Source organism: Impatiens glandulifera, chromosome 8, assembly GCF_907164915.1.
Source record: "Impatiens glandulifera chromosome 8, dImpGla2.1, whole genome shotgun sequence".
NCBI lineage: Eukaryota > Viridiplantae > Streptophyta > Magnoliopsida > Ericales > Balsaminaceae > Impatiens > Impatiens glandulifera.
The window spans coordinates 10122724-10185186 of NC_061869.1; the positions used below are offsets into that span (position 1 = coordinate 10122724).

A 62463-nucleotide genomic window follows, 5' to 3' on the forward strand; every position below is an offset into this window, starting at 1 on the left:
AATAATCTGATCATGATCGGGACAAAAAGCTCTATGAAGCAAAAGATTTACACAACAATTTGGATCATGATCAAAACAATAATATGCATACTACATGAAGCAACAAAAATTACACTATAATTTAGATCATGATCAGTAAATATTATACCAAATGGAAAAAAGAAAAAATCACTACCAATTTTAACTTGCGATTTTCCAATAAGATCGTGATTGTGAGGGATTGTAAAAAAATACTAGTTTCCAAATAGGCTCAAGAACCTATTCTTCCACGGAGTCTCTATGTAGTTGTTAATGTTTATCCAAGACACCATTTCTGCTATAAATAAACATGGGATGGTTGGATCAAATCCCCATTAATGCAACCAGAGTCAAGGTGCTTACCCACAACCCCATCTATAGACATTTTCCACCACATTACGCTCATGTAAGACATTTGCTTGCCATTCATTCCATTCACTTCTTTCCTGCGAGTGTTAATATGATTGATCAGATGAATGTAGTCAATTCACAGGTTTAATGCAAAAGTAAATAACATGCTATATGTTGGCAGCAAGCAATACACTTATTACAAAACCTGATGAATTTTGTTGGGGACAGAAGTTCAATGATATAGAACAGGAGTATGAGTTTCATGCCATATGTTGGCAGCAAGCAATACAAGCAGTCCAGTATATCCAAGTTAGGGGTGAGCATTCAAACCGATCCGAACCGACAAACCAAAAATCGATCACGATCTAAGGCCGATTAAACCGCCGGATATAGGATTTTGATATAATAAAAATCAAGCTATTATAGTTGGATATAGTATAGAGTCTATTCAAATAACTGAACCATTAATTTTATGACATTCGAATAACTTTTGCAGATACAAACTTACAATATTGAAGTTTGTAAATTTTATTTTTAATTAACATTCATAACATTTAACATGTTAAATATTAATTTTGTATTATTACATAGAAAGACATTGTCTTAAATATGAGAATTATGTATATGAATAAAAACAAGTTAAATGTTATTAAGCAATTTATTTGCTTTTATTCAATTGAAAGACTTCATTTTTTTAGTTATTGTTTATCTATCCTCACATATATTTAGATTAAAAAGTTAAAAACTTATTTCAAACAATTATAATTCATAACTATTACTTATAGACTTGATATTTAAGTCTTTGTTTAATAAGAAAATTTCTGTGAAACTGTTGTTATTTTGGTGGTTTTTAAATGATTTTGTTTAGTTAGTTGTTTTAAAATTAGTTTACAAATATTAAGGTGGGAGCAAGCAATAACACCATTGATGACTGGAAACATATCCCCTCATCATGTGATGGACAATTTGGAAAGAAAGGAATATAAGAACATTGAAAGTTTTGGAGCTAAAAGAATAAAAGGCTTTATGCTCAATTTTTTTGCTTCTATCCGAAAAAGAGGGTTTTGTACGGGATGAGAATATTTTGATCTTAGCCTACTTGTGCCTTTTTTTTTCTCCATTTCGTTTTGGTATCTTTTCTCCTCTCAATCTGGAATTCCTTGAACGCTTCATGTGTTTTCATTCCAATGAAAAGTAGACATTTTAAAAAAAAATTAGTTTATATACATGTCGAATATTAATTATTGGATGTATAGGGGGAAAATCCAAAAACTATCAAACGATCCAATATCTAATACATCCAATTCATTGGATATAGGGTTAGATGTAGGATCTTGATAGAGTATAACTTATAGAAGGGCCGGGATTTAAATTATCCAAAAACCGACCCATCTAGATCCGCAATCTCCCCTAATCCAAGTTGATATAAGAGAATCCTAATTCCCTTTACAACGATGTTTACTCAAACACAAAGATACCAATGGGGTATTATGAATATTCATTCTCTATGCAACTATATCAGAGTAATCCGAACATATCTCCTAGACCTAGTTTAACCCCAACTCAACAGTCAACACAGTGTCCACCAAGGAAGTGATTTTACTACAAGGAGGAAGACAATGTATAATTAATTTATGAACTTATGCAGTACTCCTCATTCTCCCATTTTAATGGAAAGAGGAGCATTTTTTTTCTTGGTGAACACATTAGTGGAGATTTGTTGATTAAACTGAAAAAAAGTCATGATTGACATCTATGTAATGCAAATTTAGTCGAAGGGGAACAACAAGCGTTTATCGCAGATTGCCTGTCAATAGTGGGAAAAATATCATATTCATTAAGGTGGATGACAGTTTATCATTATCATACCTTACGGTACAAATAGCTTACAGTCATGAGTTAGTTCCAGCCATTTCAAATATTTTAACATTCAGCAATCTTCTATCCTTATAAGGTTCAATGTGCTAAAGCTTGGTAGAAGTATTATAGACTACCAACCAAGTTTCAATGGTATAGCCCACACCGTTTCAGATTTGACACTTGCTCTATCAGAAAATTTTGAAAAAATGTACTAAAGCAACATAAATAACATGAACAATGAAAAACTTGAAACGTAAATAGTTTGTTCTGATGTAAGTTCACCATCTAATTAGGTCATATTCAATTAACTCAAACTTAACAACTGTTATCTGTGGCTCAAAATATGATGTTATTTTGTCACTTTAAATCAAAGTGGAAGAAAGCAAATAGACATTGTGATAAATTACTTAACTCACCAAGAGTAATGCCTGAATGTGAATGTTGCTGTTTGCCAGTTGTGCTAACTTATTGGAAATGCGTGTAATGTGTCCAATGTTTCCTCCACGAGGCGGCGTTCTTCCAGCAGCAGGTAAAGTTGGCTACATAATTACAAGATTGAAAATAAATATTTAATGGGGAACCAAAGAGAAAAATCTCATATACTTTACTAGAAAATATTGGAAACCTCATTAGTATCACTAGAGATAGTGGGATTTTTATCAGTCTGAAGAATCTTCCCGATCAAATCACACTCTAGGAGCATATGATCAATAATTTTTGTATTTTGGCTTTCCAAGCAAGTGACAATTATACTCTCCACGTGGTGATGCAATGCATTATTGAAGGAGTACCTACATAAATAGCACATGAAAGCATTATCATTAGTTTAGACAAAAAGCAGGCACAATTGTCAATATAGTTTCTTTCATTGATAAAGTGAGTCAACTCAAAGAGCCATTACCAAAAATAATGAGGTCAGCTACATAAATTTCAACCCAATAAATGCAACATTATTTCAATTCACTATTTTTGTGCATCAATCAACTAACAAAAGAATGCACCTACTCAAAGAAAAGGTCAAGAGTTCTCTTAATTGCTCCTGAATCAATCAGTTCCTTCTCTGCAGCTTCTCTTCCAGTCTTCAGCAGCACGGCAATGAACTCCACAATCTAATGTGATAGTTAATACCAAGTTAGAAAAAATAAGATAAGAACAAAGAGAATGAATTTTACCTACAGATATCATTTCTAATTTTTTCCTTTATTTAATGTGGCATGCTTTGTGCTACCAAATATATAACAGAATCCATTAATCTAGAACTTTTCCCAACCCAACAAGAGCATTTATGATTTGCTTCAGAGATGGAAACTGTGAGTCCTCAACAAATTAATTTTCTATGATAATGTAATAAGCATCTACAGTTCACTCCAAAACAGTAAAATTTACTGCAAAACCAACCTTAAGACGATGTTTCCCAAGAGGAGGCCTCAGCTCACCATATGTGGTAGGAAGAACTTTCTCATCAGATGAGACATTCAATAGCATCAGAAAGTTGCCTGCACAACAAGTTGCCATGCTAAGAATTATAACATCCAAAATGAGTAATATTCACTAAATTTCAAGTATTCCTTAGTATATATGTTGACACAAGAACTAGAGGAAAGGAATCTAATCTTAGATTAGTAAAGAAAATAAGTAGATCCATGCCACCTATCCTATGAGAAATATACCGATGGTATAACATAAAAATTAGATAAATTCTGAAAATAAACAAAAACAAACCAACCATAAATGAATTTGTACAAGATACTATGAAAATTAAAGTATAATTGAACAAATTAAGTATTGGCAATTACGTAAAGTTGAGTTAAGTTATAATCCAAGACTTCTTTTCAGTTGTACTAAATGAATTAAGTGTTTTACTAAGTTGTGTTATGACATCATCCTAACCAAAAATGTACTAGTACATCCTTGAATGAAAAAAAATGAGGACAAATTCAGGAACAAGCAGAAAAACATATTAGAGCATGTTATTATTAATATAAATCATAACAGCATGTGTAATATGTAAAACTAACAAAAATACCATAACACAGCATATTGAGTATTTAAAACCAATGAACCAGCATATACAATGTCAGAATTTACATCCTTGCAAGAAAAAATGGAAAAAATTAAGAAACAAGCAGAAAAACATATTAGAGCATGTCAAAATTAATATAAATCATAACAGCATGAGATATGTAAAACTAACACAAAAATCATAACACAACATAAAGAGTATTTAAAACCAATGAATCAGTGCAATGTCAGAATTTATGGCCATAAATTCATTCTTCACTTTCTGAAAATAATGCACAGCTCTAACCTACAAATCATAGATAAATCAATTCACTTACCAAGTCTGGGCAGCATTGCAGCAACTGTATCAGGGTTAACAGGGGCGGGAAGATCATACATGTGTTGATTTCGGAATGAATACATCAAAGGTGAATGAATAGATCTTTTAGGGTCCAACAAAGAGATGCATACAGAAATAGAGTTCACGAGACCAGAAGTTGAATTTGAGCTTTCCAGTGCATGACTGAATATCCTTTCAACAAAACTAGCAATGCAAGAAAATTATCATTATTAAGAGGAAAGCTGACCATAGACTCCTTCAAGAGGAAAAACTTGTTTATAATACAACATACTTTGGGCTTGAAAGCTTTGTAGCGAGTGCTGATGGGGATGTACGTGTTATAGCACAGAGAGTTTCAGCTGCATTACCCTGAACTTCAGGAGGGCTCTGTTCCATTTTGTGCAAAAAGTTAGATATTTACACTGAGGAAGCGTAGAGTATGAAGCTTCTAGATATTGAAGCAAATGTTAAAATTGGATGTAAACAGCTCCAGCATAAAAAAATAAAAATTAAAACCATCCTGTCTCATTTATAATCTTCTTTTTTTTAGTGTAACATATTTGTCTCAAAAGAGTTGTCACAAAGGCAACTTCTACTAATACAAACCTGCATATTGTAACATATCAAATGCCACATTGAATTGATACCAACATAAAAATCAAGTTAACACTATAAGTGAATACTGTTGTCCTTAAACAACCTATTTACCAGCAGAACTGATCCCCAACATATTAAAAATCCTAGAATAAATGCACATAACTCTTAGGAACAGAAACTTTAATGATATTGGCCTCTGGAAAGATTACTTTGATGCCATCATAATAGTATGAACTTCAATATTAGTGCATTTCAGACATCTCATCTTTTAGCCATAATGCGACATGCAAATCCACAAAGTCAAGTCACATGATGCCAGTTGTCTGATAGTTACAATGTAATGATCTATATCTACCACATAAATCTTCCAAAAAATAATTGAAGTTGAAGATATTTACAGATGGGCTCAATTTATCAACAATCATTTCTAGCAAATTGCTTTCAGCCAGCCACTGCATGACATCCAGGCAATTGGGATAGACATGATCATCAGCTCCAACTAGGCGAATTAGAACCTACATAAAAAAGTCAAGCATTCAAAAAATGGTCCATAATCAACACACACAAAAATAGAGCAGAAAGAAGACCTTCTATAATATAGAAAGCAAGCATATGTGACTAACCTCCATGATGGACGTGATTCCAATCAAATCAACCAACTGGCGGAAAACATCCTGATGTGCCTGAACAGAAGCAAAAGAATATAAGAGATAAGTAGCATGGCAAACAAAAAACACACAATCACAATCAGATAGGTTACAGATTTTACACTTGAAAACATAGGAAGCATACTCAAGATGTAGTGTAAGCCTATACAAACTTGTTTAACGTCAATTCTTATCAGCTGAATTTTCCACTGCTCAAAGAACTCTCATGCATATGACAGCATATTGGTTAATTACATGACAGAAAACGATTTGATGAGACTACTCTCTTAAGATCACCACCAAAGATTGGTCATGACTGGAATACAATAATATACCTATAAGTAGTACCAAAACCCTTTCATGTTCCAACTAGCATAGATTTATAAAGTAAAGTTAAACACTTTTCGAACCATGTGCAAAAAAAATATATAACAAAATGGGTGTCAACAACAACAGCTTATCTTATTTCAAATAGAGATCAGAAACATCCGCAACCCAGATCAGGAATTCACATAACAAAGGATGTCACAGATGGTCCTAATACCAAAACAAATAAGAAATCAAATTTCAAAACAAATACCCATATGAGATGGATTCAGATATTTTACTTTTTTGAGAAAGGGAGTTTCTTTTATTAGATTCAGTGAGATAACACTTACTTGAACATAATTCATAAGGGGGACAGTTTTTCTCAGCATGAGGCAGACAACGACCTGCAATGATTCAAAAGTCTGCATCAAGCATGTGGCAAGCCACAGAAAACATTTAGAACAATTCTTCACAGATAAAAAGTAGACCTTGCTGAAATACCCAGCCAGCAATGCACTATGAGGTCGATTTGGTTCCAGGAATGAGAAAAGTATATCCATAAGCTGTTATAAAGACAAACATTTTGATACTTCGTCATGAGCACTAGCACCATTAGGAAAATCATAACAACAAGTGAAGGGATGTAAGCATTAAGCGCTCACCTCCTCTTCCTCCACGAGAGTTTTGAGGATAACATCAATTTCGCATGTAAATACCTCAGAAGCAATGAAGGGGAACCTAAAACCATATTATAGACATTTTAATCCATGTACCATGAAATATACAAATGTTTGTCCAAAACATATACAAGAAACTATTGAAATATATTTAATGATGCACATCAATAGAAGCAATATGAACGCATGCTTCAACTGTACGTAATAACCTACTTGAAGATCCGTTTGCTATCAGCATCTTCTGGAGCTTCTTCCACAACATAATGCAATAATTGTTCCACCTGAGCTCTGTCTCGCAAACTGTACAGAACATACAGCATATGTCAAATGAGTATCTTACCAATTTGATGATTAAAGGGCAAAGAGGCTACCATATTATAACCCCCAAACTCACTCACATAGCTTCTTACCACAAAAGAATGACATAAAAACAGTTAGACTCTCGAAAGGATACAAACACTGCATATGACAGCACCAAGGTGGGTGCAAACAGGAGTTTCAAACTCAAAGCTATATAACAGGATTAATGAAACAAAGTCCCTGAAAAATATGATGAAAAAACATAACGCTATTCTTTTACAAAGGATTAGGCGGTTACAAATTGATGAGGCGACCGTTTAAAGCTTTGCATTCTTGTATTATCTCTTCTTCGTCAAGAAGCTCCTCCAAAGTAAAATTTTCCTTGTCTAACACTGACTCAACCTGCAGGAAATGACAAGAACTTCAGCACCAACAAAATGAAACATCAACATTAAAGCATTTAAAAAACATTGACCCTATTCGGAGACACTTCAAACTGATATGTTTTAACTTCCATTTGTCAAATTCAAAACTAAATCTCTAGAATATGTCATCTAAAATTATGTTTTATAAGTTCAAATATTAAATCACTCATATGTAATTTGAATTGGAGAAACAAATACTCATCCACTCCACTTTCAAATGGGGCTAAGATAACATAGAGATAAAGTATTATATCCACTATCCAGAATTGTATTCTTCATGTTTCATGAATAGAATGTGTTAACTGCCAAGTTTCAACACAAGACACATATAGGCAGTTGAACAAAAGAAAATACGCAAAACTTCTATTGCATGCCAACATATCAAGTTTCAAGAATAAGATACTGTAATCAAAATAGCTAGAGTCAATAACAATGTTTCAAAAATCCAAACATGTTAATAATCCATGCTACTCCTGTCATGAGCACCAAATCTTCAAGCCTGTATTACTTAAGTCAAACAAATAATCAAATAAGTATGGAGGACAATAATGAACCAATCATCAAAGATTGATCGTCTAAGGTACAAGAGTATACAAGTACAAAGTGTGGCCTTCCTCGTTGAAGATTATTATATTCAACAGGAGCTCAACTGCATCACATTAATTTTCAGAAAATATAAATATCAGCAATTCAAGTCTTTTCCAGAAGATCGTATGGAAACTAATACAAATACTATACAAATAGGAGATTAGTATGACAAAAAAACTCAGAGGGTCAATTCCGAACCAAGTCAAACAATCAAGTGTAGAAAAGATGCAGCATGCTATGCTTGAAATTAATCACATCAATTGCTCCAACATAGATAGATCCATACACACCAAAGAAGTTTATACCCAATGTAACAGCAAATTTAATCAGTTCAAAAGCAAGTAAAATCAATTTCCCAAAAATCTAATCCCAGTCAACGAAACACTACAGATGAAGAAACCCACAAACAAGCAGCCACGATTTCTAATCCCAGCAACGAAACATTCAAAGCTTGAAAGAAGTGGATTTCAGAAGTAGTTTACTTACAGGTGAAGAAGCTGAAAGAGCGGTAAGCTTCCAAAACATGGTGTTGAATATATATATCCGTCGCCGCTGTCGCGGAAGCAGTTGAGAGTAAGGAAGTGAAACGGAGTCGAAGTTGGATAGCTGCTTAGATCTGTAAACCCTAAATTATTTGAAGGAAGAGAAACGAATCTCGATATTCAAAACAGGTCCCAGTTGCAGATAGATATTTGAATCTATCTGAAGGCAGACAAAAACCCTAAACTTCAGAGCAGCAAAAGATCGGAACTTTGTGTGGCCGTAGAGAGAGAAAGAGAGGAATCTTCAAAAAAAAATATTTGCAGGTGCAATGTTGAAGAGAAGGGAAGCCAAAAGTACAAATTGTGACCGGAATTTTCAATGCTAATAATATATATTCATCAAATTAATTTTTTTGTTTGATTAGTGTTATTTAGAAATAATCTATTTTTTTTTTATTAAATACAAGTAAATAATAATAAATATATATTTTAAATTGTAATTTATAAAATATTATTAAGGAACTATTGATTGGTTGATTAAGAGACTTTCAAGTAAAGTGACTTGTTAGATCTTGAGGTCTTACATTTGATTGTCATTTAAATTAGTGTTGGATCTATTTGGAAATAATTCATATGTGCTTTTAATTATAAAAAAAATAGAACAAATTAGGAGATGGGTAGTTTATTGGGTCAATTGAGATTTTAAAATTTTTATTTTAAATCTTATAATTTGGTATGTCAGATTATAATAATAATGTCACTAATTTAACTATCGAAATTATATGAATTTGATGTTTTACAATCAAATTTTAGAAAATTGGTATCAAAACTCTCAATTCATTGAACTTCGGTAATCTATATATATAATGATGCTTAATTTTTAAAGTGTTCGGATTGCCGGGTCGAGAGCTGTGGTTAATTTGAATATTTATGTGAGAGTAAATGGGTACTTGGGTCGGATTGTGGGTTGACCCGCCCATAAACTTAAAACGGTTAAAAATAAATTTAAAAATGTTATTTGTAGGTTTCGAGCTTGCAACCTAACATAATAAATACAACTTTTAACCAAATGTGATTGAGATGTGGTTTGTCGAGGGATAATAGACCGGTATCATTTGAAAGTGGTTAAAGAAATATGAATCAAATATTTAATTGACCAAAGTGTGAGGTCACGATGCTAATTATTAAAAAATATGAATCAAATATTTGATTGACAAAGTGAAAGTGTAAAGTCACAAAATAAGAGATTATTCGGAAAAAATATGTGATGAAACATGTGAGAAAATGAGTTGTTTTATCGAAGTGAATAAAATGTGAAATGAGAGCGTTATATTTTTTATTTTAATAATTTTAAACATTGAATAAATATTATTATAATTTTTTTAATTTATTTTATTTTTATCCTTATCCGTGTGCATCATACGAAAATTTTCCTAGTTAAATTAGTGACATTAATTTTTTATTTATTTATAAATAATACGTAAATAATAAGTTAACGACGTTTGAAATTGTTAAGACAAAATATTGTTTTGTATAAATGTAACAACTAGCACAATGTCATTGCTTTTTAAGAATAAATAAAATTCACATTTACAAAGTTGAAACAGACAATACTCATCTTTTGTCGTTGCCCTCATCATCATCGTTTTCATCACCTTCATCACCTTTTTCGTCGACAGCATCTATAGTCTGAACATTAGGGCTTCAATGGTTGGGACACCCTAGTGGCTGTCTTATTCCTCTCATTAATTGTTGTTTTTGTTATTAATAAAAAAAATGATAACAAATCTGATAAAGAATTTTTCGTTTAACTTTTTTCTCACTAATTCACCGATTTTATCCTCATTTATCGATCAACTAAAAGTATTATTTCTTACATACTATATATCTCATATTACTAATCTCACTTCTGCACCTCAACTATCTCAACACACCAACATTTTTTACCTTTAATTTTGACAGACCAACAATTTTATCATTTCACTAACATTTTTACCTTAACTTCTTTGGTAAACCAACATCTCATTCATATATTTAACCAACAATATTTTTTTTTGTTTTTCAATTAACCTATCATATTACTAATCTCTCGTCTTATCCATCGGCAAAACCAATCATAAATCTCTTATTATTGACAAACTAATATTACTGGTCTCTTATCCCTCGGTAAACCAACCACAAATCTTAATCGCACTTTCACACCTCTTATCCCTCAACAAATTACATTTTCACATCTCTTTTATCCCTCGGTAAACCAACCACAAATCTCAATCACACTTTCCTTTCATTAATCGTTATTCATAAAAAAAAATTATAACAAATTTGATAAAGAGATATTTGTTTAATTTTTTACTCATTAGTTCATCGATTCTACTATTATTTCTTGGTCAACCAAAAGTATCATTTCTTACATAATATAAATATCATATTACTAATCTCACTTCTGCACCCAACTATCTCAATAGTATCAACATCTTTTACCTTAACTTTTGACAAACCAACAATTTCATTATATCACTAACCTCTTTACCTTAACTTCTTTGATAAACCAACAATCTCATTCATATATTTAACCACAAATATTTTTTTTCAATAAGTCTATCATATTGTTAATCTCTCATTTTATCCATCGGAAAATCAACCACAAATCTCTTATCATTAACAAACCATTAGACAGATCACTTATGATCGATGTGTTTTATTTATAATTTTGTGTATGTATGTTGTATGTTTGTAACTAATAAAATTTTAAATTTTTGATTTTTTTTATAAAATTCACAAATAACATTAATAATCTCATTTCTGCACTCAACTATCTCAATAATATCAACATCTTTTACATTCACTTTTGATAAACCAACAATTTTATCATATCACTAACCTCTTTACCTTAACTTCTTCAATAAACCAACAATCTCATTCATATATTTAACCACCAATATTTTTTTGTTTTTCAATAAGTCTATCATATTATTAATCTCTCATCTTATCTATCGGCAAAACCAACCACGAATTGACAAACCATCAGACATGTCACTTATGATTGATGTATTTTATTTATAATTTTGTGTATGCATGTTGTTGTATGTTTGTAACTAATAAAATTTTAAATTTTTGAATTTTTTTTACAAAATTCACAAATAACATTAGTAATCTCATTTCTGCAACCAACTATCTCAACAATATCAACATATTTTACCTTCACTTTTGATAAACCAACAATTTCATCATATCACTAACCTCTTTAACTTAACTTCTTCGATAAATCAACAATCTCATTTATATATTTAACCACCAATATTTTTTTGTTTTTCAATAAGTCTATCATATTACTAATCTCTCATCTTATCCATCGGCAAAACCAACCACGAATTGCTTATCATTGACAAACATTAGACAGATTACTTATGATTGATTATGATTGATGTGTTTTATTTATAATTTTGTGTAAGCATATTGATATATGTTTATAACTAATAAAATTTCAAAATTTTATTTTTTTTATAAAATTCACAAATAACATTTCCCTTTTTATTAATAAGTTTAAACTATTTTTTTAATATAAAATAAATATTATTTATTATTAAATATAAAATATAAACAAATAATTAAAAATATTAATTTATTTTTAACTATTTTTTTAGGATTAAAAATATTATTTACTCGTCAAATATAAAGGATAGACAAATAATAAAAAATAATAATTTATTTTTATTTAAATATATTGCAAATCAAGTTTTAAATAGATTGTTATATATATATATATATATAATACATATAATTTTATAAAATGTTTCATAAATATATAATATATATTATAAAAATAATTAATACAAATAGAATTATATATATATATATATATATTAAAACAATTCTATAGAAGAACTTATTATATTAATATAATTAAATTAATATTTTATTTTTAAAATTGATTAAATCTTAAATTGTTAATGTTTCATTTATTAGTGAGAAATAATAAAAATTATAAAAAAATATATCTAATTTTAAAAAATTGTAAAAACTTGAATCAATTTAAAAACACTAGTAAAAGATTATTAATATATATATATATATATATATTAATATTAAAAAATATTTTATTGAAAATACTTATTATTTTAATCTAATTAATTTTTTATTAATTTTTAAATTGTTAATATCGATTATATATTTCATTTATTAGTTAGAGGGAGAAAAGATTGAAGGAATAGAAAAACTCTTATTTGTTTTCTTATTTAAACTGATTCACGATTTGACCATACGGGCGTACCTATTTACTTTCACGTCAAGATTCAAATTAACCACATGTCTTAACTCGACCATACAATCAATTTAGATTTAAGCATTATATATATAAATATATAGATAGATAAGGAGTAACCACGCCAATGTAGCTTAGTGATAAGAGTCGGCTTAAAAGACTAAAAGGTCACGATTTCGATTTCATCTGAAAGCGTTTTGAGTTTAAGCGGAGGGTTATGATTGTGATGTGGCATGCTACTTTTCATTTAATTCCCCAAAAAACAATAAGGAGTAAGGATGACAATTTAAAATCACATCGCGGTAATTAAACTGAATTTCCATGATTTGATCGGGGATGGGACGAGGATGGTATTTGTGTTCCCCGACCCGCCCTAATCATATATGATTCTTCTCCGAACACTATAAACACAATTAAATATATAAAATCACTAATATATTTATTTATTTATTATATTTTATAAAAAAATTAAGTTTATTTTTTATAATAATATAAATTTTCAATATATTATAATATATACTATATTAAAAAATTCGTTTATATAATTTTATTATAAAAAATATATTTAAAGAATATTGTATAAATGGTGCCTCGCGGGGATTTCCCGAAAAAAAACGGGACAGAAATGGTAGTAAAAAAATATTTGAAGTAAAAACGGGGATAATAAATACGTTCCCGTCCCGAATCGCCTCATTACCATCTTATTAGAAACCTCAAATTGTGAGATTTTAATGAAAGTGTCTGAAATTTTAATTGAACTTTAATAAGGAGTCCTAATTTGTAGGTAAAAAAAAATGATAAATGTATATTTATTTTACTTTTGAATTACTATTTAAATTTCAATATTTAGGAGAACAAAAACATGTTTTAAGTATATATATGAAAATAAATATTAATTTATATTGTTTATTTCGCTTTAGTAGAATAAAATATGTTTTAAGTATATATATATATGTGAAAATAAATATTAATCAATGTTTTTTATTTCAATTTAAATTAAAGAGAAAATAAGTCATGGTTAATTGTAGACTATGTTTTAGTAGTGTTTTACATTTAAAAAAGATTAAATTATTATCTAGGTGTGATTTATTTTATTCAGAGTTAATAGTTAAAATATATTATATAATATAGAGAAGAAAATATATTATTAATGATAACAGAGATTTAGATTTGTTCAGTGATAAGTGTTCATTTTCAAATAGTTTAAGTGTTGAGAGTCGTTTAAGAGATAAAAGTTCAAAGATTTAATTTTATTCTAAATGCTTTAAGTTCTCAACGGATGATCTTACAAGTATCTACGTCATGACTTCAATTAATTTCATTTTGTAAGATAAAACACTCTCAAATTATAGAAATTAAATGGAAACCACATTTATTTTACTTGGATGAAGTTGCTTAATATCATATAGTGAAAAGTACTATGTTAGTCCCTAAAATCGAATTTTAGGTAGACGTTCTGGTTAGATATGTTCAACTATATTCAAAATACCTTTTAATACAATTATACAATATGATTCCAATACATGAAAACGTTCCGATACTAATACATGGAAACGTCGAAATAAAATTTTGTTCGATAATTTTCTTACACAATTATGGATGATTTTCGGTCACATTGTATCATCAAAGAAAGATGTTGTCCTTGTATAAAGTCCAAGCTTGATCCACACCTTTCAAGATTAACCATCTTCGCTATAAATGTTTTAATTTGTCATCTTATAAAATTATCCTACCATCACAAATTTCATAAAGTTTATAATTGTTATCTAATTTTTTTTTAAAATTTATGTATATTAAAAATGATAAAAATCGTTTAAGCATAACAACCAAGAATGTCATGAATAAATAAAAATAAACGTTACTAAATAGATTATTGAGCTCGTAAATTCTCAAGCAAACGATTAACGCACTGACGAACTTTATTGACTTTTCTTAACGAATCTTAAAAGGCGTCAATAATAATAGTATAATGTTATCCCGACTCTTTTATCTAAGGATTGATCTAGGTTAGAGTTTTTAAGGGTAGGAATGTGACATTACTTCATAATTTTTTCAATTTAATTTATTATTTGTTTTTTAATTCATACAAAAGTTACAAAATCTACGTTTATCAATTTGTTTTATTCATAATTTTTTTATTATTTTTTAAGTTCGTCCCATCTCAAATTCGTCCGTAATAATCTTACTCATTGATTAGTCAGTCATTGTCGCTCATCCAACCCACCCTAGATTACTCATTGATTAGTCAGTCATTGTCGCTCATCCAACCCACCCTTCATCAAATTCAACTCGTAACGGTCCAAACAGCCTATCACAAAAGGTCAACATGAAAATTTTAAACCAAAATTTCAACACAAATGGCACAAAATTCTCTCTACCTTAGACCCCTTGTGTTGGGCTTTAGTGACCCTAATTGGAAATGACTATAATGGATGAAATTAGACTTGGGAGTTGCTACTCCATTCTTCCGTTGTTAATATAATACGATCAATGTTTTTTATTCAAATAGAAAAAAAATTATAGTTAATTTGAAAGGCATAAAACTTACATTGTAAGTTATAATAAAAACTCAAAGTCGGAATGAATTGTGAATAAATATTTAGTCATTTTGTGAAGCCAGTTAAAATTGCCATTTTTCTTAGCTTGTTGCCTTCTAAAGCATTGACTCAATTGTTCAGGTTTCGAGCCAAAGATTTTGGGAATGATGTTTGTTTATTGAAATAATCGTTACAAGGAAGGTCCTCTTCTTATCTCAACATATTTCAAAAATGATAGAACGCGATGGTATGTCGTCGTGTAAACCTTCCCCACACCGGTTGACACAAAACCGAAGCTCAATACTAAAGTGTCTACTCCGGTTCCTAGCATAATTCATTACTGCAGTATCTCACATTTATGAGGTTTGACATCAGATTGCGATGCAGCATGTGTGCTTGTTTATGCAAGACACGAAGGGACGAACACATGCCCACGCTGAAATGTATCTAATATACTTTTGAGTTTTGATCATGGTCTATATTTATATTATGACATCCACTTTTATTTCATATACAAACAAGGATTGGAGTTGGTGTCCCACAAGGATCAACCATTCAACACCTATTATTATATGTACTTGATCCCTAATATGGAACTAAATGCTACAAAATCTCATTTTAGAACTACATTATTCGATCTCAAAGGTTACTCTCAACACTATTTATCGATAGTGGCAAGAAAAATATTTCTTTTACACATTAATATACTAAAATTTAAATTTCAATCTAGAAGAGATTTAATACATTCTTTTAACAATTTTAGCTTTATATAAGTTTCTAAAACCAAAATTGCATGGGCACATAATATAACACTATTGTCACGATTCAATATTAAAAGAAGAAAAAGAAAGAAATGTTAACATTAAACATACAGAAAGAAAGAAAGCAAATATCTCTCATAATATTCATCAGTGTTTCACCTGGTGCAAAGATGTTATACCTTATTAGGTGCTTGAACTCCATTGTTTTCCTTCATTCCAGCTTCCTCTTTTTCCTCTAGACTCACAAGTTGGAAAGAAGATACGAGATTTTCTTTACACGATATACCCTCGACCTTCACAGGAATAGTTGCTGAATTCTCCTTCTGAATCGGTGCTGGTGCACTATAAACTGGGATAGCCCGCCTTAATACGGGTGGTGGAGCAGAATAAACTGGTACTGCAGTTCTAACTGTGACCGGAGGAGCAATTCCACAGTTAGGTCTCCTGAAATGGCTTATGGGAACATAAGGAGGTGCGAAAGACGGGAGGATATTGTTAGCCGGTTGAGACAACATTGGTCTGATGCGAGGAGGAGGGGCTGAGTTTTGGCATATTAATGGAAGGATTTTTGAACTAGTTAAAAGAGGACGTTGTTGTGGATTTGTTAATGATGGTCGTCTTGTGGGGTTCTGGATTTGAAATTTGTTTACAAATGGAATAGGAGTTTTGTTATTCAACCCTATCTTTTCCTTTATGCGATACCTCACTAAGGCTCTTGCTATTTTAACCTGTTCTAGCTCATCCGTGCTCTCTGCTTCACTTGATGATGAACTTGTATCTTCTCTGGCCACTGCCCAATCATGCCCCCAACAAAAAAACAATCAGAAAAAAAGTGCATTATTCTCCAAATGGGATAATAAAAATCAAGAACAAGAAAATGTTATCAAATGGTGGAAATGTTTTAGCGAATATAAAGTCCCTTTGAATCTAAATAACTTGCATATAGAGATATTTTTAACAATTGAATCAAAACTAGCATATTAGGAACAAAGCTTAACGATTTCATTCTCTATTGTTTCAGACTAAGCAAGATTTGTATATATTGTTAAGGACTTAAGGTTCAACTAACCACCCCAACCCATTTTGGTTTATTATTTTAGGTTTAAAAAGGGAGCAGTGAACCTGGACTGCACTTGTAAAACCCAGAAAACAACATATTGCAGACAGGAATTGACTGACTTACATTGTTTCAGAGAAGTCCAAGCAGCTAAAGCAGCATTTTTCTCGGCTTGCTTTTTATTTTTGGCTGGCTCTCCTGTGAAAGCAATTCCAGCTAATTCTACAATGCCCGTAAAGACAGGTAGGTGTCCAAGGCCAGACCTGAAAGTTTTGTATAGGGGCAAGGGAGATCCAACTCTTTGTGCAATCTCCTGTAGCAGATTTTTGTATACACCTGTCTCATCCTAAGCACAACAAATCCCGGTTATTATTATTATTATGGTAGTTTTAAACCAATGAAAAAAACGATCATCAATAAGCATTTTGCAGTCAACAACATGAAATTGTGTCATAAACTAGTTTAAGTGTCATTATCGTTCCCAATATCAAATACAGGTCATCGTTTTTATTCAGACTTTAAACAATGACTGCCATTTAATGTATTCAAACTTATCCCAACCTACTCATACATAAACAAAGAAAATAAAAGTGGACAAATTAATCATGTGTCTTTGTCAAATTGCTAAAATATAGACTGAAATGCATACAATTCAACAACAATCTCTACATTTAAACCTGCACCAACAACTCATCTTACGTGTTATTTGACGAAAAAAAACGGGATTATTCAGAAAACTAATCATTATTCCATTCAAACCATAATTTAAAACACACAAACACCCTTTTCTTCTTTATCAATTAACCAATAAAAGAACTTAAAATAAAATATGTAAGGGTGAAATAGTCTTTAGACATGAGTTTCTAGATTGTTTAGATAATCCAAACAAGATTATATTCATAAATTATAATTAATCAAACTAAAACCCAAATAACCCAAAAACTCGAAGCAACCTCTTACCATTTCCTTACTACAATCAATATAATGACATCTCCAGTTCTCCACCATGTTCAATGATGAATCATATCCTTCTAAACTACTTTTTTTTTCTTTCTAAAAGACAAATATCAGTCTACCCATGAATCATTTTCACATGCACATTTTGAAGAGTCATCATAGGCGTGCTAGCAACATGATCATGAATAATGTAATAAAGTATTGTCTCCAAAGCCATGTTCTAACAAAAAAATAAAGATGTTTCTCAGATCTCCACTTTCCCCAATAACACTACAAATAAGAACAAATTTATGCTAAATAAATACTCTGTCAGTCCTAGATTGGACGTTTTCAATGAGAAATCTAAATCAATGAACTAACTAACTAACATTCAGAACTTCCTAAAGAAACTTCAATCAAATCTAAAGAAGGAAAACACTAATGAAGAAGATAATTTACTAATTAACTCATTTGCTTCTTCCTTTTCTTATTCAAAGCAATCAAACCTAGTCTACAGCCGCAATCTAACTCCGAAACGTAGAAAAATGCATAAATTAACTTACGAAGATCCTAGCGGCGAGTGAGTGAGATGGACCGCGAGATGAGAGAGAGTTAAGAGCAACCTCAGCGGCAGAGTGTTCAGCCTGACGAAGAGTTGAACAAAAGTTAGGAGTCTCAAAACTTTCGCCATTAAAGTTGACAATGGCTTTGAAGCGCGGAGCATGATCCGGACCTTCTCTGATACATATATAGGAAGGGAGATTAAAACAGCTCCTCTGTGCCAGCTCTTGTAGCTGGTTCTTGTACATCGCGGCGGCGTTTCTTCAGTTGTCTGTATCTAGAAAAGGAAATACAAATTGAATCGGCTGATCAAGCGAGACAATGAGGAAGGGAATGAGGTTGTAAAATTGAATCGGAGAAAGTGATTAGGGTTTTGGTACAGTAGAGAGAGAAAAGAGGGTAGTTATTGCATCACATGGAGAGAGAGGGACGAATGAGACAAAATGATTTATTTTTTCTTTAATTTTGGTCAACTTAGACCTTGTTTGCCGTATTTCATGTTTTATTAAAATAATTATACAAAAATATGGTTGGTTTCAAACCTAACAAACCCGAGGTACTCGAACTCAAGAACTTAGTGTTAGAGTTAGTATCCACCTCTTATTGTCGCTAGAATTCAAGAATTTAGTGTTAATATCTCACCTCTTATTGTCGCTAAGACATAAGAGGGATAAAATGAGACAATGGATTAAAAGGGATAAAATGGGATTAAGTATGTAATCAAATAAGTTTGTTTGAAAATATCTGAAATTGGAGTAAAACCATATTTGAACAAATAAATATTATTAAATTTATTAATAAATATATAATTATAAAAATAATTTAATCTAAATTAATACCCTAATAAAATATTTATTTTTTAAAATTAAGTAAATTGAAAAGAAAAATACTCAAACCGATGTCCAAGATCGAGTTGGGGTGCTTTTGGAAATTAAATTAGAACTAGCATGACACCCCACAGTCATGGCCTAACCTGCTTAAACTTAAAGTTTTCAGATAAAATCGAACTCGTGACATTTTTTTATCTTAAACCGACTTTTACCACTTATCGAGTTGGGAGTTTTCAATCAGGGTAACAAATTAGATGAATTTAACTGTTCCTTCCTTTAAAGATCAATTATTTTAAGCTAAATAATATAATATCTGTAAATTATTTATTTTAAAATATGAACACAAATATCTTAGTTACATTTAAATGCTAGTGTACAAATAATTGTTATTGAGATATATAGGTTTGGAATTTTGAATGATTGACATATAATTTTACTTTATATCAATATAATAAAAAAGAACAGAAAATGAGTTCAGTCAAATATGTATCTGAGTTCAAACTAAACAATGTATAAAATAATTTAAAATAAAAATAAAATTTGTCTATATATTAAAAAATATAAGAAATTAATAATATCAAACTAGACTAAAATTGTTTTCAAATGTAATAAGACCATAATTCATAAAAAAAAATGTGTTTCTAGATTTATTTTTCTTTTAAATGATTATTAATGTTCAAAATTATTAGAATCTTGGATATATGAACTTTTGAACTCTATTATTTAACTTGAGACTTCAGTTATTTGTTAATATTAATTAAGCATTTTTAAAATTGAATTATATATATATATATATATTTATATTAAAATAGAAAATTAACACATTTAAGTGTGACACTGTTTAAACAAAAGTCATTAATTATATACCCAAACAAAATAAAGATATCTTATTTATCAGATTCTAGATCAAATTATTATTATTTTGTAATAGTCATTAAGACTCTAACCTAATATTGTGTCAGCAAGTCATTCATTTGTTTTTAATATCATTTCTTTATTCATTGTTCTTTGTTTGCAAGTCCTATCATATGTTTTTGTTTTCATATGAGTTCAAATCATTAAAGTTGGTCTGGTTATGGTTGGATAGTTTTATAAGACTGAAATATACAAGAAACTGGTTGGTTGCTCGGTTTTAGATTTCGGTTTCGATTTATTGATCGGCTAGAAAAAGATTTCAATTGCTTTAATCAGTTGTGTTTCTTCTTAACAAAATTTTTGTTAAATAATATATTTATATCTAAAATTTATCTTTAAAAACAAATTTCAATTATGTATATTTGTTTTAAACTTAATCATAATTGGTCGGCGCGGACAAATTGATTGGGTTACACGAGCGCGGTTTCTAATATAACCTTGTAGAGGACAGATTTAAAGTATACTCCCTGTTCATTATATAGAAAAGAACATTAACATTTCAATCACTACTAAATCGACCCATCTAACAATTGAGTTCGATTTAGCTGGTCATTCAATTATGTCGCTTTAATTTAAGTCAGTTCGATTCGGTCGGTATCGGTTTTAGATACGCTACTATTCTCCTATTAATTTTCATTATACTAGATCTAATTGCTTAGATTAAAGAGCTAATTAATGGGCACAATTTAATAATGGTCATATGGGAGTGGAAACTTGTAACACTTTGACCGGAACCATTATTATGGTTTTGTCAAACAACGCGTTCTAATAATGGCGAGTCCAATATGATAAAACAAAGAAAACATTAAATTTTAAAACAATTTATTTATTTATTTATTTATTATTAATTTGTTATTGTTGTCTCACTTTTACACATTTATTTAAAACAATCCGACTAATTAATTTGGTTCAATAGTTAAATGTTTATTTTCTTAATTAAGAACTATTTTATTAATTCAACTATAATCAAAATATTATTTAATCTTATAAATTACGTCACTAAATCTATTAATCAAAATACTAAAATAACTTATATTTTTTATTATTATAAAATAATACATTTAAGTTTACTAAAAAAATTATACTCTCAAAATCACCACCAATCAATAGTTATTTAATAAACGATAATTTATTTAAATAAATCACAACCAAACAAGTTCTAAATCAACAATAATATATTAATTTAATTATAATTGAATTCTAGTTTATGTTAGAATAGTTACGAAATCTTAGTTCCTAGTGTGATAATAATAATTTCTTAAAATAAAAAAACAAAACAAACACAAAATCGGACTAAGAGAGTTAAAAAACATAGAATCATTTTATTGATCGAATTTAAATGAATCATCAAATGTCGAGACTATGTTTAAACAAAAATCGATCTCTTTAGTGTGAGGCATTGTTCATTTTGTAAGACTAACACGTCTTTCTTTAAATCTTCAAATCACGGATGGTTCTTACATCATTTGAAACTATATATATATATATATATGGTTTAATAATAATAATAAAAAAAAATTAAATAAATAATATTTTAATATTTTTGTTTAATAAATAAATAATTTAAAGCATGTTTGGTATTTATTTTTGTACTTAGGGATGTGAAATGGAATAAATTGAAGTATTCATTTATTTCTCTTAAATGGTGAGAAATGAATCTCATTTTCTTAGGTCTAATTTCTCTCAAATAATCTCTCTCGTAATTACATTATATATTATACATATACATATTTATAATTATATTCCTCGGTTCATTTATAATTAAAATAATAACAAATATTTAGATTATTTGTTAAAATAAATATTTTAATTATTTAAATAATATCAATGAATTATTTAAAATAAATTTTTAATAATAATTACAATAATTAATAATAATATAGTCATTTTTATATAATTAATTTTAAATATTATATATTAATAATAAAATTACAATAAATTAATAAACATATAAATATTAGAACTTAAAAATAAAAGAAAAAAAATAATAATTCCCAATAAAAAATTTATTTAAAAAATATTCAAAAAGATAAATATGAAATATTTTAATAAAATTTGTTATTAAAAAAATTATAATTTTTATTAAGTAAAACGTTATATTTAACCTAATTTTTTATTTAATTTTTTAAAATTTGTACATCCAACTTATTTTGTTGTAATTATTATTTTTTTAAAGATGTAATTAGTATGATTAGATATTATATATTTTTTTTTATTAAATTATGATATATTTAAATGTTTTCTATATTTAAAAAAAAATATAAAAGAATAATAATATTTTATATTTAACAAAAAAATAATATTAATAATTTTAATTACAAAATATTACTAATATTTTTTCTTTATTAAATCCAAACATTATCAATAAAATAAGAATTATTATATGTCATAACCAAGCATTTCACTTTTATTAATAATATTCAATCTCATTTCTACGCCTTTCAATTTTTTCCTTATTTGAAATGAGACTGCAATATTTAATTTTTGGATGGAAAATTCTTTAAAAATTAGAAATAAAAAATCAAACAAGAGCATTATGGAGCTCTTAATTATATTATTATTATGTTTTAAATGTGTTAATTGGGAGTGGAACACTAATGGGCCTATTTTATTATCAGGGAATTATGATCGGACGAATATGATGGCCTTAAGTTAAGAAGAGACATGAAGTAATCATTTTCATAAAATCAAGTGTAATTTATAGTAAATAGTAAAATAAACACTTAAATTTTGTTAAATTATATGCCTAAAAACAATATATAAATAGTAGATTAAGCAAATGCACGGATCATATTATTTCACCAATTAGTTATGTACTAGATCCATTAATAAATAATTACTTTGGATTATTTTTACAAGGGTTTTGTTCTGAACTCTGAAGTATAAACTTTTAAAATATCTTTTATTTATAAAAAAAAATTTAAAAGATATTAATATATAATTAAAAATGTTTTTTTATTATAATATATATATATATATATATATTATTTTAGTGATTTTGTTATTTAATTGAGTAATCCAGTTGTTGATGAAACTATGAATCAAAATATCAAAGTTTATTTATATAAATTTTATCGAATAAGGTCCCAATATAATAAAATAAGTCTTATCTTTAAACTTATTATAAATATTTGTAAAGTATAATTTTTTTTTTCATACTTATCTTATCATTTTTGTTAAAGGTACATTTGTAGTTATCCACAACCATTTTATTATATATAATAAATTATAAAACATTTACAGGGTGTATCTATCTCAATATCTAGAACTAGATTTGGGTATGAATAAGTTATCCAAATATTAAAATATATTTTAAAAAAGATTACAAAAATATTACATCTTCTTCCCTTATTTGTCTAAACATGTGAAACCTATCATATTATCTTATAAGATACTAGGAATTGGGAAATTATCTTATGCAATTATTATTATTGATTTTACTCTCAGATTTATTACCTTATAATATAATCTTGAATAGTCATGATTCACTTTAGTTGATTTTACAATTTTTTATTTTATCTTAAAATTATTCTTTTAACTTTGTAAGTTGTAATTTGATAATGAACTTGCTCTCATGAAATCAAATGTTCAAAAGAAATAGGAGTTTTGAAACAAATTAGTTGCCCTTATATAATCATATTCTACATGGATTATTAACTATTTTTCTTCATTTATATTTTAAATGCTAACATATTTAAATATATATTTATTCACACATGCAACAAAAGTCTTATAATCAAAACATTAGGCTTATTGTTTTATAATTATATGATTTATTTTTGTAATAAACATTATATTATAATAGTAACCATTTGAAATACCCATGGAGGATCATTCCGATAGTCGGGGATTGGATTAAATATGGGATAGTACTCGTCGGGCTATGGGTTGTGTAGTTGAAAACTTATCGGGTTCGGGTATTCATTGACATGCTTAATCCAAACACAAAATTTAGAATGAATTGTGCTTTCAAATGAAATCAAAATGGCTTCTTAAAGAGTTGGTGGCAATTGAATTTGATGGAGTCATTAGGTGTGGAGCCAACTTATGAAGATATTATAGTGTTATCCAAACTGACCTTTGGAAATGCTAAAAGCCAAGTTTGATCTATGAAATGGATAGCCTCAACCAACATAGTTTTTAACAAAAATATAATAAATGAGAAAACACCAAAGAAGCTGCTGGGCCTAGCTAGTTTTATGATATTAATTCATTTGTCCATATTTTAGAACTTTTGCCATATTAAAGGATGACCACATGACAAGGAAACTTAGATATGTTATGGATAACTTCCTTTTTGGAATGTCACCATTTTTATTTTAAACTTGTTGTAATTTCAATTAATGTAACTTCAATTAATCGTAGATTAAGTTATGTGCGATCTTAAATGATACCCTTATTAAGATAGATGGAAGGGTTGTCAATATGGTCTTGATCTTTATTGGAGGTCTTTCGAAGTTGTTCGTATTTATTTCTTATTATAAAAGATCATTTATTTGAAAAAATAACAATTATGGGTGGTTGATCATCACTATTGCTTATATATGCAATATTAGAAAGTAGACACAAATGACAAACAACTTGGGACAAAGAAATATCTCATTTTTGGCCATAATATGTGAAACTTATTGAAAAATAAAACTTCACAATTTATGATCACCACAAATTTTGATGAAATGTAACCTCAATTATATTGGATGTGACCATATTTTTTATTTAGTATAATAAACAGTTCCATATATATATATATATAGCAATATGATAATTTCCAAATATTTAAATAAACAAGCTAACATCTCAATCATGTATTAAACAATTACACAATTAAATCAAATATTGAAGTGATGGTTGAGTATTTAATGAACAATAGCCAATAATGTATTTAAATTTTGTATATTGTGTTTAAAATTGTGTTCATATGATAAACATATATAAAAAGAAACACTTGTTTTTGAATAGTTCAAAGATAAAAAAAAAAGAAGTTAATTACAAAATTCATTTATGATATAGATAATGCTTGAAAGTAAGTGATGAAATGATATCAATATGTTGTACTTGATATCCAATTATAATAATTTACTTAAATTGACAATATTGAGTTCATATCTCACTCGAATAACCTTATCAAGTTATAAATTAATATACTTTTTCATAATTTTTGTTTTACATATTTATTTTTTTTTTGGAGTTAATTAGTTATGGTGTTAAACTAATAAAGTCGACATTCATATTAGCGTTTTGAGTTAGGCACTCCGGAGAACCTAGTTACGTTAAAGATTAATTTTCTTTATATATTTCAACACCTTAACGATTTATTAATCTTTTAATGCTTTTTATAATGTACTTTGTAATGTTTGCAATTAAATTTATGACAAATTTTTAATACATACTAAGAAGCTAGCATGATCCAGTAATATATATCTTAATATTAATTATATTATAACAATATGATTACTGTAATTAAATTTATATGAACTAAATTGATTAATAAATGTTTTTGTTACATTACAATTTATATTAGTCGTATGTTTGTAAATACAATTTTTAATAAAAAAATAAGCGCATATTACATCAATTAAATATATAATATAAAAGTTGTTCACTATATAATAACTCATTTAAGTAGGTCTAATTGTAAAATCAATTTTGTTATTGGATCTATATAATCGAGTAAAGTTGTGAAAATCTTCTTACAATAATAAATTTTGTAAAAAAAATAAATTATTTTACACCAAACATTGGATTGATGATATAGATTGTTTAACAAGATTGTTATAACTTATAGTAATATTTAACAAAAATACATTAATGTTGGTTAATCTAATATTAATTGATGATAAAGATTGATCAACAAGATTATTATAATAATGTTTAACCCATAAAAATAAATATTATTATAGATTGAGAAAATACATTGTTTGTGAATATAATATTACTAAATCATTAATATTTTTTTAAGGAATTAGATTTAGTTTATATTACGATTAATTAAGAAATTAGCCTAAAAATAATATAATTCATATATATGCACAAATTTTAATATTTAACCTGATATAATTATAATATGTTATATTAAAAATCAATAAATATGTTCCACAAAGATTCAAAATACAGTAGCTTGTTTAAAAATACCTAGATTTGTCGCATTAAATTTTAGTTTTAACGAATAAATATTATTAAATTTATTAATATATAATAATTAAAATAAATTTTATAATATTATTTCATTTAAATAATATTCAAATAACATATTTAAATAAATATATAATTTTCAAATAAAAAATCCCAAATACACCTCCCATATGAGTTTCCAAATGTACATAAAGATGATTTTTTTCTTAAAACAAAACATTTTATTAACAAAATATTACATCAATGTCACAACATATAGAGGAGATTTCATTCTATCTTACTCACAAATATTATCCATGAAATAAACTTTTTATCCATAAAATAAACTTTTTGACTAACTTGATAATTCACAATAAATAATGTTGGTTTAATTTTGAGTTAAAGTATGTCAGTCTGAAAATCTTACAAGTGTGTAAATCTACATTTATTTATTTATTTATTTATTATTATTATTTAATTTTAAAATAATATTTTAGTCAACAAATTTTAAAATTCATTTATTAAATATATATATTTATTATAAAACTAATAAAATTATATAATATAATATTAAATTAAAATTACATCATTACAAGCTGGAAATTAGCAAAATTGATTTAATATATGTCTCTTTCACAGTCAGTGATCTGATGATCGCAAATCGCAATCGCAATCGCAGAGATTTGAGATTTGTTAATGCTGAAACCCAGTTTTCTCCCAAATCGCATCTCTAATCCTGCTTAGATCTCTTCCTTTCAATGTTCTTCCAATCCCTTCATAAACCGAAAACGCCACCCTTCTTCCCTGTTTCTGTTTCGCCAAAAACTCATGCGGCGGAATCATATCATCCTCATCGCCACCGCCGTCGCCGCCGTCTTCATCCTCATCGCTATCAAACCTGCGTTTCTCTCTGTATTCATGTTTCAATATCTTCGACCAATCCGGTACATTTATGGGTAAAGACGCAGCCTGACCCACCTCAGAATGCTTAAACGCCAATGGCTTCTTCTTCCTCGATGATGATGATGGATGATTACCGGCGATCGCGTTCAGCGATTCTGACGACGATTGATTGGATGAGTTCCAGAGATCTGATTCGTCGAAGTCAAAGGTGGAATCTGAATCGATTGAAGTTTTTGTTTTTGTTTCTGGGGAGAGGAAAAGATGGGTTGATCTTGGGAAGTAGGATTTTGATGCCGCCATTGATGGATTTCTGGATTTGAGATAGATGGATGAATAATGATGGTGATGAAGATGGAGAGTTTATTCATGCTTTTATAAAGGATAGTTTAGTAGTTTGTATAGTACAAATGGATAAGGTTCTTTTCTTTGTCATTGTTGTACGATCCATTTTTTTATTCATTTATTCAAATATAAAAAATAAAATAAAATAATTGGATTGTTTGATTTTAAGACTTTTTTGATGTGTTATGTTAATATTGGTTGAATTACTTACTAAGAGCTTCTTCTGGTTATCTTTATATATATAAATAAAATAAAAAATAATAATTTAAAATAAATTATATTTTAATATTTTTTATTAATAAATTAATTGATTTGAGATAAAAAAAATGAATATTAATTTTATTTGGATTATTAAAATAATTTAAAATAAAAAATATTATAAAAATAAAATAAGAGTATTTTAATATTTTAGTTATGAATTTAAGATAATATTATAATTTTGTATAAAAGTTTTCTTGTCAAATAATTCATTAAAAATTGATTGATTTTTTTTTATTTATAAAAAGGTTGAAATAATTCGAAATAAATAAATACAACTATTTGAAAATAATAATCACAAACTATTGTTTGATGAAAATTATTTAGAATTATTTTAAATAAACTATTGTTGCATCAATTATATAATTCAATTATTTTATTTATTTTTTAATAGTTTTATTCAAATGATGTAAATAAATTATTTAGTCAAAATATATTATTATTTTGAGTAGATCAATATGAGATATTTTCCCCCAATTTAACCAAAATATTAATAATGAAAATCTGAACTCTGATTTTTTTTACTGGTTAATTAATCTATTCTTATTCTCATTTTTATTTAAATAGTATTTTTTTCTCACTAATTACTAAGTGTACTAAAAACATCAATATTTTTGAAAACATTCCACACCATTCCACAGTATATGGACTTCTCTCATTTGCACACTAATTTTTAAAGTTATTTGAGATTTTTTTAGATTTTTGGAAAACATTATTGGATAAAAAAAAAATTTTATTTGATAAAATAATTTATAAAATATAAGATGAATAACAAAGTTTTTTTTATAAAAATCTAAGAAACTCAATATTCATGTGAAGTTAATTAGTTTTTTTTTTTTTATGAAAGTTATTAAATTAAAATTTTATTGGATGAAAAAAAAAAAAGATTTGTTATGTTTAATGGGTTAAATTATTTAAAATATATACATATATATATATATTTAAAATTTTAAGCTATATAAAAGATACTAATATATTTTAATACTTCAATTAATAAATTAATTGAATAATTATATAACTAATATATATATATATATATAAACAAATATATAAGACTATATAAACATATTGGTCTTATACGGATAAAGAAAATATATATATTATTTAAAAAATAATGATGGTGGTCATTGATAGTCATTTAAGTATATGAGGTAATTTTTTGATAAAAATATTTAAAGAAATAGCATATATTAATTTGAGATTAATATATTAATTATGAACGTACCCATATTAACCCATTTAACTTTTTAGATAAATATCTTTAGTCAATTTTAAGTTATTAATATATATTTTTCAACAAAACTTCATTTAAATTAATATTCTAATAACAAATTAAAAAATAAATAAATTAAAAAAAACACCTAAAACTCGGAATCAAATTTACCATAAAATTCAATATAAAATAAAATAGGATTAAAATTTTTACTACTTTGTTTATGAGGTTATATTATGAAAATAATATTAAATTAAAATGAGATATCATATATTATAGTTAACCTAACACCTTGGTTAAAAAAAATAATAATAAAAAAAAGTCGTAACTCATAACTCATTAACTAAAAGTTGCCGTGTCTGACGGAGCAAAGGCAAGGGTAAAACAGTCTATTAATGAAAGATGACAAACGGCTATAATTTTGTCTTTTTCGTTTTTGTCCAAGGTAAAAAAAAAATAAAAAAAATAATAATGGTAGTTTCCTTTAAGTAGGTTTTGATTGGATTAGAAAACTTAAAAGAGACGGATCAAGTGGTCCCCACATTTCAACTTAAACGTATACGTTTCATTTAAAATATCAACCTGCCACGTGTCAACATTTGGTGATGTTAAGCCACGTGAAGGCCCGTGGGCCCATGAAAATCGGTTAGAGACCTGCAGTAATGCCAATTAGATTTTGGCCCAATTATCTCCACACCCTCTGTCTTTCTTATTTGTAAGATTATTTATTTATTTTATTTTTTTATATTTTTTTTAGAAATTAATATCAACTCACAAATAACGAATATCCTCTTCCAATTTTTTATTTTTTATTTTTTTAATGTGATATACAACCTCTAACTTTAATACAAGACTTTTATTTTATTATTACTAGTTAAATCCACTAATTACAATTTTTTTTATGTCACTTTAAGATTTAAAAAATATATAACTTGATATATTATATTATATATAGGAAAACAAAACAATATGAATCAAAAATTTTTGTCCACCAATGATATACATAATAAATATATATATATATTTTTTTGCAATGTCATGACAAATATTAGCTATTTTGGTATCTCCATTTCTTCAAAGTGACAAAAAAAAATCAGTATTATATAATTTTTTAACATGATCTATCAATTTATTAAAAAATAAAATTTTCATACATTTTTGTTTATTTTAATTCCTTGTCACATAATAATAATTATTTTATTTTTATTTATTTTAATAACATTTTTCATATTAAATAGAAACAAAATAACTTTCAATTTTTATTGGGACACTTGTATAAGTGAATGTGATTATCATAGTTATTTATGTTGATAAATTATGATTTTTTTATAAGCCAAATTATTTAGCATAACTAGATTAGATTTAAAGATTTAATCTATCTGAATAGTTTAATCATTATACCTATTAAATCAAAATAACAAAAATACCAATTAAATATAGAATTTTGATATAATAAAAAATAATATAAAAAATATAATAAATTCAATATATTCTATTTGAATAACTTAGTGGGGCCATCTTCTGTCCTGCTGTCGACGCTATTGGACCGATCCGAGTTCTGATGTTCATGAGGAGGATTCGGTGTAGATGATGTGTTCTCCAACTCCGCTAGGTTGTTGTCATCTCGTATGATTCCGAACTCCACCGAATTTTTTCGGAGCTCGTTGTTGTCGATGGACCACTCCCACTTCTTCTCCTCCTCGAACACGGCATCTCTACTCACACGGATTTTCTCGCAAACTGGATCAAAAAACCTATGCGCCTTAGTTCCGTCTTCGACACCGAGGTACACCATGACTTGACTTCGATCATCGAGTTTCTTGAGATGCGGTCCCACAATCTTCACATGTCCGGTACACCCAAACACTCTCAAGTGCTCCAGATGAGGTCGCTTACCGGTCCACCCCTAGTAAGGGGTGCAGGATCCTAGCACCTTCGTTAGTAAGCGGTTCAAGAGATAAACTGCATGTCTTACCGCCTCTCCCCAGAGGTTTGTCGGTACCTGCATGCTCTTGAGCAAGCTCCTCGCAGTATCCATCACAATACGATTTCTTCTCTCCACCACGCCGTTTTGTTGTGGAGTGTACGGTGATGTGAAGTGACGTTCGACTCATTCCTCTTCATAGAATTCTGCAAATTTCTGTGATGTGAACTCTCCACCTCGATCAGTTCACAAAGTCTTTAGCTTGTGCTCAGACTTGTTTTCCAAGCCTCTTGAACTTCCTGAATGCTTCAAACGCTTCTCCTTTTTCTCTGAGCATGTACACCCACATCCAACGACTATAATCATCAACAAATAGAAGAAAGTACTTGTTAGCGGCAAGTGATGATGGGGTGATCGGGCCACACAAATCCGCGTGCACAAGTTGAAGGGGGTGCTTGACACGGAAGTTGGCTTGGACTGGAAATGGTAGCCTTGTTTGCTTTGCAATCATGCAACTTTCACATACTTGGTTGGGGTGTGTGAACTTGGATATCCCTATAGCCATCTCCTTCTCCACCATTATCTTGAGCGCGTAAAAATTTACGTGTCCAAGTCTCGCGTGCCAAAGCCAAGCTGAATCTTCTAGGGACGTTAAAAGGGAAACAGGTTGACTCGTCTCGAGATGAATCTTGTATAAACGATTTGGCGATTTCTCCACCTTCATCAACAGAACATCATTTTGGTCGAGCATCTTCAAGAACGGGCCAGCTAATATGATTGTACGCGTTCATTTCTGTTCACTTCCGATTTTCTGGCGCGTGTGCCCAATTTTTTTTTTATTTAATTGGCATACGCTCCCTTTTTTCGAATTGAATTGGCCCGTACAGGTTTTAAATCGATGCACTCGCAAATGTATCGATCTAATTGACTTGAGAGTCGCCACCTTAGTTTACTTCCCAAAGAAACTAAAGAAAAGAAAAATCAGAGATTCATTTTAAGAGTCCGGTGTTTGGTTACGTATTAGGAAACGGCCTACGGCGCTATGTCCTATACGCATGTCTTTACAAACAGTCTCTACTCCTAAGTAATTGGCCATATGACGTTTAAAAGATTGTTACGTTTTCGTTCTGAGTTCAGAACTCTTTTGCTTGTGTGAGAAAATCTTAATCATTTTGCAAGGGGCTAGTCCTATTCATGGGGTATTTGACAAGGATAAGGCATTGAAAAGTATTAAAAGGCATTGAAAGGCATCAAAGAGCATTGCAAAGCATAGAGCAACATTGTCAAAGAAAAACGAGAATCAGAATTCCCGAGAAAGATCAAATGAGGATAGCTGAGGAGAATAACAATTCGATTGTAGGACTAGAATTTTATTTCTTCTGCTCAAAGGAGAGAAGAGAGTGGATTAACTTAAGGTTCCAAGTGTTTCCTGATTTAAAATTTTCAGAGTTAAAGAAAACTCCAAACACAACACATTAAAATGAGTCATTTTCAAAAATAATTCCCAAAATCCCCAAAACTTCATATGATAGTCAAAAATATTATTAAAAGCTCACAGGAATCGAGTTTGGAATTTTCGGAGTTATAGAACTCCCGATATGACACTGCAAAGATAGACATTTTTCCAAACGGGCCTTAAAAATTTCGGGAAAAATTATTTTTGAAGAAAATAATATTTTTGAATTTTGGGGAAAATTTGAAAAAGTTTGAAAGTGGTTTGAATGTTAAATTCATCATTTTAAGGTGATTTGTTAACATTGGGAAACAAACAGGACCTAAGTTTATTTTAATTTTTTTTTTAAGTTTTAAATTAAAATAAAAGGAAAAGAAAGTTTAGGGGTCCAATTAAAACATCATGAAGAGATCAGGGACTACTTTAATTTCGAATTAATAAATTAATACGAAATTAAAGTTGTCAGGCTTATTTAAAAATAAAAGAGACCCAGGGGTCTCTTTGAAACTTCACAGAAGTTGAGGGAAACGCGACATAACAAAAGAAAAAACAGAACTCCAACCGGCCCTATGCTCTCCTCCGGCGACTTCTACGGCGTCTTCTCCGGCGTCTTGCACACTATTCTCTTTGTTCAACCACTCAGTAACCTCTTCGGACGAAACATGTATAGCAGTCAATTCTTTTAGTTCCAAACGACTGCTGTAGAATGCGTAGCCAGGGTCAATTTTGTCTCTCTTTGACATATTTGCATCCAGAAAAGGCTCACAAAGCCGGAGCATAACAGCACTTAGGTTCAAGAACATACCAGAACTAGCACAGGATAAGGGGTCATCAACTGGTTCGCGCTCAATTGAGAGCACAATCCCAAGTTCACGTGGCATCTTTGAGGTATCCTCTTCACTGTAAATCTTATTTCCAGCAACATGAAGAAGTAGAGTTGGCCAGAGAAATTCTGATATAAGGAGTAAATTCAGTATCTGACTATCCGCTTCAAAACAACAATTACGGATTGTTCCAGAAACCCCTTTCTTTCTCAACAGATTTGTTGAATCAAATTGCCTAGTAATTTGCTTAAGAAGTCCTCGCTTGGGGTCCACTAAAAGTTTCCTTCCTGCTTCCCGCTGTGATATATTCACAAGTATTGAACCAACATGTTCAAAAGGATCGCCATTCTTCTCTGTAGAAATGCAGAATGATCTCACAAGCTTCATAACATACAGGCCATGCATCTTCTCATCATCAACCTGAAGCAAGGCAGCTATTCTAGTATCTATACGGGTGAGATTAACCAGTAACATAACAAGCAACCTTGTAATGCAGGCATCTGGCTTGTATAATATATCCATTACAGTTTTAATCATTCCCATTGAAACCATTTTAGCAGACAAATCTAAGTTTTGTGATAGGTTAATAAGAGCTTCAGCTGCAGGTTCAGATACCTCCTTTTTTTCAGACATGAGGCTAGAAATCTCAACATTATTGTCAGCTCGGTCGATTTGAGGCGATGGTGGATACCTCTTTCCAATGACATCGTAGAATGATTTCTCAGCAGCTTGAAGATTTAAAGACTCTTGAAGCATGCAGGTTTTCTCTTCCATATCTTCTTCCATAAGGATCTGGTTTATGTATTGCAAAACAGCATCTGAGAAATCATAGTCTTTGTGAGGATCTTCTTCGTAAGTTAAAGTGGAAGTAGAAATCAAATTGTTTGTTGGAACATCATTCGAAGTGAAAGGAATCCCGAATTCGTAGCTCGTGAATGAACTTCCATGATCCGCAAACACAGACTGGAATCTAGGATTTGGAAAAGGGTTAACAGGGTTATCTGGAATGATGGAAAATCCACTAAAACTGTTATTGGACAAAGGAGTCTGAAATCTAGGTCTACAGTGAGGAGAAGCAAAGGACGATGGAGATGCGGCTTGAATTCTAGCTCTCCAATCTTCTGATTTCTCGGAGCCAGCATTTCTCCTAATGGAGACTAGCGAATCGGAGCGACAGAACTTAATCGAGCAAACTTCTCGTCCACATTTTACAGGAAAGCAAATCTTCTTACTCTTATTCCACTGGACTATCTGATTGTTTTGTGAAAGAGACAAGGCGACCTTCGTTCTCATCCACAGGTCGAATTGAGCACCGACACCGTTTGAACTCACCGCCATCGCTAATATATAATTGTCATTGGAGGCGGCTGCAGTTAGTTATACCTAAATCTAAGCTCTGTGAAGCGAGAATAGCGGTTACAGAACTAAAATGATGAGAGAAAGGTCGAACGGAGGTTGAACGGAGTTAGAATCGGAGAGAAAGCCGGCATTGGAGAAATCTCTCTAGTGATAAGAACTTATACATTGAAATGACCAGTGAGGAAGCTGCTCCGGTGAGAGTGATGAACATAGATTTGAAATGAGAGAGAAAGAGAGAGAGAAGGGACTGGTTTCTAATCATATCCTCAATCCTAACTACTCCTAATCAAAGATCTATCAGCCAAAATCTAACAAATGTCAGTCAAGCATTCAATCAATTGGAAATAACTACAGCAGCAAAGGAAACATACTTGAAATTTGAATGAAACAAACTGTAATCACACTTCTAATCATCAAGCGGCATCGGTGTTCATAACCGATGCCTCCAATCAACCTTTCAAGAACATCATTCAGTTTGAATGTTTACCTGATTAGCAAAGGGAGATGAAACAAGATGAAGAAACGAAATGAGTCAGCCGGATTCGAAGAAGCTTCAGCCAAAGTTTATGCCGTTCTTCGCGTTCGTCAATCCAATCGTCCAAGGCAATGAGCTCGGATCCCTCCTTCTTCAACAATGGAAGCAATATCAAAACTCTCTCTGATTTTGTAACCGCTCCTCCAGCTCCAAGAACTGAAAAACTGTTCTCTTTCTCTAAAACTCACCCACTCCAAAAACTGCCTTCTTCCCTCATCTTCCCCTCTTTTTTTAATTTTATTACAGGGGTTCATTTGTAATTAGCCCAAAAGTTGAAGGGCACGCTTGGAAGAAAAGAAAAAAATATATATTTTCCCTTTTTTTTTTCGTTTTTCTCCTCTTCCATTTTTCTTTCTTTGCACCTTCACACTAAACGAATCACCCCGGTCGCGTTTTTGCTCAAAAAATTGTGAAAATTTTATGGTCACTTCTTAACACCACGAACGTGAATCTCCTTTTTGAATGAACCCAAACGGACATTCCTATCCAAAGTTATGAGATTTTAAAGTCACTCCTCCATTTCAATCTTTTCAATCCCGCGGTTTTCACTTTCATAACTTTAATAGCCCATAACTTTGTGCACAGAGCTTTCCCCACAATGAGGTTGGTACCATTGGAAAGGAAAGACTCTTGCCTACATCCCCATATTCTTCTTTGCTTACGAAATGGTCCGTGTTGGTCAGGAGACTAGCCTCACAAAAACGTGTCAGTTCACGCATCACCTTCGCTGCGGGCGACTTGGACTGAGCTTCAGGGAGAACTGGGAGAAGTATTTGGTGTCGTTGGAAAGATAATTCAAAGGGATTTCCAACGGTAGCTCATACACTGAATATGGATCATTGGTGAAAAAGATATGGTTTTTAGAAGTGCAACATAGCTTCAGCTAGCTCCCAGGACTTGAATCGGTAGTTTTTCCTTCTTTTTGAGCATTTTCTGCACAAATTTGCAAATAATAACATTATACTCAAAATTCAAGATTTTTCAAAACGTACAACATGAATGTGTCACGGGTTGGGAAAACAGAGTCGTTATGAAACTTGACCTTTGGATCGTTATCTTTTAAGCTTTACCGGGTCAGTTTTCCACGAGGTGATTCTATTTTTGTTTTCCCAGTTCAATAAACAAACATGAGTCTTATTTCGGGCCGGGTTTTTCTATTAGGTATCTAGGGTGTAAAAATGAGGTGTCTACAATGATCGTATTGCCTTCTTCTGTCATCTAACCGAGACTTATAATATTACTTATTAATTTTGGGATGTAATATACATCGGTCATTTGAAGTTTATCACCATTCTTGTATACGAACTATATGGATCCTCGACCCTTGATATCAACGAAGGAACCGTCTCTGAACTTCACTTTTCCGGTGATCTTCTCGTCGAGTTCATTGAACTTTTCTCGATGGCCCGTCATATGGTTGCTTGCTCCATTGTCAAGGTACCACACGTTAGTGTGATTATACTCCTCGCCACTTGAGAGTAGGATTGCCATGACTTTCTCTTCGTTGAGCAGTAGTACCTCTGGTTCCTCCTTGGACGGTTGTTGTACGAATTCTTCGAGATTAGTCTCCTCATCCTCGGGAAAAGGATTCGCCACTCCCTCAACGAACATCAATGTTGGCTCATCGTCATGGAGATTTGTGAGGTTTGCTTCCTCGTCGGGCTTTTTGTTACGGCACTCGGATGCATAGTGCCCGTACTTTTGACAAGCATAACACTTAACTGTGCTCTTATTTTTGCGGGGTTTGGTGTCTTCTTGTCGAGATGAGCTGTCACCTCGACCTAGGCCTCGACCTCTCCCTTGTCCCCGACCTTTTTCACGACCTCGGCTATCTCCACCGTTGCCGTTGCGACTCGACGAGCTTGAAAAACAAACAGTTTCTTTGTTTTTCTTCATCCGTGACTTCCATTCTTCATGCGTGAGCAAAAGATGCTTCTCCTCCTCTCGGTCTTCGTAGCCGTGAAGTCTCTCCTCGTGGACCTTGAGGCGACCGACGACCTCCTCAACGGTCATGTTTTTTAGGTCACCGAATTGCTCGATCACAGTCACGATCTGCATGTATTTTTGTGGTACGACTCGAAGGAATTTTTTTACGACGGAAATCTCCTCCACCTTCTCTCCCAACGAGCGGATACCGGTCACAATTGATGTTAATTTCATAGAGAAATCGTCCACCGTCTCCCCGTCTTTCATGCGAGTTGCCTCGAAGTGAGTCCTCAAGGTTTGCACTTTTGCCTCCTTGACTCGCTCCACGACGACGTGCATCGTCTTAAGTGTCTCCCATGCTTCCTTGGCAGAATCCTTCTCTGCCACCATGAGAAGGACGTCCTCTGGAAGTGCTTGATAGATGGCAGCGAGAGCCATTCTATCTTTACGTTCCCCATCCTCGTCCTCGTCGGAATCTACGGCTCCCCACACTCATTGCGCTTGTAAATTTACCCGCATCTTTAACGCCCACACGAGTAGTTACTCTTCGTGAGTAACGGATAAGTGAGTGTCACGTTCCCTGTTCTTCCGAACTTCGCTGTCATAGTTTCTCCTCCGGTTGGTTTGCTCGGTGACGACATGTTCTTTGGTGAAATGGCTCTAATACCAAATGTTGGTTTCAATTTAATGGACCTTTGTAGAACAAAAGTGAAGAAAGGAAAAGAACAAATCTGGAAACAATATTAAGTTGGGAAAATTCTCTCCGTAATTTATTCTTCATGAGGATATACAATTCTGGGGGGTAGTTTTGAAAGTTACAACCAACATCCTATTTATACAAAAAAAAAAAAACAAATGTAACAGCCTTACATTAATACCTAAGATAAAAACCGTAGGAAATAAAATCCCATTATTACCCATACTCCAAAAAATAACTCATTCACAATCAATGGATGGTAATCAATGGTTTTGTAACCGCTCCTTCAAATCAGGCTTAGACTCACACATGAATGAAAACTTAGATATATGACTATTATTGTTAATTAATATACATATATTCAACATGCATATCATTACGTGTAATGTTTTAAAACATAACACCTGTTTTCTTTCCCCCTTATATATATTATATTATTATAATATATATCTCAGTATTACAGTCAGGTCGAATGTGTGTTATTATTATTAGGTGGGGTTCTTAGTTTAGCAATCGATAGTTGATAGATTTGATCATGAGAAAGAAGAGGAAAGAGACTGAGGTTTTGCGCTCAAATAAAGGGGATCAAACTGTAGAATCATCTCTCAATACGAGATCCTCCTTTTCAAACTAGTCGTATATCATCATTGTTGAAACTAGTCGTAGAGATCAATGTGCAATCGATAGTTGATAGATTTGATCATTAGAAAGAAGAGGAAAGGGACTGAGGTTTTGCGCTCAAATAAAGGGGATCAAACTGTAGAATCATCTCTCAATACGAGATCCTCCTTTTCAAACTAGTCGTATATCATCATTGTTGAAACTAGTCGTAGAGATCAATGTGCAATCGATAGTTGATAGATTTGATCATGAGAAAGAAGAGGAAAGGGACTGAGGTTTTGCGCTCAAATAAAGGGGGATCAAACTGTAGAATCATCTCTCAATACGAGATCCTCCTTTTCAAACTAGTCGTATATCATCATTGTTGAAACTAGTCGTAGAGATCAATGTTTATTGAAACTAGTCGTATATCATTATTTCCATATATGGAAAAATAAGCGATGACGCACATTCAAATGAACTGAATAATGAAATGGAAGATGAAGAATCTAGTACGCAGGTGCTGAATTAGAGAGAAAAGAAGATTACCATATCTAACCAAGAGGTGCTTTCCGAGCTAAGAGTTGATTAGAAGGGTTACTCGTTACACGGAGCTGATACTTGCGGAAAAGAGAGAACAATCTGAAATAGGGAAGACTTCAGACCATGTTAATCGTCGTCGTCGTGTTTGTAGAGAAAAAGCTGAAATGTAAAGTGATGGAAGAAGAGAGATGGTCGCGCAGTTTGTTTGTATTATGTTCTGCACCAGATTACCTGTACGATTGTACGAGATGATGTGCGTGCAGTTTGTTTGTATCCTCTTCTACACCAAACCAGGCCACACACACATGGTTTGTCCATTTTAGCCTTTTCGGCTTGATTTCTCATCTTCTGCTATATTTTTAATTTGTTATATTGGAATATTTAAAACTCGGAATCAAAATTACTATAAAATCCAATATAAATAAAATAGGATTTAAAAATTTACTACTTTGTTTAATCGATAGTTGATAGATTTGATCACGAGAAATAAGAGGAAAGGGATTGAGGTTTTTGCGCTCAAATAAAGTGGATCAAACTGTAGAATCATCTCTCAATACGAGATCTTCCTTTTCAAACTAGTCGTATATCATCATTGTTGAAATTAGTCTAAGAGATCAATGTGCAATCGATAGTTGATAGATTTGATCATGAGAAATAAGAGGAAAAGGACTGAGGTTTTGCGCTCAAATAAAAGGGATCAAACTATAGAATCATCTCTAATTACGAGATCCTCCTTTTCAAACTAGTCGTATATCATCATTGTTGAAAATAGTCGTATATCATCATTTCCATATATGGAAGAATAAGCGATGTCGCACATTCAAATGAACTGAATAATGAAATGGAAGATGAAGAATCTAGTACGCAGGTGCTGAATTAGAGAGAAGAAGAAAAGATTACCATATCTAACCAAGAGGTGTTTTCCGAGCTAAGAGTTGATTAGAAGGGTTACTCGTTACAAGGAGATGATGTTTGCGGAAAAGAGAGAACAATCTGAAATAGGGAAGACTTCAGGCATATTAATCGTCGTCGTCGTCTCTGTAGAGAGAAAGCTGAAATGTAAAATGATGGAAGAAGAGAGATGGTCGCGCAGTTTATTTGTATTATGTTCTGCACCAGATTACCTATACGATTGTACGAGATGGTGCGCGCGCAGTTTGTATCCTCTTCTGCACCAAACCAGGTCACACACACGGTTTGTCCATTTTAGCCTTTTCGGTTTGATTTCTCATCTTCTGCTATATTTTTAATTTGTTATATTGGAATATTTAAAACTCGGAATCAAATTTACTATAAAATAAAATATAAATAAAATAGGATTTAAAAGTTTACTACTTTGTTTAATCGATAGTTGATAGATTTGATCACGAGAAAGAAGAGGAAAGGGACTGAGGTTTTGTGCTCAAATAAAGGAGATCAAACTTTGGAATCATCTCTCAATACGAGATCCTCCTTTTCAAACTAGCCGTATATCATCATTGTTGAAACTAGTCGTAGAGATCAATGTGTAATTGATATTTGATAGATTTGATCATGAGAAAGAAGAGGAAACGGACCAAGGTTTTGCGCTCAAATAAAGGGGATCAAACTGTAGAATCGTCTCTCAATACGAGATCTTCCTTTTGAAACTAGTCGTATATCATCATTGTTGAAACTAGTCGTAGAGATCAATGTCTATTGAAACTAGTCGTATATCATCATTTCCATATATGGAAGAATAAGCGATGACGCACATTCAAATCAACTGAATAATGAAATGGAAGATGAAGAATCTAGTATGCAGGTGCTAAATTAGAGAGAAGAAGAGAAGATTACCATATCTAGCCGAGAGGTGCTTTCCGAGCTAAGAGTTGATTAGAAGGGTTACTCGTTACACGGAGCTGATACTTGCGGAAAAGAGAGAACAATCTGAAATAGGGAAGACTTCAGACCATGTTAATCGTCGTCGTCGTCTCTCATAAAAAACTGAAATGTAAAGTGATGGAAGAAGAGAGATGGTCGCGTAGTTTGTTTGTATTATGTTTTACACTAGATTACTTGTACGATTGTACGAGATGGTGCACGCGCAGTTTGTTTGTATCCTCTTCTGCACAAAACCAGGCCACACACACACGGTTTGTCCATTTTAGGCTTTTCGGCTTGATTTCTCATCTTCTGCTATATTTTTAATTTGTTATATTGGAATATTTAAAACTCGGAATCAAATTTACCATAAAATCCAATATAAATAAAATATGATTTAAAAATTTACCTATTTGTTTAATCGATAGTTGATATATTTGATCATGAGAAATAAGAGGAAAGGGACTGAGGTTTTGCACATAAATAAAGGGGATCAAACTGTAGAATTATCTCTCAATACGAGATCCTCCTTTTCAAACTAGTCGTATATCATCATTGTTGAAACTAGTCGTAGAGATCAATGTGCAATCGATAGTTGATAGATTTTATCATGAGAAAGAAGAGGAAAGGGACTAAGGTTTTGCGCTCAAATAAAGGGGATCAAACTGTAGAATCATCTCTCAATACGAGATCCTCCTTTTCAAACTAGTCGTATATCATCATTGTTGAAACTAGTCGTAGAGATCAATGTCTATTGAAACTAGTCGTATATCATCATTTCCGTATATGGAAGAATAAGCGATGACGCACATTTAAATGAACTGAATAATGAAATGGAAGATGAAGAATCTAGTACGTAGGTGCTGAATTAGAGAGAAGAATAGAAGATTACCATATCTAACCAAGAGGTGCTTTCCGAGTTAAGAGTTTATTAGAAGGGTTACTCGTTACACGGAGATGATGCTTGCGGAAAAGAGAGAACAATCTGCAATAGGGAAGACTTCAGGCCATGTTAATCGTCGTCGCCGTCTCTGTAGAGAGAAAGCTGAAATGTAAAGTGATGGAAGAAGAGAGATGGTCGCGCAGTTTGTTTGTATTATGTTCTGCACTAGATTACATTTACGATTGTACGAGATGGTGCGCGCGTAGTTTGTTTGTATCCTCTTCTGCACCAAACTAGGCCACACACACACGGTTTGTCCATTTTAGCCTTTTCGACTTGATTTCTCATCTTCTACTATATTTTTAATTTGTTATATTGGAATATTTAAAACTCGGAATCAAAATTACCATAAAATCCAATATAAATAAAATAGGATTTAAAAGTTTACTACTTTGTTTAATCGATATTGATAAATTTGATCATGAGAAAGAAGAAGAAATGGACTGAGATTTTGCGCTCAAATAAAGGAGATCAAACTGTAGAATCATCTCTCAATACGAGATCCTCCTTTTCAAACTAGTCGTATATCATCATTGTTGAAACTAGTCGTAGAGATCAATGTGCAATCGATAGTTGATAGATTTGGTCATGAGAAAGAAGAGGAAAGGGATTGAGGTTTTGCGCTCAAATAAAGGGGATCAAACTGTAAAATCATCTCTCAATACGAGATCCTCTTTTTCAAACTAGTCGTATATCATCATTGTTGAAACTAGTCGTAGAGATCAATGTCTATTGAAACTAGTCGTATATCATCATTTCTATATATGGAAGAATAAGCGATGACGCACATTCAAATGAACTGAATAATGAAATGGAAGATGAAGAATCTACGTACGCAGGTGCTGAATTAGAGAGAAGAAGAGAAGATTACCATATCTAACCAAGAGGTGCTTTCCGAGCTAAGAGTTTATTAAAAGGGTTACTCGTTACACTTGAGATTGTACACACACACTGCCAGAGAGAGAGGGAGAACTAAATCTGAAGTAGGAAACAGAGATTATGCTTGCGGAAAAGAGAGAACAAGCTACAAACCATATTAATCGTCGTCTCTTTAGATAGAAAGCTGAAATGTAAAGTGATGGAAGATGAGAGATGGTGCGCGCAGTTTGTTTGTATTATGTTCTGCACCAAATTACCTATACGAGACGGTGCGCGCAGTTTGTTTGTATTATGTTCTGCACCAAATTACCTGTACGAGATGGTGCACGCAGTTTGTTTGTATTCTGTTATCGACCAAATTACCGGTCCAGGCCCCACACACAGTTTGTTATTCTCTGACCATTTTAGCCTTTTCGAGACGGCTTGATTTCTCATATCTTCTACTATAAGATCATCTGTCTCTGATTTGGGAGTTTTTCAACAATGTCGTTTTCTTAATTCAAGCTAGATTTAATATTTTGTTGGATATATTTTATCTTTTCTTACTCATTTTGATTTGATTAATAATCTAATTTTAAATTCCGACATGTGTGAGAGATGACAAAATACTTTCACACCACTACGGAATTGCACACTAGCCCCAGAACTATCAACCGCAACCACTTTAGCATTTACCAACATTCCAGGCTTAACATCTGAGTGAGTGAAAACTGAATTTTCAAAATCACTAGTCTATGATAACCACAAAAACAGAAAACATAATTGATCATGAGAAAGAAGAGGAAAGGGACTGATGTTTTGCGCTCAAATAAAAGGGATCAAACTATAGAATCATCTCTAATTACGAGATCCTCCTTTTCAAACTAGTCGTATATCATCATTGTTGAAACTAGTCGTAGAGATCAATGTGCTCATGTCAAAAATAGTTATCCCATTTTCTCAATTTCAACATAATTATCATATCTTTATCATATCTTGATCCATAATTTCAAACAACATCCTTTTTAAACAAAATGATTTTCATATCAAATCTCACTTATCAAAATAAATATATATAGATATAGTTGAACTGTAAATAGATAAAGATTTCATACCGTTGATCCCAACTTATCTCTTGCTTAGAATTCCAAATAACCCTCATCTTCTTATTTCTATTTCTCTTACTCGGTTAGAATTCTACAACTTTTATGTTAATTGCTTTAGTTTAATCTAATAAGAAAATTAGGGCAAAGGTAATGGAACTAAAGTAATATAAATGAAAAGATGAAGAAAGTGAATGAAAACTTAGATATATGATTGTTGTTGTTAATTAATATACAGATGTTCAACATGCATAGCACTACGTGTAATGTTTTAAAACATAACACATGTTTTCTAACATAACACCTGTTATTTTTCTCCCTTATATATTATATTATTATAATACTATAATAATATCTGAGTATTACAGTCCGGTCGAATGTGTGTTATTATTATTAGGTGAGGTTCTTAGTTTAGCAATCGATAGTTGATAAATTTGATCATGAGAAAGAAGAGGAAAGTCAGAAGAGGAAAGGGACTGAGGTTTTGCGCTCAACCAAATAACAACCAAATGAATAACCACAAACATACAAACCACAAGTTATGAATAATTACTAGAAAAGATTAGTAATGCTTCCTTAATAGTGTTAATAGAGTCAACATCTTTATTTTCTAGTTTAAAATTGTTATTATGTAAATGTTTTGTTACTTGATTTTATTTATTTATTTTATTTTAAATTAATTTAAAATATGTAAAATTTTAATGATTAGACATATAAAATGCAAAGTTAGATGTAGGGCTGCAGATCGTGAGTCTCGGTTAAAATTCAACTTTAGTTTGACTTTGATCAAGTTCGAGTCAAGCTCGAACCGACTCATTTAATATTCGAGTCGAGCTCGAGCTCATATAATATTTGCTCGATAATTTGTCGAGCTTTTTTCGAGTCTCATAATAAATAATATATTTTTTATATTTTATTTTAAGACTAAAATAAAAAATTTTAAAAAAATATTTTTTCTTTATAAATATTTAAAAATTTAATTTTAGTTCAAGTTTTCCGAGTTGGGTTGAGCTGGTAGGTAAATCGTCGAGTCGAGCTCGAATTTATAAACTCGTTCGAACTTGAGTTTGAGTCAAACTAATAAATATTTAATCGAGTCTCGAACTCAAATTAATAAATATTTAATCGAGTCGAGTTCGAATTCAAACTAGCTTAAACTCGGATTAATTCATTTGTCGGACACTAGATCCTGAAATATAATAACGATATAACTGATTTTTTCTAATAAATATTATTACTTTATAGAAAATTGACCATATATAAGAATAAAATTATGAAAAAAGAATATTCAAAAAACCAATTTTAAGAAATTAAGAATTAATTACTCTGAGTCCACTGAGTCAAGCGAGTCCTGAAAGGGAAGATCAATTTCTCTCTTCGATGAAAAATCAATGATTCGGCGTAAGTCGAACACCATTTTTGATCGATTTGGAATCTAGGGTTTTTCTTCATTCATTCTCAAGAACAAAAATGACAGTCGGTGTTCTCGCTTTGCAGGGATCCTATAACGAACACATAGCAGGTTTCTTCTTCTTCTTCTTCTTCTTCTTCTTTTTCTTCTCTTTATCTCTTTACTTGATTGATGTTTTATTGATCTAACAGTGCTTAGAAGACTGGGAGTGAAAGGAGTTGAGATAAGAAAGCCTCAACAGCTTCAAAATGTAACCTCTCTCATTATCCCTGGTGGGGAAAGCACTACCATGGCCAAGCTAGCTGAATTCCATAACTTTGTAATTCTCTTACTAATTAACTCTAAATTCGATTCATCATCATCATCATACATCAGATCAGATCAGATATATGTTATTGTTATATATGCAGTTTCCTGCTTTACGTGCATTTGTTGAGACTGGAAAACCAGTTTGGGGAACCTGTGCAGGTCTTATATTCCTTGCTAATAAAGCTGTTGGTAAGTTTTCCTCCATTTTCTCTTCTCTGTTACTAAACAAATTCTCAACTAGTTATACATCTCAGGACAAAAACTTGGTGGGCAGGAACTTGTAGGGGGGCTTGATTGTACTATTCATCGCAATTTCTTTGGTAGTCAGGTAAACCCTAACAAATCTCATTTCACTGAACATGGGTTTTTGCTTATACATTTGCATTTTCATTTGGAAGACATCATTTTGTCCTGTTTTCTCATCTGGGTATGGAATTAGATGAGATTTCATTTAGTAATAATGATCCCCATTTGAAGACACTTATATTTTTCATATGTGTGTGGAATTAGATGAGATTTTGTTTAGTATCAGACTGACCCCATTTGAAAACACTTATAATAATTTGCATGTGTGTGGAATTCGATGAGATTTCGTGTTAAGTAACAGAACCACCCAACACTTATAATTTTCATCTGGGTGTGGAATTAGATGAGATTTCATTTAGTAACAATGATCCCATTTGAAAACACTTATAATTTTCATATGTGTGTGAAATTAGATGAGATTTCGTTTAGTAACAGACCGACTCCATTTGAAAACACTTATAATTTGCATGTGTGTGGAATTCGATGATATTTCGTTAAGTAACAGAACCACCCCATTTGGAAACACTTATAATTTTCATCTGGGTGTGGAATTAGATGAGAGTTCGATTAGTAACAATGACCACATTTGGATCTACATTTAGATTAAGTTTGGTTTCCACATATTTTTTTTTTATTTTAAAAAACGGTTTAACACCATTTCATTAAAAAGCCAAAAGTGGGAGGGTCAATAATCAAAACTAGACAAACCCTAGTTTTGATCGTAAGATGACAAACAAACGACCCAAAAGTTTCCACACTTATTTGTATCTGAATCTACTATATCCATAAACAAGAATTTAGTTTTGGCTATAGAATTGCTCTTCCGGACAAATGTGTTGTCCATTTGATCTGAAAACTTCGTCTTGGAGAGGTGTAAAAGTTTCATGAGGAGGCTGGTTTGATGTGGGGGTCAAATGAATAAAATGCCCTTAATGGTGTTGTTGGTGTTTTTCTTGATTACGAAAAACAGATTCAGAGTTTTGAAACAGAAGTAGAAGTACCCGAGATAGCAGATAAAGAAGGTGGACCTCCCACATTTCGTGGAGTCTTCATCCGAGCACCTGCAGTTCTTGAAGTTGGTCCAGACGTACAAGTGCTGGCTACTATTCCTGTCTCAGCTCTGGCTACTATTTCAGTTTCAGCTTTGGCTCTTCAACTCAATTCTTTGGGTCTAGTTGATAGTATTAGTAGTGTAATAGTTGCGGTTAAGCAAGGGAACTTGCTGGGAACTGCCTTCCATCCTGAACTAACCGCGGATACTAGATGGTACACGATACTTTCATTAATTTCTTGTCGAATCATGCCAGTGCCTACCCATTTAACATGACTTTGGCAGGCATAGCTATTTCTTAAAGATGGCGGATGAAGATGATGACGAAGAAGAAGAAGGAACTTCAAATGGGGAAGAATTGAATTCATTATCATATCAGCAGAAGCAATTGAAACCAGAACTTCCAATATTTGAGACAAGAAGAACCCTTGTTTGATTTTGGGTATGTTCTAAATCTCATATGCTTTATTTATAATTATTTTTGTTAATGATTTGAATAATAAGATGGTTAATTATTTGTAAGTCAAACAAGCTCTAGTTTATATGCTTTGAGAGCTTATTTGACACATTTTTTAGATTTTTTAAAGAACATGTATTGGTATGCTTCATTTTATTTGGATTATGATTCGATTAGTTTTATATATTTGTTTAGTCATTATTAGAATATATTATTTCTTCTAAATCAACAGAAAATTAACCGAATTTAACAAATTAAATTGATGAATGTTTAATATTTGTCAATAATCTTAAAAAAAAACCTTTAATAATATGTTCATTGAATATTTGAATCCCAATATGTGTGCATAAACGATAAATATTACTTTTGTTGGATATTAACAAATTTCTTCAATTATTATTTTATTTTTAAAATAAAGTTCTTCTATAACACTATTTTTAGTTATATATATTCTGTTGAGTAGAAAATTATCATTATAATTTCAAATATAATATTTTTATTAGAAATTATTTCTTACCTAAAATAAGTTGTTACAAATATAACATTAATTTATAAATAATAAAATATAATGGTGGTTAAATAAAAAAAATTTATAAAAATTAAATTTTTAGTGGAATCATCAACAATTATACAATTTCTTAAAAAAAGACTTCAAAACTGAATCAATTTGAGTTTTATAACGGTACGGAGAGCGAACCGAACATATGAATCTTTAACCAAAGTTCTAAACGGCAATAAAATTTGTCTTTGTTCAAGGATTGATAAACAACGTCGACAAGAGTTCAATCAAATGATAACTTATGGTAAAACAACGAGAAAAAGTTGTGTTCGATGGTTTCTTATCATTTTAATCATATATGCAGATATGTAACAGTTTTCACTTTCGCTCATAATATTGATAGAAATTTTTTCAAAACAGTTGGTTTGTACATTTTACTTCCTTACTCATCCTTATCAAACTCAAACAAGGTATTCATTGAAATTATCTTAAAAAATTATAGATTTTTTTTCCACGAAATTTAATTTTTATAAATTTGTTATATTATTTATATAATAAATTCTCTTTTAGTCGTTTAGATTTTGTAAATATTATTTTATATTATTTAAAAATTAATTTTGATATGTAACTCATTTTCTAATTGATGTGAAACTTAATTATGAGTATCAAATTTAGTTATGAATTAAATATTTGTTTATTTGTATAGGAATTAGATAAAATGTATATATTTATATCATTAACCAAAAAAATAATAACAATGTATTTTTTTTATAAGTAGGTATTATTATTTATTTATTTTTATTTTCAAAATTACAACACATTTTGATAAATTTAAAATTTTAGTTCATTTCTTTAGTTTGATTTATCTTGAGTTATATATATATATATATATGACAAGAAAACTTAAAACTGCTCTTTTATCTTCATCTTCTTCCTCAATTCAAATTCAAATTTCAAAAAGAGAGAGAGAATCATTCAATTACAGATGAACGGAAAACATTCGAAAATGGAAAATTCCGCTCCTACTGTTCCAGGTAATCATTTCTTTCCATCTTCAATCCATCTATCATCATCATCATCAACTGAAAAAAAAAATCAAAATTTGCAGGAAAAAAATTACTCCCATCGAAGCCAAGAATCGCCCGTCTTCCAATCCAACCTCCAAGAAAAAATCTCACAGATCCACCACTCCAGAGGTAATTAATCACTCACTTCATTCTTTACCAAATCTTGTTCTCTAAATCTTCAATTCCTTACTTCTACATTTCCAATCGATCGAAGAAGACAAGTTTTCGGCACTACCAGAAACCCTAATCTTCCGATTAAGCCACCTCCAGAGAAGATTCGAATCAGAAAAGCGCCGATCCGTAACGTCAAGAGAAACCCAGAAGAGAAAATTAAGAAAGAATCATCCCCAGAAGAGAAAATTAAGAAAGAATCATCCCCAGATTCCCCTCCACGAACCCCAGTAACAATAGTAAGTTGTTCTAAACCTAATCTTCTATCATCAGGAACAACTCCATATTACAGTGGAGAGATCTGTAATAAATCATGGATAGAAAGAATGGAGATGGCTTCGTATTGGGTTAATCAGATTAAATTAGCGGAGGTTTCTGGGAAGGATTTTGTTTCGGTTGCTTTCTTTAAACTTGCATTGGAATCAAAAGCAGAGGTTAGGGTTTCTTCATTATTATCTATTTGAATTCTGATTGTTTTGGTGATTTGGTGTTGAGTTTTTTGAATTGGTTTGTTGTGTTAAAGCCTATTGAGAATCTTCGAGATGAGCTGAAACAGTATTTGTTGAGAAATGAGAGATTGTGCAGTGAAGATCAATGGAAAGATGTTTTAAACATGTATGGATTGTCATTGGAAGATATGATGAAACTGAAGGAGGTGAAGGAGGAAGAAGAAGGTAAAGAGGGATGAGATTTATGATTTAGATGAGAAATGTTCATCAAAGTTTCTTTATTTTGAGAAGTTAGGAATAAATGTTGAAGAAAGATAGGATTTTTATTATCATTTGGAAATTGGAATGTTTGCAAACTAATTGAAAGCCTATATTGAATTTCTCTATGTCTTGTGCAAAATGTTTTATTCAATCTTTGAATGATTTTATAAATAATTTAAACTTTACATTTCTCCGTTCGACCTCACGACTTCTTCTTTCTGCTAGGCTAGATTATCAATAATTTATTGATACTTATAAACGATTAATATAATCTTATTTTTATTACTCACTTCATTAAAAAAAATAAAAAATAAAATAATTAATGGGATATAATCTTATATATTTCATATTTGTAAATTTAAATATTAACTAAATGAGTTGATTAACATTATCCATTATTTAAAAAAAAAAACTAGATAATTCAATTGGTCTTGAAATTTGTTAGAAATTGAAATGTTTATAAATGAAGAAAAGAGACAGCATTCATTGTTTATAAAAGCTTTTGTTTAGGAGAATTATTTTTTCTTAGACCATCTCCAACTGGACACCAAAACGCAAACGCATTCTCATTTTTGCTCCAACCGGACACCAAAACGCAAACGCATTCTCATTTTTGCTCCAACCGGCCATAATACACATACCCAAAATGAGAATTTACTCTCTCTCTCAAAAAAAACCCATATATGCGTAGTTACTGATCATTTCCCAAATTTTTTTTATAAATTTTCAAATAAGCCCTTGAAATATATATACTCTTTAATTTAAATATTAAACTTGTTTATATGAATTATTTGAAACATTTCATTTGCTCTATAATTAAATATTAAATTTTATTATACTTAAATTTTATTTAATTTATTTTTTATTTTATTATATATTTTTATGTTATATTCTATAACTTAAATTTTAGTATAATATGTTTATTTATTTAAATATATTATTAAATTATATGTTAAGTATGAATTATTGATATATAATTAATTTTATTTTAATTTTATTAAAAATAAAAAAAAGATTAAGATTAAATATATAAAGTTAATAAATATATAGATAATATTAATAAGGTTAAAAAGTTAGTGTAAGAAAAGAATATTCTAAGAATATTCTTTTGAGTTTGAAAATGGGTTTTTGGGTTGGAGATGAATTACTGTTTGAAAAGACATTTACTGCATTTTGGGTTTAGGAATGGATTTGTGAGTTGGAGATGGTCTTAATAGATTAAATTTAGGAGTTCTATTCACACTTTAAATGGGAAGGTGTGATTATTGTCTAACTAGCTTTTTAATGTTGAACTAATATTATTTTTAATATACAAAGTTATAATAATGAGGCACTCATCAACTCACCAACAAAAGAGCGACAATAATTTGAGCTTCTACGGCTGTAGCCGGTTACGATCACAAAAAATAGTGACAAGAATTTGAGCTTCTACAGCTGTACCGGTTACGATCACAAAGAATATTACAACTTGCTAACACTGAATTTTTGTGATTAAAGATTTAGGATAGAAAACTAAGAGTTCGCCACATCGTCACCAGAAAAAACAAAATGAATAAAGTAAGATTCATGTGCGCCTTTCTCATATACGAAAAGATAGCACCAAATTCAACTGATTTAATGCAAGATAGTTTTTATTTTTTTAATAAAAATCAAAACTTTAAAATTTTTTTAATCCTTGAATTATTATAATGGTTATGTCAAATTAATATTTTAATAAAATATATAATATATATTAAGATTATTTTTATTATATTTTTTATTTTATGTGATTGAATTATAATTTTATAGTTTTCTAATCAAATGAATTCAATTCAAATTCCAATCTAATCATCCAAACAAACGACATATTAAGAGTTCAATATTTGGTTTGTCTTTTAATTTTGTCTCTTTTTTTTTTTTTTTTTTTTTTTAGTTTTTCTCTGATAAAATCATATATTTTATTAATTAAAATATTATTATTTTATTAAGTTAAATTAATTTTTTATAAATAAATTAATTTATTTAGTATATTTTTTTTATCAAACAATTTTTTTAAAAACAAACCCTAAAAATCAAACAAGCTCAAAAGACACTAGTTTCATTGGTGTTAAGCGTGCGAAAACTACAATGATTAAAGAGATGAACTGTGAAATGATGCAACTAGTGATCTTGATTAGGGAGAGAGATTAGAGTAATTTTGATCGATCAGAAAGACGGAAAAAGAAGAGAAATGGGCGTCTCTGCTACCGTATCATCTATTGGAATCGTGCTCTTATTGTTCTCCGTTTCTGATGCTCTTCTACCCAGGTCTGAAATATCCGAACAAAGAGAGTTTGATTACTTCATCTTAGCTCTCTTATGGCCAGGAACTCTCTGCCGAGGAACCGATCGTTGTTGCCCCTCAAATGCTTGTTGCCGAGGGTACTTACTTACTTACTTACTTAATCTTCCATTGAAACAACTCGAATGCTCTTAACTCTTTAGATAGAATCTAGGGTTGAAACATTGAATTTACTTCTTAACTTGACAGGGAGAACGCTCCGACGGAGTTTACAATTCGTACGAGGATCTACCATTTCCTATGGCATTATGTGTTGTACTATTGGGTTTGTGATGGTGGGTTATTCCTGTTGTGTTTACAGACGGATTATGGTCAAACTACAATGACGATACATGGCCTGCATGCTGCAATGGTCCTGCTTTTAACCTCAAAGAGGTAAAGTTTGGTCTTATCTTCTATTGATTTTTGTAATTGTTTGAGGTTTTAGATGAGAAGAAAGAGGAGAGATCCAATAGAGAAATGAAATTCCAAACAACTGACATATGTAATTTTTTGAAAAGACAAATCTTGAATTGTTGAATCAATACTCCAAATCATCATCCTGAAAGTCCATACAACTGTACATATTACTAAAAGAAAGTTGAATGTATCAATAAGTAACCATTATATTGCAGCTGCTAAGCTTACAAATATTACTTTTAGCACTTGCATTTTGGTGGGTTTAGGGTTTGCAGATTTCTTATGAGGTTTTCTTTTCTTACCTTTAATTGGATTGGCATTTGGCATGCTTGTTTTTATTCCCTTAGGTCTCAACATTGCTAAGTGCTCTCGAGGAGTATTGGCCTACTTTAAGTTGCGATGCATCATCAACCTGTGACGGTGGGAAAGGACTTTTTTGGGCTCATGAGGTCTTTCTCATCTTTTGGGATTTCACTTATTTTCTACTATATCCCAAATACTAACTTTTTGCAATCTTCTGATGGCGGATTGGAATGATGGTCTCTATGGGCAGTGGGGTAATTTCTAGTGCTTTTATCTGTAAAAATTTTGAATGCTTTATCAATTAATTTGAAGAACTCCTTTTAGTTGCAAAAGTTTGAAACAAGGAATAGGGATAAGAAGCAGAACAATAACTTCTAATTCAATAATCAACATCCCTTCACTTGCAAGCTCTTTATAGGCCTATTTACAATTGTGTTGTCAATTCTATTTACAAGAATACCCTAACCTTATTATACTATTTACATTTTAACAGTCATATCTGTTGCACGTTTATATCACTCAGTTTGTCATATATATGCATGTTACATAGATTTGTTTCTACTAGGGAAAATCATACTCTGAATTTCTTCTACTATTTTGTGCGAGGTCCTGTTTGGTAGGTATTACAAATCAGTGCCTAATACTTTTAAGAAAATTTTGTGAAATGGTTTAGATCCTATGCCTAAGAGAACAACAGTCTCGCGTTCTTTGTTTTTTCTTCCTTTTCCTGAATTTAAACTTCTCAATTTTGAGTCAAAAGAGACGAGCTTTAGGCCTTAGTCCAACTACTTTGCAAGTATCAAATACACTGTATTTTCCTTTTGTTTGGAATTGTATAATTGAAATTATAATTCCAATTTTATAAGAATTGGAATTGAACTTATGTTTGGAGAAATCATATAATTGCAATTTTGAAGTATGAAGAATGCAGTTACAGAAAATCATATATTCAACTCATTGGAATTAAAATTTCAATTCTTTATTCTTAACCCACAGGGTAGCTCATATAGAAATAGTCTTGCTTAAGAGACTAACGATCCGATTCCCATAAGCTGTTATGGCGGAGATCGTGCTAGCTTCCCAAAATTCAAAATAAAATTACAATCATACAAAATTACAAACAAATTAACAAAGGTTTTGGAATTGTACACTTCCAATTTTAATTTAAATTATGCTTGATTCAAACGTAGCCTCATTCTTACTCATTTGGCCTTTTTATTTGCAGAAAAACATGGGACTTGTTCATCATCCGTTGTCCATACCGAATATGATTACTTTTTGACAACACTAAATCTCTACTTCAAATATAATATTACAGTAAGAAGTCGGATATATCTGAATTATTATCGTTTTTATCCCTTTTCGTCATTTTTTTTTACACCTAATATTATGTACACCAACAGAAAGTTCTGAATGATGCTGGATACTTGCCTTCAAACTCGGAAAAATACCCTTTGGGCGGTATCATCACCGCAATTCAAAATTCCTTTCATGCAACACCATTGCTCGTTTGTTCTAATGGGGCCGTGGAAGAACTGAGGTTATGCTTTTACAAAGATTTCCAGGTACTTTGTTCTTCTTCAACTAAACTTCTCCCCAATGACCCATTCTGGCATGTATCATAAATGTATCATTTTTAATGGTTTTCACCACTTTTTTGTGCACTCCACAAAAAATTGGATAACAGGATCTTATATTATTCCTACTTCCTAGACTCCAGATATTAGTAATTGGCATCTCAATCATTGTGAATAATTCAAAAAGATTCTCAAGAACATTTAATATAAATTCCTTGGCATGAGCCTATTTCTATTTACTGTAATGGAAACTATCCCTTCAATTTTCGCAGCCACGAGATTGTGTAAAATCTAATGGTCTAGATAACATGCTATCTATGGAGAGCTCATGCCCGGACTATGTCAGCTTGCCAGAATCTGCCTCTTTAGGTGAGTTTTACTTCAAAAGAGGCATACCAACATTCCCTACAGTCTTAGAACTTTTATTTTTGTGGGCATTAGGTGTCTTAACCTAATTGTTGCAGGGCTGGGAAATGACCAGGCATTTCAGGAAGTTGAAACATTTTGAGAAATCTCATTTCAGTCCTTTCTCCTCAGATGATTGACTGAGCTTCATTTCATTTGTGTATATTTGTATGATCTGTTATGGGAAATTGGTCAAATCTATTGTGCTATGAGTTATTATTAATATTGAGTTTTATAGTTTTAACTTATTGATCAAATGTCTTTGGTTTGATTTCCAGTAAAAACTCTCTAAGTTGAACTATTTCATATAACATCATCCTATTAAAAACATGATAAAGTAAAATAAAATCTTTTAGTTTAAAAATTAAAATTAGGGATTAAACAATGATAATAAACATACAAACCTATGTCTAAAACCAACCCAAACTCATATCATGTTTATCTAAACTTAAATGAATGGTATGGTATGCTACTAAGCAAGGTTTTAAAATACGCGGTCCAATCAGACCGTGAAATGGGTGATTAATCGTACCGGTTATTAGCTTCAATACGTGAACCCTTACGAACCGGTTAAGATCCGGTTGGACCGGACGGTTCGGACGGAAAAGTGATCCCGAAATTTCCGGTTGGAAAGGTTTTTCTCTCAAACACCAAAATTTCTGTCAACAATCCTTGTTTCTGACCTGCGATAATGGTGTTTGTTTCTGCATTTTGTTGTTGACGTTACTTCCTGCAATCTTTGCCCACTGTTTAAATAATCAAAAATGTATATTTGTAGAAGAAGAGAAAAGAAGAAAGATTGGGATGAGACTGATAGAGAAGAGAAGAAGGAATGAGACGGGAGAGAGAGAAAGAGAAGAAGGGTTGTGATGGAAGAAAAGGCTGGGATGGGAAAGAGAAAGAGAAGAAGGGATGGGACGGAACGGAAAGAAAAGAAGGGATGTGATGGGAACTAGGAACGGATGGAAAGAGAAAGTTAGAGAAAGAGAAAAAGAAAAAAAAGAAAATGTGATAATGTTACCCGGTTTGCCCGGTGGTTGATACGGTTGAACCTGTTGAACCGGTATTCGTCCAAAAACCCGGTTTGATTACCGGAACGGTTTTCAAAACCTTGCTACTAAGCACATGGGTTATATTTTTTAATATTTTTAGGAATATTTAAAAATTCTATTAATTTTTTTTATTGATAAATTTGATATATATATATATATATATATATATATATATATATATATATATATATATATATATATATATATATATATATATATATATATATATATATATATATATATATATATATATAATTTCACTGCTTAATATCTACTTCAATTTTGTACATAAAATTGATATGAGTGAGAAAAATATTGATAAAAATAACAGAATAATGTTCCATTTTTTTAATGTATTAAAAATTTAATAGGACAAATATGTGCTATTGAACAATTTGTGGAGGGATGATGAAGAACACAAAATTGTATCACAAAGTCCAATAGGTAAAAAACATCCAGTTATTCTAAACAAGAATCACCAACACAACTAATTATACCTAAACCTTTATAATTAATATTATTTAATACAATATAGTTTATATATAACTGTTATTAACTAATAATAATAGTTATAACAACTTAATTTAACTATCTAACAAACTCATAACTAAATCATTAAATTATTTTAACATTTCTTCTACACTCCCCTCAAGATAAAGTCTTGTAATTGTAACTTGTGTCGAAAATATAAAAAAATGTTTTGTTTCAAATGATTTGGTAAGGATATCTTCAACCTGCATACTAGATGATACATGTGTTAGTGAAATAAAACCAGACTTGTATTTGTTTCTTACCACATGACAATTAATATCAATGTGTTTTTTCCGTTTATAAAAAACCGAATTTTCGATAATGTGAATTGCTGCTTTGTTATCACAATGAAGTGTAATTGCAGGGCAATCTGGATTTTGAAATCTGACAACAAATATGTTATCCACTACAATTCACACATTGTTGAAGTCAGGCTACGGTATTTAGCTTCAATAGAAGAATGGGAAATAGTTTGATGTTTCTTCATTTTTCAACCAATTAACGAATTCCCGAGGTATACACAATAACCTGTTAATGATTTCATTGAATCCAAACAAGATCCCCAATCACTATCACAAAAAACAGACAACTTAATATTATTGTTTGAAGAATAAAATACTCCCAAAGAAGGAGTTCTTTTCAAATATCTAACCACCTGTATAACAACATTAAAATGATATTTAGAAGGTTTATTCATTAATTGACTTAATTGTTGAACACAATATGCAATGTCAGGTCTTGTGAAGTTCAAATAAAGTAGTCTACCAACTAGTCTTCTATACTGGTTTACATCACATAAATCAACATTTATAGGATCACTAATCAACTTTATTCCTTTTATCAAAGGAATTGTAGATGACTTTGAAACAATTAATCCTAAATTAGACACAAGATTAATGACATGTTTCCTTTGATTCACATATATGTCTTCTTCTTTATGAATAATTTCTAATACTAAGAAAACTTTAGCATTGCCAAGATCTTTAATGGAATATTTAAAATCAAGTATGGATTTAATATCCTCAAAGTCCTGCAATGAATTACAAGTCAACAAAATATCATCAACATAAAGTAGTAAACAAATGATTTGATCTCTTGTCCTTTTAATAAATAAACAATGATCATTCTGAGATGGTAAAAAACTAATATTTGAAAGTCATTTAGAGATGTCAAAATGATCATTCTACCAACAAAGTTTTCTTCATTATTCAAATGTGGTAGAAAGTTTTCATTTTGATTATTAACTAAAATTTTAGGTAAAAAATTCTCAACTTGAGTTTCAGAAGAAAATTCATGCATAATATCACTTTCATATTCTTCTATGCTTATATCTTCAAGTTCATCATGTAAAAAGGATGGAACATTTACTAATTTAACTTAAGAACAAACTAATGAAGTTTCATTAGTCATGAATGAAAATATATCCTCATGAAAAATCACATATCTAGAAACTGATATAGTTCCAGTTTTTAATTCATATATATTGTATCTTTTCTGTTCATAAGATATCTAATGGACACACATTTCTTTACTCTATATGCAAACTTTGATTTTTGTGGAATTGTATTTGTAGCATACCATAAACATTCAAAAATTCTTAAGGAATTATAGTTTTATTAAGCATAAAAACTGGGGTTTTCCAAGCATTTTCATAGGCATTCAATTAATCAAATATGTAACAATAAGTAATGAATATGGTCAAATTTAAAAGGAATGTGTGAATCAAACATAATTGACCTAAATACTTGAATTAGATGTCTATATTTTCTTTTTATAACTCTATTTTTTGTGGAGTATATGCACAAATTGTTTGATGAATCATTCCTAGAAATTTAAACAAGTTAGAACATCTATTGTTTATGAATTTAGTCACATTATCTGTTGTAATTATCTTAATTGTAGTCTCATACTGATTTTTGACAACAAAAAAAAAAAACTTAAAGTTTTACAAAAACAATTTTTTTTATCGGGAATCAAGTAAACTCATGTGCATCTAGAGAAATCATCAACAATAGCATATATGAACAATTTAAAACAAATTCTTCTCCTACATGAATAAGCTCAAATATTGTTAGTTTTAGTTGTGCTATTCATGAAAGGTAATCTATGTGATTTAGACAATGAACATTTATAACAATGTTTATCTTTATGATTTTTTTGGTAAACTCTTTTAATGACTTCATCTGAGGGATGTCCAAATCTTTTATGAAGAATGTCAGAATCAACAATTGAAATGTTTACATTATGACTAAAATGATTATTATCAGAAACATTGTTTTCAAAATCTAAAAGAAAGAAATCAAAAACATTATTGGTAGTTCTATCATAAAAAACGAAGTACAAATTCCCTATCCTCTTTCCAATTTCAACAATTGATGAAAGCTTATGGTCCTGCGAAAACATGTTGTTTATGAAAAAATGCAATCTGCTTTGTTATCATCAATATGTCTAATCGTTGAAATTAGATTAAATTTGAAATATGGAACATAAAGAACCTCATTGAGTATCAATCTATCAAAAATTATAACCGATCCTATTTCAATTATGAATTTGCATGATCCGTCTGCAAAGTACGTACATTAGTCTAGGGATTTCTAACTTCTTAATGTCTTTCATTAATTTCTTATTATTGCATACATGACATTAAGTTCACGATTCTAATAACCAGTCATTTATATTTTTTTCCAGAATTTTTACTACTCATGTTAAATTCAAAAAATGTGAAAAAATAAGAGATTGGTTTAGAACACTTGCCTGTAGCTGTGCCACTTGAAGATGCTCCAGTTGTGCCTTTTCCTTTTACATTCCTCATGCTCTTCAAAAACTCCTTGTACATCATATACTTCTCAAGTGTTGCGTCTGCATATTCATCTTGATTGGAGACATTGTTAGCCATGTTGACCGATCCTTTCCTTTTGTAGTGATCGTTTGATATTTCCTTTGGCTGTTTCCACCGGTCAGGATATCCAACTATCTTGAAACAACTTTTCTTAAGGTAAATTTTTCCTTCACAATGAAGACACACCACATTCTTGGACTTATACTTGTCTAAACTGTTGTTCCTCCTATCATTTTCCTCCATTGAATACATAGAACTGTCTTGATTAACATTTCTCAAGTAGTTCTTCTTTTCAACATTTTGTTACATAGTGAATGCCTTATACACAGCAGGCCATTGTTCTTGCATCAAGATTTGATCCTTAACATATTCATACTTGTAACACCGTTTCCCACCGGTCTATGTCCCGTTCCATAGCTTATCACGTGTTTGTGAGACACATGGAAATATAGAAGGACTACTGCGATGCAGCTCGAGGTTCAATGATTTCAACCTTCGTTTGCGTGCCAGACATTTTTTTAAAACGAAACATTTAGTTTTTAAAAGATTTTGAAAATACCTGGAGCGGTAAGAAATTAATTATATAAAATAATTAATCTTTTGTTCAAACATTAATAATCTAGGAGGCTAAACAACAATTTAACCTGACCCGATTTAAATTAATTAAACATAATCAATTTAAAGATTATTCATTTGAAAATCAGAGTCGCCAAGAGATTTTATGAAAATCAATAAAATGATACGTGTACAAACGTATTTATACTAGAGTTTCTGAAAAAAGTGGTTCGTTGTCTGTTTACGTTCGGGAAAGGGCTTTCGCGCTATGTCCTCTACGCCCGCCTAAGAACAGTTTTCAAAATCCTTCTAAAATAGACAAAGTTTGGCTTCTATAAATCTAATTATAACATTCTTTATCTTTAATTAGTAGTCCAGGGGTCCTAAATGAAGATATACTTTAAATAATTGTACAAAATTATTTAAAGAAAGTGTGTACCTATTGCGTTGACGTTCAGATTTAACAAAACCTGAAAATATTAGAAAAAGATATTAGAGAGTATAATAAAACAAGATCTTAACAAAACATTTGCTTTGAGAAATATCTCAGAGAATTTTGAGAGTTACTTTCTGACCTTGAGAATACCATTTTTTAGAAAATGGGGGTTTGGTTCCAAAATAGTTTTGGATTTTTGAAAATTGGAACCAAACGGGCCTAAGGACTAAGCCCTAGGTTCGAGTCCAATCTTGTCAATTTGGGTTTAGTAAGGTTGGAGAGGTTCAATTTTGAGTGAGGGTTCGGACTTAGGCCTAGGGCTATAACGGTCTTAGGCTAAGTGGGGGTTTGATCCTAGGCTAAGGCTAGGGTTTGACCTAGGCTAAGATGAGGCTAGGCTTAATTGTTGGTCCTAGGTTAAGTGTCAAGGTCAATCCTAGGTCAAGTGGCAAGGTTTGTCCTAGGTTAATTTGGTATAGGCTAGTTTTTTCGGCCCTAAGACAACTCTCTCGGTCGGGTGGCACGGTCCTGGGCGGTTTCCTCGGTCGCGCGGCTCGGTCATGGCATGTTTTTCTCGGTCCTAAGGCAAAATTTCAAGGCCTGGTGTTCTTGTTTTGGTTCGAAATTTCAGAAGTTCATAACTTTTGATTGAAATGTCCAAATCACAATCCGTAAATTGTAGTAGGTTCATATGATCATGAAGAAGTAAAGCCCTAACATAAATCACTATTTTGAGAATCATAAGAGGATTAATTTTAAAACACCATTTCTAGGTCAAATTTTGGGATCTTTTAAATTAGGTCATTTCAAGGCCTGATTTTTGTTCCATTAGCTTTGAAATGATGAATATAGTTAATTCATACCAAAACAAGAACATCATTACATAATTAAAATGGTTTTTGAATATTGAATCAAAATCTAACTTTTTTCAAAAACCAAATTTGATCAAACATGTTCAAAAGGGTGAAACAATTACTTGGAATTCATACCTACATATTAAGAATCATGTATAGCTAATAATTGAATCAACAAATCCAACTTAGAAGTAAGAACATGAAATTTCAAAAATCCAGATTTTTAACCTCTTTTTCCAAAATTTCAATTTGATTAAACATGATCAAAACATGATTACAGTTACTTAGAAATCATCCAACCATGTATACAAACATGTAATACAACTAATTGAACCAACAAAATCAGATTAAAAGCAAGAACACAAAGTTTTAAAATTCAAATTTTCAAGCTTTTTTCTCAAATTTCAATTTTGATCAAACATGATCAAACTTGATTACAGATGTATGAAAATGATTCAAACATGTTTATAAACATATATAACAACAATCTGGATCAACAAATCCAGATTTAAACCAAGAACACAACATTTCAAAAAAAAATTCAAATTTCAAACTGATTTTTTGCAAAATTCTGTTCTAGGTTGATTTGATCGGTTCTCTTTTAACAAAAAGCTTACACATGATATATATAATGATTCTCTACAAAGAAATCATACAATCAAGCATAAGAACACGACCAAAGTGATCAAACAAGAAATTTTGAAAAATTCAAAATTTTCAATTACAAATCAATATTCAAGGCTTCTGGAATCATACCAACAGCTGGAAAACATTCCTGGGAGTTGCTGGAAGTGATCCAGAAGCCTGGATCGAAGCTTGGCTCGCTGGAGAAAGTTTTGAAAAAAATTGTTCTTCATCGGAATCTGCAGGTTTTCAATCGGATTGAATTGATGTGTAATTCGTGGTTATTGTTTGATGGCTTGGTATTAGGATGGTAGGGGAGTATTTATAGGGTGGAAATGTCGGTTGTAGAAGGTCAATTCGACTTTATTTTGATCGACGATGTTCTTATCCCTAAAATCTTATTCGGCAGCTGACAGCCTTATCCTGGGGAAGATAAGGCTTCTAGATAAGGGGGAAACGTAGGCGCTGACGAGGGGATCACGTGGACGAAAAAAATCAACGGATTTGATCGCCTATAGCCCTGGAGTTAGAGCTTCTGGAAGGTTGGCGCCGGCGACGATCGCGAATCCGGCGACCCCTACATCCCAGCGAAGAAGATGAACAAAACGGCGTCGTTTTGAGTAACGGAACGCCGAGTTCCGTCTGGTTCCGTCAACGGTCTGCCTGGTTGATTAACGGGGTCAGTCTGTCTCGTTAGTTG

At 30.8% G+C, this 62463-nt stretch overlaps 7 protein-coding genes across 7 annotated transcripts in view; 3 read left to right on the forward strand and 4 right to left on the reverse strand.

Annotated features, from left to right (window-relative positions):
* LOC124911164 (serine/threonine-protein phosphatase 6 regulatory subunit 3-like) overlaps nt 1-8933 on the reverse strand; it is an 11808-nt gene extending 2875 nt beyond the window's left edge. The window contains exons 1-15 of the mRNA XM_047451618.1: nt 8600-8933; nt 7399-7502; nt 7014-7100; nt 6786-6861; nt 6612-6686; nt 6474-6527; nt 5791-5850; nt 5566-5682; nt 4863-4957; nt 4569-4774; nt 3628-3725; nt 3235-3338; nt 2855-3020; nt 2646-2768; nt 382-464 (exon numbers count right to left, since the gene is read on the reverse strand). Of these exons, the coding sequence (XP_047307574.1) occupies nt 382-464; nt 2646-2768; nt 2855-3020; nt 3235-3338; nt 3628-3725; nt 4569-4774; nt 4863-4957; nt 5566-5682; nt 5791-5850; nt 6474-6527; nt 6612-6686; nt 6786-6861; nt 7014-7100; nt 7399-7502; nt 8600-8638 (1487 nt within the window). The 5' untranslated portion in view covers nt 8639-8933. The remainder of the gene's footprint in view (nt 1-381; nt 465-2645; nt 2769-2854; nt 3021-3234; nt 3339-3627; nt 3726-4568; nt 4775-4862; nt 4958-5565; nt 5683-5790; nt 5851-6473; nt 6528-6611; nt 6687-6785; nt 6862-7013; nt 7101-7398; nt 7503-8599) is intronic.
* Nucleotides 8934-16098: 7165 nt separating this feature from the next.
* LOC124911961 (double-stranded RNA-binding protein 2-like) lies at nt 16099-19114 on the reverse strand. The gene is made up of 3 exons (XM_047452504.1): nt 18711-19114; nt 17338-17557; nt 16099-16944 (listed from the first exon to the last, which is right to left on the reverse strand). Exons 1-3 carry the CDS (start codon nt 18954-18956, stop codon nt 16328-16330), a joined length of 1083 nt encoding a protein of 360 aa, XP_047308460.1. The 5' UTR covers nt 18957-19114; the 3' UTR covers nt 16099-16327.
* Nucleotides 19115-27143: 8029 nt separating this feature from the next.
* On the reverse strand, nt 27144-27817 carry LOC124912579. The gene has a single exon (XM_047453221.1). It carries the CDS (start codon nt 27765-27767, stop codon nt 27258-27260), a length of 510 nt encoding a protein of 169 aa, XP_047309177.1. The 5' UTR covers nt 27768-27817; the 3' UTR covers nt 27144-27257.
* An 8863-nt stretch (nt 27818-36680) lies between these two features.
* LOC124912946 lies at nt 36681-37739 on the reverse strand. Its single transcript, XM_047453579.1, has one exon. It carries the CDS (start codon nt 37737-37739, stop codon nt 36681-36683), a length of 1059 nt encoding a protein of 352 aa, XP_047309535.1.
* A 7498-nt stretch (nt 37740-45237) lies between these two features.
* Nucleotides 45238-47577, forward strand: LOC124912044 (probable pyridoxal 5'-phosphate synthase subunit PDX2). The gene is made up of 6 exons (XM_047452600.1): nt 45238-45409; nt 45490-45617; nt 45709-45796; nt 45862-45935; nt 46884-47179; nt 47250-47577. The coding sequence occupies exons 1-6, from the start codon at nt 45358-45360 to the stop codon at nt 47398-47400; spliced, it is 789 nt and encodes a 262-aa protein (XP_047308556.1). The 5' UTR covers nt 45238-45357; the 3' UTR covers nt 47401-47577.
* A 1265-nt stretch (nt 47578-48842) lies between these two features.
* On the forward strand, nt 48843-50007 carry LOC124912622. Its single transcript, XM_047453265.1, has 4 exons — nt 48843-48954; nt 49029-49116; nt 49205-49592; nt 49682-50007. The coding sequence occupies exons 1-4, from the start codon at nt 48906-48908 to the stop codon at nt 49844-49846; spliced, it is 690 nt and encodes a 229-aa protein (XP_047309221.1). The 5' UTR covers nt 48843-48905; the 3' UTR covers nt 49847-50007.
* Nucleotides 50008-52024: 2017 nt separating this feature from the next.
* On the forward strand, nt 52025-55095 carry LOC124912208 (ribonuclease 2-like). The gene is made up of 9 exons (XM_047452773.1): nt 52025-52268; nt 52378-52406; nt 52490-52563; nt 52935-53036; nt 53141-53144; nt 54116-54207; nt 54294-54455; nt 54740-54836; nt 54932-55095. The coding sequence occupies exons 1-9, from the start codon at nt 52078-52080 to the stop codon at nt 54973-54975; spliced, it is 795 nt and encodes a 264-aa protein (XP_047308729.1). The 5' UTR covers nt 52025-52077; the 3' UTR covers nt 54976-55095.
* The last annotated feature ends 7368 nt before the right edge of the window (nt 55096-62463 follow it).

Bases quoted from the DNA above. Each gene is read 5' to 3' on its own strand.
- LOC124911961 (XM_047452504.1), bottom strand. From the start codon at position 18,956: ATGTACAAGAACCAGCTACAAGAGCTGGCACAGAGGAGCTGTTTTAAT. The intron at 17,558-18,710 runs GTAAGTTAATTT...TGTTGTGCTTAG, and splicing joins CACTCGCCGCTAGGATCTTC to GATGAGACAGGTGTATACAA. The intron at 16,945-17,337 runs GTAAGTCAGTCA...ATGATTGGGCAG, and splicing joins TTGGACTTCTCTGAAACAAT to TGGCCAGAGAAGATACAAGT.
- LOC124912579 (XM_047453221.1), bottom strand. From the start codon at position 27,767: ATGGCGGCATCAAAATCCTACTTCCCAAGATCAACCCATCTTTTCCTC.
- LOC124912946 (XM_047453579.1), bottom strand. From the start codon at position 37,739: ATGGCTCTCGCTGCCATCTATCAAGCACTTCCAGAGGACGTCCTTCTC.
- LOC124912044 (XM_047452600.1), top strand. From the start codon at position 45,358: ATGACAGTCGGTGTTCTCGCTTTGCAGGGATCCTATAACGAACACATA. The intron at 45,410-45,489 runs GTTTCTTCTTCT...TTGATCTAACAG, and splicing joins CTATAACGAACACATAGCAG to TGCTTAGAAGACTGGGAGTG. The intron at 45,618-45,708 runs GTAATTCTCTTA...TTATATATGCAG, and splicing joins TAGCTGAATTCCATAACTTT to TTTCCTGCTTTACGTGCATT.
- LOC124912622 (XM_047453265.1), top strand. From the start codon at position 48,906: ATGAACGGAAAACATTCGAAAATGGAAAATTCCGCTCCTACTGTTCCA. The intron at 49,117-49,204 runs GTAATTAATCAC...CGATCGAAGAAG, and splicing joins ACAGATCCACCACTCCAGAG to ACAAGTTTTCGGCACTACCA. The intron at 49,593-49,681 runs GTTAGGGTTTCT...GTTGTGTTAAAG, and splicing joins CATTGGAATCAAAAGCAGAG to CCTATTGAGAATCTTCGAGA.
- LOC124912208 (XM_047452773.1), top strand. From the start codon at position 52,078: ATGGGCGTCTCTGCTACCGTATCATCTATTGGAATCGTGCTCTTATTG. The intron at 52,407-52,489 runs GTACGAGGATCT...TTGTGTTTACAG, and splicing joins TCCGACGGAGTTTACAATTC to ACGGATTATGGTCAAACTAC. The intron at 54,456-54,739 runs GTACTTTGTTCT...CAATTTTCGCAG, and splicing joins GCTTTTACAAAGATTTCCAG to CCACGAGATTGTGTAAAATC.